Below are 60,948 nucleotides of genomic sequence, written 5' to 3'. Positions count from 1 at the left end.
TACTATTTAAGTGACTAGTTACAATACATTCAGTATTTTTTAGCTTTTACTTCCGTAAGGTCCTCAGTCAGCACGAAGCTGTAGGTTTATTATTATTGGTTCTCTATCCTGCAGCTGTGCAGGCCATGATGTTAAACAGGAGATGATCTGTCTTTCTCTCTTATTTAAAAACTGTGTGTGCAGTTGACTTATCACTAAACTGTCGCTGTGAAATGACCATGTTATCATTGCGTTGATAGTCAAAACGCACACATGCTTGCATGTGGAAAATGTTGTGCATTGTCTTCAGCACATTGTCCTCCTTACAACTTATCCCCCTCCCCAACCCATCCGTGCGCTCATTTCCCGGATTTTTGTCAAACGGTTTAAAGATTTGGCCTTTCCTATCTTGCTAAACAAATTTGAGGTTGTTGCAAAATCATCAATGAGTGGGCTTTGTCACTTCCCAGCAGAATAGTTTTTTCAGGAAGCTCAGTGGCCCTGGGCAAAGTGCAAAGTCCACGCCCCTGCTCCACCAGTATCCACTGCTCTTTATGCTCATGATAATATTTCTGCAGCATTATCACCACCTCAGAAGGGACTTTAAAGCAGCTGGAGAAAGAGACAAGTTATTTATTTCTTATCTGTTTGTCTTCTGGTCTGTGTATTTGAAGGTAACAGTAACTTTCGCTTTATATTCATAGTGTTCAAATGCATTTTCTATATTAGCTCTTTAGACGTTTTAAGTTATTAACTTGTGTTATTTATTCATGATTTTTTTGGCATTGCAAAAGAACGCAGTATCTGTTGCTGGTGTCTCAGGTGTTGCTTTTCTGCTATGTGGCATTCATGGTACAAAGTGTAACCATTCAGTTATTATGATAATGAATCGTTCAGTCACAAATGCAAAAGAATAACTTGTTCTAGCCTCTTAATTGTGATGCATTGCTGTTATTATTTAGTCATACATGATAGGTCAGACAGAAAAAACAGCATCAAACTGGTATGGACAGTTGTAATAGGCCTTTTTTTTTACTATTTTCTGACATTCTATATGCAAAACAAGTAATCATGGTAATAATGAATAGGTAAATCAATTGGAGCTTAACAGTAATGTTTGCCATATTAAACTGGAAAGCATACAGCAACACATTGACCCTAAAGTTAATACATTTTTTAAAAACTGGAACCAGACAGTGATCTGTTGGTGATCGTACTCGTGTGCAAACAGAGATCTGTTTCAGAGATGGTAGCGAAGCAAATTAGGTTTAAGATTGGAATCAAGCCACTCTCAAACTCTATGAAAGAAAATCATTTTGTTCTGTTACTGCAGTAAAATTTGTATTCTTTTACGTCACATTTTCATTACTAAGTTGACATGTAACTGCGTAGTATCTCAATTGCTCTAAATATAAGGGAGCTGAAAATGAATGCTGTATTTTTAGTTATGGAAACCAAAATTGCCTGCATTTTTAAAACTAACTATTGTATTAAAAGGGATGATAGATGGCAATGAGGGAAACTGGCTAACTGATATTTTTGGGTTATAAGGCAGGACATTAATTTACTTATAATTATTATTTTTAATTATCAAAAAAAAATTGCATTTTCTCTCGAAATGGAAATTGAGATTTTTGAAAAAAATGTTTTTGTTTGTTTATTTTTTAACAACTTCACTTCTTTCCAGATGTGTATTTGCTACATCACTGTCAATCATTATGGGACAGAGCATTTTCATTGTATTGTAATTGGATATTTGTTTTCTGTGGCCACAGTGTGTTGTTTGTCGTTTTTGTCTATGTTGGAAAATGCAATAAAATTTTTTTTTTTTTTTTTTAAAGAAAAAAAAAAAGTTAGTTTTGAGCTGAATTGTTTGAAGCAATTGTACAAAAACATAAATTTTCATGCTCTGGTTTCAATCATGTAGTTATCTTTGATATGATGTCTGAATTGCTCAGTGATGCTGCAGTAGATAATTGCCTCCATGACAGTATTTTCTCTCATTTCTGGTTGATACAGGAGTTTGGACCATTAGGACCAGAGCATGTTGGTGACGGTGCTCCTGCTTCTGGTCGCTCTGAGTGTCCAGGGAGGAAATGGCGAGGAGAGCCAAGAGTCTCAGAAACCGGGCCATGTCTCGGTGGTGATAGTGGGAGGAACAGGTGACCTGGCTAAGAAGTACCTGTGGCAGGGCTTCTTTCAGCTGTACGTCAACCAGGTCAGCAGTGGAAACACCTTCTCCTTCTACGGCGGCGGGCTGTCGCCTGTCGACACGGCCAAGCCGATCTTCTTTGAGATCCTGAAGGCGGTTTCCTGCTCGAAGGACGTGTCAGAGGAGCGCTGTGCCGTGCTGAAGGACCAGTTCCTACGGCTCTCACAGTATCTGCAGCTGAAGGACCAAGAAGACTACCAGAACCTGGCCAAGCTCATCAAGGAAGAGCTCCAACAAGAGGGAATAACAGAGGCAGGCCGGCTCTTCTACCTCTCAGTACCTGCATTTGCATATGCAGATATTGCTGAAAAGATAAATAATAGCTGCAGGCCGACCAGCGAGGCGTGGCTGAGGGTGGTGCTGGAGAAACCTTTCGGCCATGATTACAGGAGTGCTCAGGTCTGTTTTTATGTGTTTTTATATTATGCATTTGAGCAGCTTTGATACTGTGATTGTGTGTGTTTTTTGTGCTGCTTACTAGAACTTTCTGCAGGATTACTACAGTATCTATTTAACCCTTTGATGCACAACATATTGACTAGGCCTGGGACGATAACAAATTTTGCTGGACGATATATTGTCCCACAAATTATTGCCGATAAACGATATTATTGTCAACATGATAATATATCATAATAATGCACACCCTTTCAAATACAATACACTTTTATTTCTCAGTGTTTTCTACCATTGTAATTGTAATTTTAAGAACGTTTAAATATCCTAAATAAATAAAACAAACTTTTTTTTTTTTTTTTTTTTTTAAAGGGCAGCATTTATTTTGCGATGTAGCAAACTCCACTTTCTGTGAGCGCACAGCGTTTATATTTACTTTGTCGACCAGTGTTGACTGTCGGGACGAAGGCTCTGCATCTCCAGGTGCAGTTTTTTTCCCCAGCTGGGAAAACTGGGTCGGGTGGTTCTGCTTTAGATGGGCATGCAAGTTTGTTGTGGTGGCTTTTTTTGTTGCCACCACTTTTGAACAAATTCGGCATACAGGCTCGTCCGTGTGTTGATGGGCTCACCTTTTTCATTCGGTTTGAAACCGACATATTCCCACACCGGGGCTGTGGCATTTGGCTTTGCAATCATCTTTTTTCCTGGCGTTGCTCCGCACGAGGCTCACCTGCTGCACTCTGTGTGTAGCCAATGCTAGCGGCCCAGCCTTCCCCACAGAGACAAAGAGACTGGATGACTGACAGGAGGGCTCACTCCGCTCATTCTGCTATGGAACAAAAGCGATCCAGCACAGAGTGAACCCTCTGGTCATCCAGCCTGCTTGGAGGCAACAGACGAGGAAAACAAACACGCATGCGCATGGCGATATATCGAGGCCGGCAAAATTATTGAGTTCATTTAATTTATTGTGCGATTAATTGATTTATTGATTATCGGCCCAGGCCTAATATTGACCCCCTTCTAATACACAACATGGGTCAAAAATGACCCGCATTCATTCCCCATGTTATTTAATGCTGCTGTGTGTTTCTGTGCTCTATCTTTTGATATCAACTTATTTTATGATTGAATATTCCAAGTATTCTTTAAATATCTTGTTTTTTATAACAACAGATCATTATTTTCATTTTGCCTCTTATACTTTATGAAGAAAAAACGTTTTTGTATTATTACATAGCTAACTACTTGGCTAAGTAGCTTGCTAAGCTAACTACTTAGCTTAGCAAGAAACTTAGCCAAAAAGTTAGCTAATGAATTAGCTTAGCAAGCTACTTAGCTAAATACTTAGCCAAGAAGTTAGCTTAGCAAGCTACATAGCTAAATACTTTGCCAAGAAGTTAGCTTAGCAAGCTACTTAGCTAAATACTTAGCCAAGAAGTTAGCTAAGTATTTAGCTTAGCAAGCTACTTAGCTAAAAAATGGATATGGGTCATTTTTGACCCATGTTGTGCATTAAAAGAGTAGTGACACAAAAGGGGATTTTGTTAAAAATAATAATAAAGGAAAACATAAAATTAGGATGTATGATGATCAAAACAAACTGAGGAAAACCTGGAATACTGAATGATGAAAATAATTTATTGCAAAGATATAGAACATAAAAACTCTGTCGGGTCACTTTAGACCCATGTTGTGCATCAAAGGGTTAAGCATCTGATCTATCTTATCCATCTACTCTATCTAGGTGCTTGCATCTGAGCTCGGAAACTCCCTGAAGGATGAAGAAATGTACAGAATCGACCATTACTTGGGGAAGCAGGTGAGAAAAGTCTACACATTCTATGTCTGTGACCCTGTAATGGAGACGTGTGATTTAACGGTTTAATGTTTTTCTGCTTTTGTGAAAAGGTCGTTGCAAACATACTTCCATTTAGGACACAGAACAAGAAGTTTCTGGATCCCATTTGGAACAAGCACCACATCGAGAGAGTGGAGATCGTACTGAAAGAGACTCTGGATGTAAAAGGTGATTGAAAATTGTGTAAATGTTGCACTTAAAGTATAAACGGTAACATTTCTGTGTTAATATGTCTAAAACAACCATACCTAGGTTGTTTTGTTGGGTTGCCTATTATCCCAAATATTCCCAACCATGCTAAAAGTTTTTATCCAGGTTAAAGCAACATTATCACAGTTTACAACTACATATTTGAACCTGATGAGGGGTTTTAGTCATCAGACGTCTGGATCTTAATTTATCAGAGAGACAAGTCGGAGAAATACTGATCTTTAATCCTTTACCAGGTGAAGAACTGTATTTGGTAACTTCAGCGGATATCCAAAATAAAAAATAAAAATATTTCAAGAAAAAAGTTGCAAATTTACTAGACTAAAGTGGCAAATCTACAAGAAAAAAGTCACAGATTTAAGAGAAAAAGAGTGCAAAAAAAAGCTTTTTTCTCGCAGATTCTGCACATTTTTTTGTAGTAGATTTGACACTTTGATCTTGTAAACTTTTTTCTCAAAATATTACCCCCCTCCCCAGGGTTTTTTTTACACATTCTGGCAGTATGCATTCTCATCCAATATTCTCTAGGGTTGAAATTTGGAATTTGCAAGTATTTCAATGAGTGTCCTATTAAGGGTTAAAGTGAAACTATTGGGTGTTCTTTAACAGTTTTAATCACATTTTCCCTTTTGTTTTGGAGATAAGGACACCACTGAAGATTATTCTGCCCCCTGGCAGCAAAAAATTACATATTGCACATTTAAGTCTTTTTAGAAAGGAAAACAATTGCACAAATTCCTAAAGATAAAGTAATGTGTTTGTGTGTTTGCTGTTTTCTCCTCAAAGGTCGTATTGCCTTCTATGACCAGTACGGGGTGATCAGAGATGTGATCCAGAACCACCTGACGGAGATCATGACCCTGTTGACCTCCAAGCTCCCCATGAACCTGAGCAGCACGGAGGAAGTCCTCCGGAACAAACTGGACATCTTCAGCTCCCTGCTGCCTGTAGGGAGGAACCAGGCCGTGACGGGCCAGTACCAGGAGTACAAAGCAGCCGTCCAGCAGGAGCTGAATAAGACCAAAGACCACATCAGCCTCACGCCAACATTTGCAGGTGACAGATTTTCTTTTTCTTTATTATGGCCCCGTTTACACAAGGACGCTTTCGGGTAAAAATGACAAAATATTTTATCGGAAGTGCCTTTCGTTTAGAGCAGGGGTGTCAAACTCAAATACACAATGGGCCAAAATTTAAAACTTGAATAAAATCGCGGGCCAACATTGAACAAATAAACCTTTTAATATATACCAAACATGTTTTGCTTTAACATTAAATATGGAACCAGCAACGCTTATAAACATACAATATATAACTAAATAGTGCAGACATGCAAAATCAAATTTCAAATAAAAAACACATCAATGTCATTAATTTATTAAATAAAAATTCAATAAAAATCGTATGTCTCTTTTGATATTTGCATCCTTCTGATTTAAATATCAAAATAAAGTTTTTCAACAGGTTAATACATTTAAAAATAAAATAAGAATAATAAATCTAGTATTAGCGGTAAATGCGCCGTATAATACCGGCGGGTCAGCTTTTATAGTACAATAATTATATAATAATTTGATATTGGCTCGCCAAATAAGATTACACTGCGGGCCAAATTTGGCCCGTAGGCCAGAGTTTGACACCCCTGGTTTAGACGGTGACGGCGTTTTTGGGGCTTAAAGAGGCAAAAATCTGAAACCACGCTCCAGAGTGGAAAAGTTAAATCCTCTCCTCCATAGCGTGTCGTCTACACTGACAAGACACAAAACTCTGATCTGATCTGCTCACGTTCTCCTGAAAACGCTCGTCTAAACGCGGAATAAAAAGTGAAGACGCAACGCCACTTTTGCGTCTTCTGTTGAGACCGTCCTCATGTAAACGTAGCCTATGATTGTATATATTCCTCACTGTTGTAAACTTGCTCTACAACAAATCTAGCTGTGCTAATGATCCTCTCTGTGTCTTTCAGCTGTGTTGGCCTACGTGGATGAGGCCCGGTATGAAGGTGTGCCCATTCTTTTGATCTCAGGGAAGATGTTGGATGAACGGGTGGGATACGCACGCATTCTGTTCAAGAACGACATATTTTGTGTTCAAAACCACAACAGCGTTCACTGCAAGCCCAAACAGATAGTTTTCCACTTTGGGCATGGCAGCCTTAAATATCCAGCAATTCTTGTCAGTAAGAATTTATTCAAGCCCGTTTTAATGGACAGTGAGTGGAAAGAAGTGACTGAGCATACAGACGTCAATGTTCTAGGTTTACCTATTTCAGACTATTATGTCCAAACTCCATTAGAGCAGAAGGAAGCATACTCAGAACTTATTTCTCACATTTTTGCTGGACGTAAGAATAGTTTCATTAATACTGAGAACCTGCTGGCGTCCTGGGGCTTATGGACGCCGCTGCTCAGCAGCCTAGCGCTGACTTTCCCCCGCATCTACCCCGGGGGGGCCGAGAACGGAGACCTGCTGGACGTCCGCGTGAAAGGGAAAGAAATCAGCTTCAACAACGAAGTGGTGATAATCGGCTCTGACCAGGCGGGCGGCGCCTCGGCGAAGGGTTTCCAAGTGATGCAAGGCAAATTCCGCAGTGCTGAGATGGTGTCGGCGTGGTCGGAGGAGCTGGTGGACCGGCTGGCTGCAGATATTCAGGCAGCAGCGGAGGCAGCGGTGCGTGAGGGAGGCGTTTTCCACCTGGCGCTCTCTGGTGGGGCCACTCCACTCGCTCTGTTCCACCGGCTGGCCCTGCACCACTTCTCCTTCCCCTGGACGGACACCCACGTCTGGATGGTGGACGAGCGCTGCGTGCCGCTGACCGAAAGCGAGTCCAACTTCCGCAACCTGCACGACAACCTGCTGCAGCACGTGAGGATCCCCTATTACAACATCCACCCCATGCCGGTGCAGCTCAACCAGCGTCTGTGTGTGGAGGAGGACGGAGGAGCACTGCTGTACGAGAAGGAGGTGGCTAAGCTGGTGAACGGCTCCAGCTTTCACTTTGTGCTGCTGGGAGTGGGCTATGACAGCCACACGGCCTCTCTGTTCCCTGGGAGTAAGGTGGAGGAGTTCGGAGAGCGTCTGGTGGTGCTCACCGAGAGCCCCGCCAAGCCGCACCAACGCATGAGCCTCACCTTCAGCGCCATCAACCAGGCTCGCACAGTCGCTCTGTTAGTGATGGGCAAAGGCAAACATGAGCTGGTCACCCAGCTGAGCCGAGCAAAGGACAATCAGGACAAATATCCTGTCACTGGGGTGAAGCCTAAAGACGGCAGGCTTGTCTGGTATATTGACTATGATGCACTTTTAGGATAGGAATTACATTCCAAACTTTCAGTTGGAAAACTATTTTTGTAGCTGCTTTAACCCTTTATCAGGCAAAGAACTATATTTGGTAACTTCAGGTTATATTTTGAGAAAAAAGTTGCAGATTTACGAGGAAAAAAGTGGGAAAAAAATAACTTTTTTCTCCCAGATTCAACACTTTAACCCTTAATTGTGCACTCATTGAAATACTTGCAAATTCCAAATTTACATATTACATACTGGCAAAATGTGTAAAAAAAACATACGAAAATAATATTTTCAGAAAAAAGTTTACGAGATTAAAGTGGCAAATCTACAAGAAAAAAAGTCACAGATTTAAGAGATTTAAAGTGGTGAATCTGCGCAAAAAAAGTTGCAGATTTACGAGAAAAAAGTGGAAAAAAAGCAACTTTTTTCTCCCAGATTCACCACTTTAACCCTTAATAGGACACTCCAAATTTCAACCCTAGAGAATATTGGAGGATATTACATACTGCCAGAATGTGTAAAAAAAACATACGAAAATAATATTTTGAGAAAAAAGTTGACGAGATTAAAGTGGAAAATCTATGAGAAAAAAGTTGCTTTTTAGTTTCTAGTAAATTTGCAATTTTTTCTCAAAATATTACCTGAAGTTACCAAATATAGTTCTTTGCCTGATAAAGGGTTAATTGGACATCTTGTTGGTGGAAAAAATGTATAAGCCAACACATTTGCTGCAGGTGTTTTTTTTCTCTATTTAGTTTTTGACTGCAGATAGAACCTGCTCAGTATCAGCTGGACTCTCAGCTCATCACCTCAGTACATCATACTGAGGTTTGCAGTATCCAGATACTCTCCACAACTTTTACAAAAGGAAAACCGAAACCGGGCGAGCAAAGTTGAGTAGAGCCATGTTTTCATTTTTTCAGTTTGCTAATGAAAAATTCCATGCACTTAACATTACTGCTTGTTTTTTTTATTGATCGAAGGTGTCTGGCAGGAATGTTGAGTTTCTAATTTGTAGTTAACCCTTAATAGGACACTCATTGAAATACTTACAGAAAAACATTCTGTAGAAAAACATACAGAAATAATATTTTGAGAAAAATGTCTACGAGATTAAAGTGGCAAATCTACGAGAAAAAAAGTGGTGAATCTGGGAGAAAAAAGTAGCTTTTTTCCCACTTTTTTCTTGTAAATCTGCAACTTTTTTCACACAGATTTGCCACTTTAAATCTCTTAAATCTGTGACTTTTTTTCTCAAAATATGAATCTAGTAAATTTGCAACTATTTTCTCGAAATATTACCTGAAGGTACCAGATATAGTTCTTGCCTGATAAAGGATTAATGGGTTGAAAACAACTATTATGGTTCTTTTTTTATTGGAAGTTCAAACTTCATTCAAATCTTTTTCTGTGTGTGTGTGTGTGTGAACTCCATATGTAGCCTTTTTTATAGTTTCTCTAAGCCTAATAATGTGAGATGAGTGAAAATCTTGAAAAATATATGAAGGATATGCAGTTTACAAATTACAGGTGATCTAATACTATATGCATATCTGATATTGTAAACATCTGCTGCCGAAATCCAATTCCAACAAACAAAGATGTATTTACTTATAATCAGAGTGTTTATATGATCTCTCAGGTGATTTTTTTGAATATGCAGAAAGGCAAAGTATAACTGTCTTTGCTACCTTAAATCTACATTTTATTGATTGTGTTTTCTGCTTTGAGTAGCTTGAAACTGGCTTAAAATTTCATAAGTGAGTTAAAAAAAAAGACATATCAGTGGAAACCGCTTAAAGTGATCCTGGTTACAGTAATCCACTGCTTTTATGGTTTTATAAGATTGGTAATGAATAATTCCTCTGCAATCAATCTTTAAATAATTTGCTCCTAGGTTATCGAGTCTGCTTACAGAGTTCATTTTGTGTCTTTTCATGCAAGTAAATATACGAAAGAAAATATTAGAACTATGCTTATTCTATTTTCTTTGTCTTTTTTCAATACCCTGATTACCACATGCTTCCTACTGCAGTAAGCTTTATATTCAGTAGGTCTACTGTACTGTATTACAGTGTGTTTGAAATCCACACAGTCCAGTAATTTAATCTGAAAAACCTTTGAAAAATCTGTCATCATTTAATAAATGTACAATGCCAATTAAGAGATTTAAAGTAGCAAATCTGCGTGGAAAAAAGTCACAGATTTATGAGAAAGAAGTGGGGGAAAAAGCAACTTTTCTCGCAGATTCACCACTTTAAATCTCTCAAATCTGCAACTTTTTTTCTTGTAGATTTGCCACTTTAATCTAGTAAATTTGCAACTTTTTTTTAGATGCTAATCTGCATGTGTAATAAAGAAAAAGAGGAAAGTAAAGCGCAATAATAATCTGTTTATAATAGTTTATCACTTTGACCCGAACAGACGTGATCACTAAGAGGTTTCCACTGTCATCAAAATACAAACTTTTGTTAATAAAATGTTTGAGGTGACTCAAAATATTTAGTGCTTTAATAATTAAAAAACAAACACATTCACATTCCAGCTAACTTCAAAAACTGTGATCTTAAGGTGTTTTTGTACATCAAACAAGAGCAGCTTTACCTGGAACAATAGGTTGATTTTATACCTTTTCTAAAGTGCTGCTGAGTTTTAGCAGTCACTTTGTCACATTGTGCCTCTGTTTGATCCTCCATCCCATCATACAAACATGTCTGTGAAGAAGTCATTGAAATAAGACTGAATAAAGTGTTTGTTGGCTTAAGTTGCTTCAGCTGCAGAATATTTTTCCATGCACTGCAAGGTGAGCATGCACTGGCCCAACACTGCCACCGTGTGAAAGGAAAGAATTTGTTCTCCATTACTAAACTTTTCCACTTGTTTTAGAGCAGCGGTCCCCAAACTTTTTTCGGTGGGGGCCACATCAGCTTTTCTTCCTGTGATGGGGTCCGGGGTCAGTCTATAACAGGAAATGATATGGGCCAAAGTGACCACCAGTGTTATTGTGTAAATATAACGATCATTTGTTGGCCTTGGCACCACCTGTTGGTTTGCAGAAAAGTAATAAAAAGTATTCACACGTTTATTTGAAGTACCACAGATATTCCTTTTATTTTGTAGAAAATTACAAAATTACATAAACACAAGCTGATGCCAGTTAACAATGATTTTGTTACAGGTACAGGTGAAAATAGATTCTGCATTCAGAATCTATTTTCCGTTTCCACATTTTGTTGACCGACTCTCTTCCGTTAGCTTGCCTTGCCCGCCAAAACTAAATAAAAATACTAAATAATTCACAACTAAGGTCAGTTTTAATTAGAGCGCCTACCTTAATCAGTACATGTGGATATTTTATAAATAAATATATAATAAATGCAATTAAAAAAAACAGGTCATGTTTACAGGGATTGTTTGGGATAGTTAAGTGGGCCACTCCAATTGATTTGGCGGGCCATAGTTTGGGGACCCCTGTTTTAGAGTTTGCCCTTATAAGTGCAAAAGTTACTAAGTGAAATATGAAACATTTTCTTTCAATTCTCCTACAACATGTTTAATGTAGCTTTACTTTTCCAATGAGATAAATATAATGTTCAGTACTGTATACAGATATATCTATTTGTATAATTAAACAGAATCTACTGTGGAAAATACTGATTAGCCTCCAATGACTGACTGATTGTGGAACAAATGTCAAAGAAATAAAAAAAGCAGAACAATCAAGACAAACACCTGCTTTGTGATGTTTTTTTCTCTGAAGTGAGCGATAAAACGTGAGCTGGATTAAGTCCCTTTCCCATGGTTTAAAGTTACCGGCGGCTGCTGGCATGAAAACCACATGAAATGTTAATATGTGGAGGATCAGATGTCGACGTGGACAGCTGGAAGCTTCACCGCTTCACCGCTCATTGTTTCTGCTCGCCTCCGCCACAAACTTCCTATTAGTCAGCCAGAGTCCTCCTCTCACCATGAAGAACACTAAAACAGACACAAGCAGGTGTTACTCCTTTGAACTGAAAATCCACTTTATAAATGGTATAATTTAATTTAAAAAAAATACTTCACCTGTACTGAAAATAGAAGCAACAGTGAGAATAAGGGACATGTAGTACAGCTCAGTGGTGGTTTTGGCCTGTGAATCAAGGTTATTATGGTTAATGAAATAACAAAAACTAAAATTGAAAACACATTTTCATTAACTGAAATAAAAATAAAAACGAGAGTTTTTAAAAAAAAAAACTATAACTAACTGAAACTGTATTTTGTGGTTACAAAACTAACTTTTTTTATTTATTTAATTTTTTTATTGAAGTATTTATTTAATTTTTAATTTTTCAACATTTAATACAGACACTTACAATCAACCGAGACAGACACCAAAAACAGACAGGAAGAAAAATAAATAAATAAAATAAAATAAAATAAAATGAAATAAAATAAAATAAAATAAAATGAAATGAAATGAAATGAAATGAAATGAAATGAAATGAAATGAAATGAAATGAAATGAAATAAAATAAAATAAATAAATTAAATAAAATTTAAAAAAATTAAAAACCAGGCAGTCAACCCAAAACGAGGACAACAACATATGGTTGCAAAACTAACTGAAACTAACTAAAATTATTGTGAAAATGTCCTTCGTTTTCGTCTTTGTCAACTTTTTTCATAAGTAAACCTTTTTGGTTGATATGAAATCTATTTCATCTATCTGGTTTTATGACTTAATAAACTTATTGGGGCTGAGATGGATCAGACAAAGGAAATAAAGGAAACATTTATTGTGACCTTATTGAATCTGGACCCAACAAATACCCCATTACAAAACAACTAAAACTCATAAAAACGAATTAAAAAAATTCTCAAATTTACAAAAAAAAAGTGACGAATTTTACCGAAAAAGTGTCAAATTTAATGAAAAAAAAGTGACAAATTTAAAGAGAAAATTTGTCAAATTTACAAGAAAAAGTGACAAATTTACAATAAAAAATTGACAAAAAGGCAACATTTATTGTGACCTTATGTGACCTGGCACCCCCATTACAAAACAACTAAAACTAATACTATAACTAAACTAAAACTAAGCATTTTCCAAAAAATAAAACTAATCAAAACTAGTAAACTCACTCCAAAAACGAATTAAAACGAACTGAATTTGAAAACAAAAATTGACAACAAAATTAAAACTAAAACTAATGAAAAATCAAAAACTATTATAACCTAGCTGTGAATAGATCGGACTGTGAATCATTTTCATGCTGCAGTTTCTCTCTGAATCAAAAGAGAACACTTTGTCTTTTCTTACACATGCTGCAGCAGACAGAGTCAGGATGACGGTGCACAATCCCTGAACGCATGTCAGCAGCCCGAACATGTGATAGGAAGCCCACAAGCTCTGAGGAACCGGGTCTATCAACGTGAATATCACTGAGAAACCTGTTGAAATTAGCTCAATATTAATGCTTTCTTGTTTGTATTGTGTATTATGTATGTGTTTTTGAAATGTGTGAGATGAGAAGGGTTTTACCTGAAGCTATGAAGGACGAGGCTATGGAGGCTGACAGGTTGTTTAGAAGAGGCTGCTTGCAGTATCTCCAGGATCTGGGCCTTTAACACGACAGTTAAAGACATTTTTGAGTTGCTGACTTTGTCTGCCTTCTCTCTGATATACTGAAATACTGTGGCCCGTTGCTTTTCGGCCAAAAATGCATTTACACACTCAATCGCAATGTGTCTTTCAAAGACTGTCCAAGCTCAAAAAATGACCCCGTAGGTTGTTTGTTCTGCAGCTTAAAACCACCCAGATTTTTTTTAGCAGCGCCCTGTTGAAGCTGTAGTTATTATGAAAGATGTCAGGGTGGAAGTGATGTTACGGAGGGTATAAGGTCCACTTAGATGGGCAGGTGTTGAATGGGTTTAGTGTTACCACATCAAGTCTCATCACGCTTCACATCACTGTCTCACTTCCGGTAGTTATGAAGAAGAAGAAGATTACTTTATTAATCCCACAATGGGGAAATTCAACCTCTGCATTTAACCCATCCTTTTTTTTTTTTGCACACAGTGAACACAAGCAGTGGGCAGCACCCAGGGAGCTGAGCAGGGGGGTTATGTGCCTTGCTCAAGGGCACTTAAGTCCTAGACCTGTCAGTACCGGGATTCGAACCAGCGACTCTCCCGTTATAAGCCTGATTCCTAACCTCTAGGCCACAGACTGCCCTAATGTCCATTTATTTTACTCCTTATACAATACTTTGCTGTATCTAAACATGTGCTTTTTCCCCTAAATTGAAGCAAAAGTTTTGTTAACTAAACCTGACCAAACAGACTGATTCACAACTTTAACACCATGTTTGAACCGTTTCATGAGGACCTCTAACACTCAGCAACTGTTGCTAAATCAGTCTAGAAGCTAAACAGGGGAAAGCTGTATTTATAATGTGTATAAAGATGTATTTTTTTAAATTCTGGTGTAGAATGTCCCTTAAAATAAAACCGAGACAATGATAAATTGGGCTCTCCCTCCTGTGCCAGTGACCCGTGAGCTACCTGGCTCACTGCCATCACCTGTGTCCTTGTTACCTTCCCAGGACGTAGAGCTGAGGCACCAGGACCACTGCTGCGAACACGCCATTCACTATTTGACTGCAAATGGAAAAAAAACATGAGCAGGTTAAAAAAAAGCTTTGCAATAAGAACACTTGTAGGCTATTTTTCTATCAGATCAAGACAGAAACTCACAATTTTATCCTCTGACTCCTTGGTATCCATCTGCTGCTGTGATACGCCATCAAGATGAACATGTAGAGGAACATGAAGATGAACATGTAGAGGAACATGAAGATGAACATGTAGAGGAACATGGATGCTCGTAACTCTACTCCTGCTTTCCTCGTCAGGCTGCTGCAGCTGAAGAACTGCCAGCAGCTCCACATGAGAGCAGGAGGAAGGCTTGAATTTCACGCTGCATGTGCACAAAGACCTCTGCTGCAGATAGTGTTTCCTGAAAGCCAGCATCTGCACATAATATAAGTTTAACCCTTTATCAGGCAAAGAACTATATTTGGTAACTTCAGGTAATATTTCGAGAAAAAAGTTGCAAATTTAGTAGATTAAAGCTGCAAATCTACAAGAAAAAAAGTTGCAGATTTAAGAGATTTAAAGTGGCAAATCTGCTTGAAAAAAGTTGCAGATTTATGAGAAAAAAGTGGGGAAAAAGCAACTTTTTTCTCCCAGATTCACCACTTTTTTTCTCGTAGATTTGCCACTTTAATCTCGTAAACTTTTTTCTCAAAATATTATTTTCGTATGTTTTTTTTAGACATTCTGGCTGTATGTAATATCCTCCAATATTCTCTAGGGTTGAAATTTTTAATTTGCAAGTATTTCAATGAGTGCCCTATTAAGGGTTAACTACAAATTAGAAACTGGCAAATCTACAAGAAAAAAAGTAGCAGATTTAAGAGATTTAAAGTGGCAAATTTGTGGAATTTCAATGAGTTCCATTTGCCACTTTAAATCTCTTAAATCTGTAACTTTTTTTCTTGTAGATTTGCCACTTTAATCTACTAAATTTGCAACTTTTTTCTCAAACTATTACCTGAAGTTACCAAATATAGTTCTTTGCCTGATAAAGGGTTAAAGGTTAGATTATGTTGTTCATTTTTTTAAGCTTACTTCTAAAGACCAAAATAGTGTTTACAGTCCCAAATTGTAAAAAAAAAAATTTGATTTAGACATATTTTATTATTATTATTATTATTGTTACTATTATTATTATTATTAGGAAGGAAGCCAGAATTTTTGGCTTTATGTGCCACTGAACAACTTTCATAGGAATGGACAGGGCCACGGCTCCAACGCTGTATCTTGTTCTCTTTATACATCCATGCATTATAGTAATTCAAGATTCTTTTTATTGTCATTTTATTGAGTTTTTTCATACACAAAATAAACAGAATGCAGTTTCTCCTCAGCTCCGATCAGTGCAGCATTAAAAGATACATATTTAAAATTGTCCCTGAGATGAAAAATAAAAACATACTGACACACGCTGACACAATAAATATATAATAATTAGCAGCATAAGAAAAGTCTATTTGTAACCATGTGAATTACAAAACATTAGTGTCCAGGGGTAAAGTGCTGTTTCCGGATGCCAAATACAGATATATTCAGACAGATAGAAAATGTATGTGTTTTGTTTTTTTTACATTAAAGCACCATGTTCTAGTACATGGGTCTCAAACTGGCGGCCCGCGGGCCAATTGTGGCCCTCGTGACGATATTTTGTGGCCCCCACCTTGATATGAAAGTTTAATGTGAGTTTTATATGAATGCCATTTACCGTGTTGTGTGTGGAAGGTCCCTTTAATTACTTTTTTTAAATTTTGGTAATTTTGTGTCTTTTAAAAATAATTTTGTGTCTTTTTTTAATAATTTTGGGTCTTTTTTGGTAATTCTGTGTAATTTTGTGTCTTTTTTTGTAATTTTGTGTCTTCTTAAAATAATTTTGTTTGGGTTTTTTAAAAATAATTTTGTGTCTTTTTTGGTAATTTTGTGTCTTTATTAAGTAATTTAGTTTTTTGCTGTCATTTTGTGTCTTTTTTTAGTAATTTTGTGTCTTTTTTTTGGTAATTTTGTGTCTTTATTAAGTAATTTCGTTTTTTTCTGTCATTTTGTGTCTTTTTTTTTGTAATTTTGTGTCTTTTTTTGGTCATTTTGATACTGCCTCCAGCGGCCCCCAGGTAATTTGAGTTTGAGACCCCTGTTCTAGTAGAAACCTAAAATAAAGGCAAGAACCTGAAAATGATCATAATATGTCACTCATCAGATTTAATAATTAGCCCTTAGCAGAGACTTATTTGTCTTAGCAGGAACACTATGTTTCCTCATATTATGTGCCAACAAGTAAACTTCCACCCCACTGCTCTTCCTTTGTGTGTCTCAGTAGCTGCAGCAAGAACCGTATCACCCCTGACCCACATCCACACACAATAACACGTCCCACCCATTAACCTTAACTCTATTTAATCATCATACTTGTGCTGTTGAGTCTTTCAAAGAGTCGAACAAACATCCAAAATGCCTGTTGACTACAGCGGGACGTGGGACATGATCAGCAGTGAGAATTTTGAGGGCTACATGATCGCTCTGGGTACGTTTTACCAGTTCTTTATACAGACATTTAAAGAATGTTTAACCCTTTATCAGGCAAAGAACTATATTTGGTAACTTCAGGTAATATTTCGAGAAAAAAGTTGCAAATTTACTAGATTAAAGTGGCAAATCTACAAGAAAAAAAGTTGCAGATTTAAGAGATTTAAAGTGGCAAATCTGTGCGAAAAAGTCGCAGATTTATGAGAAAAAAGTGGGAAAAAGCAACTTTTTTCTCCCAGATTCACCACTTTAACCCTTAATAGGACACTCATTGAAATACTTGCAAATTCCAAATTTCAACCCTAGAGAATATTGGAGGATATTACATTAAAAAAAAACATACGAAAGTAATATTTTGAGAATAAAGTTTACGAGATTAAAGTGGCAAATCTACGAGAAAAAAATGTGCAGATTTATGAGATTTAAAGTGGTGATTCTGGGAGAAAAAAGTTGCTTTTCCCCACTTTTTTCTCGTAAATCTGCGACTTTTTTCGTGCAGATTTGCCACTTTAAATCTCTTAAATCTGCGACTTTTTTTCTTGTAGATTTGCCACTTTAATCTAGTAAATTTGCAACTTTTTTCTTGAAATATTGCCTGAAGTTACCAAATATAGTTATTTGCCTGATAAAGAGTTAATTATGACATGCTGGGAACTTGTGCTTAGTTGACTTGAGGAGTTTATATCTTGGGAATGTAGAACCGTTCTCAAAAACACTTATTTTATGTCAAATCATGATGGACAGGTTACATGGTGAAGTTTACATGAATGTGTTTTCATTTTCTCTCTTTTTGTCACGCAGGCATCGACTTTGCAACACGCAAGATCGCCTCCCTGCTGAAGCCTCAGAAAGTGATTAAGCAAGACGGAGACTGTTTCATAATCCAAACATTCAGTACCTTCAGAAACTACGAGATTTCATTTAAAATTGGAGAAGAGGCAGAAGAAGTGACTAAAGGACTGGACAACAGGACATGCCAGGTATAAACCTTCAGGATTAGACAATAAAAGAAAGCAAATGAATGTTTTCTGTGGCTGAACTATCATCACACACTATATTTATATATATATATATATATATATATATATATAGTTACTATATAGTTATAGTTATATATAGTTAATCTGTGTGAGATTTTCTTAATTTCTTTATTAATCTATTTATTTTACTACTAATTGTATTAGACGTCAATCAGTGTTACAATACTGAGGCAATGCTGCTTGTGTCAGTACAATTTTCATTATTGGTAATCACTTTATAGTCTAGACGGATTTCTGAAAAAAGGCCTTCTATAAGAAGTGAGGAGCATTTATGGGTACAAGTTGGGAACTGGTCTACTTTACTTATTTCAAGGGTACTGAGTCCAAAAAAAATGGTTCCCAAGCGAAATTTTGAGTTTTTGACCTTCTCATTTGTGTATCAATATATATATAAAACAAAATATCAACTGGAAAATTTAAAAGTGATATTGATTGAATATTTATGTCGGCCTTAAAAAATGACACAAATAATGCTTAATTTCACCTTAAAAGTTGGTAAAAAACTTGGGGGAAATGGTCCAACGACTGAGCAAAATGGGCAATTTGTCCGCCATTTTGATATGCAAATGAGAGTCAAAAACTCAAAATTTTGCTTAGGAACCATTTCTTTTGGATTCAGCACCCTTGAAATAAGTAAAGTAGGCCAGTTCCTGACTTATACCCATAAATGCTCCTATGAATAAATATAGGTGAACTTTTTTTATGATAGCATGTGGGAGAGCTGTGCATATGTTTATGTTATGTGCATACACACATGTACAATATGCCTTCTGCATGTATATCTATTTGCCATCAAAGTGACTTACAGTGTGTTTTGTCTTGATCTGTTATATTATTCTTACAACTTCCTTACACATAAAAGCCTAGTGTTTTGTTTTATTACTTTTTGTCACTGCCATGTTGCTGTTTGTAGTTTGTCTACATTTATTCAGTTTTAATAATAATGAAGAAGTGATCACAGTGTGTTGTTTACTGTGCTTGTGTTTCATTGTTGTTCTGTCAGACTGTGGTGAACTGGGAAGGTGATAAGCTGGTGTGTGTTCAGAGGGGAAAGAAGAAGAACCGGACGTGGACTCACTGGATTGAGGGAGACCAGCTTCATCTGGTACGTAGTTTTTACTCTAGTGGCTCATTACAGTCCAACACTTTGTAAAATTCAGAAGCATAGTATTATACTACTAATATCAATGGTATATATATATATATAAGAGTATATCAATAAATCAAGCAGACTTTATTTGTATAGCACCTTTCATACAAGAGAGATGCAACACAAAGTGCTTTACATAAAAAAGGAGAAAGTAGTAATAATAAAAATAACAAAACATAGAAACAAGCAATCACCCTCTGCCCATCCCCAACCCTCCATCCCACCCATCCTATTAAAAACAAAGCACAAACTGAGGAAGTGCCTCTCAACATGGAGCAGTAAGGAAACACTGGAGGCAGGTATAGTATCATGTAAGTTCATACATAATTTATTAGACAAAAAAATAATGTTGCTCCCTCTTTAAATTGATACAATTCATTCATTCATGTGCTCACTTTTAGGATTGTTGCTAATGGACGTCATGTTTTCTCCCTCCTCAGGAAATTACTTGCGAGGATCAAGTCTGCAAGCAAATCTTCAAGAGGACCCTTTAAAACCTCTTCAGACCACTTCAGAGAACTTTAATTACAGTGTAGACCTTCTTCCAGGAAATAAACTAGCATAAAGACACACAATGTAGCTTTTATAGTCAATAAAGAGCATGTACTTTGAGTGTAATATGTGTGTGAGTGAATGTTTAAAGCCTGCAGTACCTCCTCCCGACCACACGGCGGCGCTCCACATTAACGGCTGCACTAAACTCAGCGGTTGTTGGTTTGCTGGTGAATTTATGCCGCGAGTTTTTGTTTATTTCAGCTAACAAGAAAACTTGAAACATGAGTTAAGGTTTTGTTTTGTTCCGTCTGTTCATTTTGTGAGGAGTTTCTCCGCTTTGTACCGTAACTGGAGCCGCTCCGGAGTGGAAAATGTCCGTTGATAAAGAGGAGACGCAGCAGGTAGGACCGTTATTATTTTAACGTCTGTGTGGACGTTAGCTTCAACATGCTACATGTCCGTTTGCTAGCATACAGCAGCAGACCGGTCAAATAAAAAGGTTAATATTGATTAATTGATTTGACTTTCAGAGGTTAAAGGCAGCAGTCCATTACACCGTCAGTCTCATGTGTCAGAAGATGGTGGAGGACCACCGGAGACCGTTCAGCCGACACGTCATAGCGGCTATAACCGAGACAGCGTTCACACAGTGTGGTGGGTGTTCATAAACAGACCATAGACTGTATAAATAATGACGTAGTCACCGTGACGTCACCCATAGGGAAACAGACACAGAAAATATTAGACTCAAAGTCACTCTGTTGTTCAGTGTACAGCTTCAATTTATCAGTTACATGTCGTCACCCTGTTAAAATAATAGCCTAACTCGTTTTTTCAAGTTTTGCAGGAAACACAAAAATCTTCACCCAAAGTGTAACATATGACATTTATTGATCATTTCACTCAAAAAGGATGTAACAAAGGATGGCTATTGACATAGTAATAACCAGAGGTGGAATAAGTATTCAGATCTCTTACTTAAGTCAAAGTACTAATACCACACTGTGAAATTACTCCACTGCAAGTAAAAGTCCTGCATTCAAAACTTACTGAAGTAAAAGTACAAAAGTATCAGCATCAAAATGTACTTAAAGTATCAAAAGTAAAAGTACTCGATATGCAGCACGCCCCCACTCATTGTAATGTATTATCTAATATATTATTAGATTATTTGTATTGATGCATTTATGCAAGTAGTGCTTTAATTTTTTTATTTAATTGGGCTGATTTTAACCACTTAATATACTGTTGTGAGGTTTAACTTGAAAAAAATGTCTCATGACTTTACATTTTTTAAAGTTTTTATGTTAAATTTCGACCTGAAAAGTAACTAAAGCTGTCAGCTAAATGTAGTGGAGTAAAAAGTACAATATTTGCCTAAAAATGTAGTGGAGTAGAAGTATAAAGTCACATAAAATAGAAATACTCAAGTAATGTAAAAGTACCTCAAAATTGCACATAAGTACAGTACTTGAGTAAATGTACTTAGTTACTTTCCACCACTGGTGTCAACAGCGTGTTCAGTGTTCATAAACAGACACAGAAAATATTAGACTCACAGTCACTCTGTTGTTCAGTGGACAGCTTCAATTTATCAGTTACAAATCGTCATCCTGTTAAAATAATCGCCTTTACTATTTAAACCTCAAACTGGTGAGACAAAATCTTATTTTTTCCCGAATTAGCAGACACCCTTTTCGATGCCTGTCATATGTAATTATAAACAAGCTAACGTAACAATTTCAGGTTTTTCATAGCAGCTAGCAAGAACCATGGCTAGTTTGTTTGGTTTAGTGAGCTATTATTGTTATGGGCTAACGTTAATTGTGGGTACATTTAATGACCTTTTCGATAACGTCACCCTGTTAAAATAATCGCCTACGTAATTTTTTCAAGTTTTGCAGGAAACACAAAAATCTTCACCAAAAGTGTAACATATGACATTTATTGATCATTTCACTCAAAAAGGATGTAACAAAGGATGGCTATTAGCATAGTAATAACACTGTGTGTAAATGATGTAACTTAAGAGAAATAAATGACTTAGGCAATTTTTTGAACATGCCTTTGTGACTTAAGCAAGATATGGTAACACTTTATTTTGAAGGTGTCTACATAAGAGTCACACAAGCCTGTCATAAACATGACATGACAAGTATCATGAGCATTAATGTTACTTCAAAGTGTCATTAATGTTCATGAAACATCCCATGTCATGTTTATGACACGCTCATGTCACTCTTATGTAGACACCTTCAAAATAAAGTGTTACCATATCTTGTCTAAGTCACAAAGGCATGTTCAAAAAATTGCCTAAGTCCCATTTTATTTTGACTTAGGCATATTAAATCCCCTTAAGTCACACACTTGACATAGGCCATTATCTTAAAGGGGTAAAATCACATGATCTGATCAACTGAGGATGGAGGCGATTTTACCATAGGTGGCAATGAGGAGATGATTTAGGGGGAAAAAACCAATTAGGCGATTATTTTAACAGTGTGACGATATTGGTGTTTGGCTGGATATTTTTTTTTATTTGCAATTTGTTCAGCAAAACAAACTTGTTTTAGTGCTATCTATCCATGTATCTATGTATCACCCTATAATGTAATACCTCCCTGATAATGTAATACAATTTCCACTGGACTCGATTGAAAATGTAATAAATCACAATAATAACTTCAACAATAATGTAATAAAATATCCTGACTGATAGAATAGAGCAGCACTGGTGACCCAGGTAACTATTCCCTAAATGTACCTCTTCACAGGTTTCCAACAAATACTACCTCATGAAAAAAAAACACAAAACAACTTCCTGAAAATGTAAAAATTCCCAATAATGTAATTAGGTATTAATTTATCGATAAACATGTTATTACAATATCAGTCAGGGTATTTCTTTTTAATAATTGTTTAAGTTATCACATTATTGGGTTTATTACATTTTCGATGGAGTCATGTGCAAATTTTATTACATTTTCAGCCGTTTTTTACATTATCAGGAAATTATTACATTATATGGTGCTACAAGCCACAATGATTTAAAAATATATATATGTGTGTAACCAATAACAAAAGGTTATTTACTAATCATTGTAAAGCATATTAGTAGTAAGCAGCATGTATACAGCCTAGCAGTAGAATCAACCAGTTACTTGAATCTGAGTTACCAAAATAATGGTTAAATGTACATTTTGTGTACGCATCACTTTAATATTACAGCTGGCAAAGGTGTTGCTGATTTCAACTGATTACAGTAATCTATAAACCACATAATTTATTAGTCGGTTGTATTTAAAAAAATAAAAATAAATAAATAAATCTCTCTGACATGTAGTTAGAGTACAACTGTGATTCCAAAAAAGTTGGCATGCTGTTTAAAACATAAATAAAAACAAAATGAATTAAAGTGAGAGTGTATATTCACCGAAACAAAAGTTAATCAGTTTGAACATAAATATATTGTCTTTTACAGTTTTCAAGTGACAATATACCACGAAGAATTAGCTAATTATTACATTCTGTTTAATGTTTGTCCAATGTCCCAACTTTTTTTTTAGACTTAGCCTTGTAGCATGAAATAGTAGTACAAGTACCTCAAAGCTGTATGGAGCAGAAGGGTTCAGGAGGTTAAATCATTTTTTAATTCATGTTTTTAAAAACCCTCACCCACTTCTCCACCAGCATGCAGTTCAGTACAGCTTTTAAATCTCACATCCAAAAAGCCCTGAAACAACCAGTCACTTCTACCAAAACTTTAACACATTTTATTCACTTAAAAGAATACTCCGGGTATATTCGTGCTGTGTGTCTTTAAGATGGCGAACATTAAATCAACACATTCCTGGTTTGCATCGTTCTCAACTCCTGCTATCTGTCTCGTAAAGCAAAAGAAGCCCCCACAAATAAGAAGCACCATAGTCAATGAGAATGACTTTAAAATACTAACAGAGTTTAGTATGCTGCATGAATTAATCAGAAATCCTGTAGTATGCTTCAGTGTTTTTCTGGGGTTTTTGCAGAGTAATTCCAAGATGCACAAAATACATTTGGATACATTTCAGCAATGTGGTACAAACTGTGTATACACCATATCCACATGTATGGGATTCCTGCTGCTGTAATGTATACAGCAGTGCTTCATAACCCTGTCTGCTGCATTTACCATCAACTTAACTTTTTATGTCACGTTAAAACAAAACAATCCTTGCCTTCTCCATTCCTGTAAATCTTCTGCAGATATGCTCAGGCATTGAGCGTTCATTACACTGTGATTACGTTTAACCCTTTATCAGGCAAAGAACTATATTTGGTAACTTCAGGTAATATTTCGAGAAAAAAGTTGCAAATTTACTAGATTAAAGTGGCAAATCTACAAGAAAAAAAGTTGCCGTGTTAAGAGATTTAAAGTGGTGAATCTGTGTGAAAAAAAGTTGCAGATTTATGAGAAAAAAGTGGGAGAAAAGCAACTTTTTCTCCCAGATTCACCACTTTAACCCTTAATAGGACACTCATTGAAATACTTGCAAATTCCAAATTTCAACCCTAGAGAATATTAGAGGATATTACATACAGCCAGAATGTGAAAAAAAAAAACAAACATACGAAAATAATATTGAGAAAAAAGTTTACGAGATTAAAGTGGCAAATCTACGAGAAAAAAATGCGCAGATTTATGACATTTAAAGTGGTGAATCTGGGAGAAAAAGGTTGCTTTTTACACGTAAATTTGCTACTTTTTTCACGCAGATTTGCCACTTTAAATCTCTTAAATCTGCGACTTTTTTTCTTGTAGATTTGCTACTTAAATCTAGTAAATTTGCAACTTTTTTCTTGAAATATTACCTGAAGTTACCAAATAAAGTTCTTTGCCTGATAAAGGGTTAACAGACTCCTCCCCGTCTCCTTTGGTCAGCCACCTCTGTGTGTCTGGCTGAGTCAGTGTTTATGGACTTCATGGTGTTTATTAGTTCCCAAGATTGACTTTTTATATATACGGTATATAATATGTAAAACTCAACTGGATACGTCTTTAGCTACAATAGGTTGTGCAGCAAAATGTGATGTCTACTTAAATTTTGTTATTTTTTGTTTAAAAAAAATGGAATGTAAAACATGTGCAAACAAAGATTTAAAAACAACTAAACACATGTGTAACTAACCCTAAAAAACTTTAATATTCTGACTCGAGTATGTAAATAGAGGTGGACAACATATCACTAACAATGTTCAATATAATGCTGTTTCATAACTGCAACAGATTCTCAACATCTCACTTTTCCCCAGATATATTTGCTAAAGATCTGGAGGCCTTTGCAAGGTGATTATCCTTATTTTTGTTTCCTTTTATATATTTTATAAAATACCCGGTTAGGTTTTCTGTTATCTTTTTCACATGATTTACAATCCCTGCTTTGATTTCAGGCATGCTAAAAGAAGCACAGTGTCTCCAGATGATGTAAAGCTTCTAGCCCGTCGCAGTACTGCACTGGTGAGTTATTTGAGTTATACACAAGTCATGTATTGTTGTGTGTAGTAACATATGAGCCACTAAGTTTAAACCAAACACATGTAATTATACCAGCAAACATAGGGCATTCAAAACATTTAATCCTAATAAAAAATGTACTATATTGGAATTATGTAGGGGTATATATTCTACAGCAGACAGCAAACTTAATGTTTAATTTGCCTTTATTTATTTCAGTCCATCTACATACAAAATAAAAGTGAAGAACTGAACCAGGAGCAGAGGGATTTGAAAAAGAAGAATACTGGGAAGAGGAAGAGCAGAGACACGGAGGAGGACAGCAGAGAATAAGGAAAGGACACAGGCAGGCCTGCAGCGTCTCAGATAAACATGAAGGCTGACTAATACATGACAATAGGTTAAATGTCATTAAAGGTGCCATCGTCTTTTATGGGACGTAAAAGATTCCTACATTTGATATATTCCATTACATTGATAAGAAATAACTTCTGAGTGTTGTATGTCCTGGGACCTGCTGATGTAATGTCAAGTTATGGTGCATTTGGCACTGGTTTGACATTCAATATGAAACAATATAAACTGATTTGAAGCAGGTTTTTTCTGTCGTTGACATTTACTTCAACACATATATAGCCGTTTCTCCAAACTTTAAAATATTTCTCACTTGGAGAAACCTCAAATACACTTAAGACTGTCAGGAAAACTATCCTTAACATACACTCACATGTCCACTTTATTTTGGTACACCAGTATAATCCAATGCAAACCAGTACACTTGCCATTAAGTCTTTTTTTATGTAATTTTGTTACTTTTATGAACTGATTTCCATAGTTATTGGTAATGAAGTCCTGGTTTACAGACTATTCAGAGGTGTTTGTAATATTGTGCCCTTCTCATGGATGTAAATGGGGAGGATAAAGTTTTTAAATTATGTCCAGTAAATCAACTGTGTGACAAAGAATTACTGCAAATGCAACTGCAAATAAAGTTTAGAGAATTTTTGTAAACCCACCACAATCAGAGATTGGTTCACTTTTGATTAACCTGGGTGATTGAGGATGAAACCAGATTGTAGATTCAAATTCCTAACCTTAAAAACAAGTGTTGATTTTTAATGATTTACAATAGATTGTACAGGTGTCCCTAATATAGTGATCACTAAGCATAGAAAGCCATCTAAAAATCACCAATTTCAATGCTAAGCAACATGCCATTAGTCGTCTTCTAACTTAAGCCAAATCAAGGACAGAAAATACAGTTTGGAGAGGGGAAGCCATATTGCTGAGCTCATCTATTCAAGGATAAAATGAAGACAATAGCCACCACCTCCCTCCTACCTTAAAAGTAGCTGTGGAAAATCAAAAAGGGATAATTCAACTCTGACAAGCAGTTAAAAGCAGCAAAAAGACAGGTACTACCCCATGTCATGTCTGAGAAGGCCACACACACTGAAAGTGTTGGAACTTCCGTCTTCGTCCTTCAGAACAGACTTCAGTCAGGGTTCAAACGGAGACCTCGACCAGCGGAGCCCAAGGTCCCTAGATATGTGAATCGAATTAGACGTTTTTTTATTTGACAAACTGACCCAAGTAAATATCAACTAAGCATCTATTCAAATGAACTTTATTAGAGAACTCCCTTCATTTGACATGTTTTTTCAACACCTCACAAACAACACAAGAGCTACTGGGAACCATTGGACACACCACTCCACGTTCTCACACTAGCACTCAGCGTCCCCCAGAGTCTTCAGCAGGTGTCATCCACATCAAGTACACACTTACAGATCAGTTCAATAACATGAAAGCACACACCATACAGCATTCAAATCAGATAATATAAGCAATACAAATATTCATCACAACATTCCACTACATTTGATATTTCTGCACTTGATCGACATACTTAAGAGTAAGGAAAAACTTGCAAAAGATTAAAAAAAAAAAAAAAAAAAAATCTTGAAGTACTACTTAAAGAATGTCCATGTTAGGGGGAGGCGCTCGTAGCATCTGCAGCTTCCACTCACACATTCAAAAAGCAGTCAAATTGGGCTCTTTCACTGCACAACCAGTCCGTTTCACGCGTCTCTCCGTTCGCTCACTCATCGCTTCACTCTTCGCCACAAGCCATCCTCAATCGCACTCATCAGTTCTTAAAATGTCAGTTGCGCAGTTCTTTCCATTTTAAAAGTGGATAAAAGTGAAAACACCCACCGTCTCTTAGAACATGCGGAGTGAAGCCGTTCTTTGATGGCATAGCATTTACAGGTGGGAAGAGGGAGAATGATACCGATATCACCCCAAGAATGCTGCCAAAGAGGAGCTTCCTCACAGGAAAATGGAAGAGAGATGAACTGCAGAAGAGATTTCAATGAAGGCTTTTCCACAGAACTTGACTGCAAATAAAGTTGCACTTAAAACATTTAGGTTTCAACCAGATTCTTCCCAATGCAAGATTGCCTTTTAGGTCGATGACAGAGCCGGATAATGGTGAACCACAAACATTCATGCATTTTCAAAATGGTTATATCACATTTCACAATACATGCATTAGAGAATCCAGTTGAAATGGATACAAACAAATGAGACATCAAAATAGCACTTTAGTCAGACATCCTGGTAAACAATTCACTTCAACACTTCCTAAATTAAATCTTTAGCATTTTTTCCAAATGTACAAAACATCTTCCACAAAAGTGTTAAGTTTTCAGATACGCATCAACACCAGAAATAAATTTTGAAAAGACTCATCTTTGTCACAATACTTACCATACAAACATTTAACTTACATACCCCACCCAGATGACTTTGACTCCATACTGGACCCAAACCCTGAGCTAAACCCACTACCACTGGTTGTAGAGTTTGACCCCGTTCCCCAGCCGAGACTGGCCGAGCTGGTGCCGTAGTTGCTGTTTCCTGTACTGAAAGACTGACTCTGGTCCCTACTGGAGCTGGTTCCACTGGAGGTGCTGCCTGAGGTGGAGGTCTGCTGCTGGCTAGCCAGCATCCCCATCATCCCCCAACTACTCTGCAGAGCAGCCTGAGCAGCAGCCATCATGGCAGGGTTCAGACTGAAGGAACCAAAATTAGCCAGACTACTGTTGGTGCTGCTCCCTAACCCACTACGGCTGCTACCAAATGCTTGAGCGCCAAAACCATTCCCAAACCGCGCCGTGCGATCAAACTGCCTATTGCCGTGTTTGGGCTCAGCATTTGAGATGTGAACACTGACGCCTTTGATTATTAGGTCCTCTCCACAGAGAGACTGGGCAACCTGGGGAGGAGAGAGACACGGATCAGGTCATCTGGGCGCTGGTACCATGGCAACAGGACGTACTTTCTACACCACATGGGTCAAACTGATCCAGGAAAGGGCCTAGTGGGTGCAAGTTTTCATTCCAACCAAGCAGGAGACACATGACTCCACCCATCTAATCACCTGGGCTGTCTTCACTCGTTTGATTTGTCTGGATGAACAAAAACCTGCAGCCACTTGGCCCTTTCCTGGATCAGTTTGACACATGTGGTCTAAAGCACATGTGTCAAACTGATCCAGGAAAAGGCCAAGTGGCTGCAGGTTTTTGTTCCAACGTAGCAAGAGCACACCTGATACGACAAATCAAACGAGTGAAGACAGCCCAGGTGATTAGATGGGTGGAGTCATGTGTGCTCCTGCTTGGTTGGAATGAAAACTTGCAGCCACTAGGCCCTTTCCTGGATCAGTTTGACACCCCTGCTCTACACAGTTAACAGCATACCTGATCATCTGCAAATGTGACGAAGGCAAAAGCACGGAATGGCTTGGGGATGAAGACGTCTGTGACTTCTCCGTACTGCATAAAGAACTGCCGGAGGTCGTCAGTGGTCATGTCTTCTGTGCAACGGCCTACAAACACTTTTCTGCTCCTCAGAGGCTCATCCGGGCCCTGCTACGAACAAAGGTGAAGACAATTAACACTACGGGTTGTAGAATATTAACACGTTGGATATATATTCACATAATGTGCAGGTATATGCATGGACATTACCAGATTCACCTTCGAGTTAGGGAGCTTGCAGTCACACCATCTTCCGTCAATCATATGGCGCTGGGAGATCACCTTCTCTTGAGCTTCATACTCTGTGAACCTCACAAAGCCGAATCCTTTAGAGTTTCCTGTCTTGGCATCTCGTTTTACCTGAGAAAGAACAAACATCAAGCAATGAGGCTCAATCGTCACAATATACAACCGAAAGCAACCCGTGTTCCATTACTGCTGTACCTGAACCATGATGACTTCTCCAAATGTGCTAAAGTAGTCTTTCAGATCCTGTTCAGTTGTCTTCCAAGGAAGACCCAGAACGATGAGATCTGATGTCTTCATATCTCCTCTTTTCATCTTTACTGCAGAGGAGGCATCAATTTCCTCCATTTTCCTTTTGTTGTCTGAAACATGATCAGTGCAGAGTCTTTCAGATCCTTCAAAAAGAAGGACTTCAATCAGTTAGTAGCACATGGGTGGAGATTTGCATGTACAAGTTTGATTTCATTGATTATGCAGTTGTAAGGACCTACAGTTGCACATTGTTTATTACGTACACCAATCATATAATACAACACCTGTCCAATAAACCCTACATCTAAAGTATTTTCTTTTTAATGTTTTAAGTTTTGATTCAACATTAGGACCATTTTATATATGTAGTTTCAAGCAAACATCTAACATCGACTTGTAAAATTTTAACATCAATGTATAGATATGCACCACTTCATACTTACATAACAGGTGAATTTCATAAGTGTTATCTAACAAGTGTCTATTTTGCTGCCATTACAGTCTTATTCTGCTATAAAGTTTTTTGGGAGGATGATTTTACTATTTTTTAAAAAGCATTTAATCTAACTCATTTCAATATAATACTGCTTTTGATTACATTTGACCCAAAGTGAGAGAAGTCTCAGGAAATTACACTGTCCTGATAAATTGTATGAAATTATGCTGAGGTGTTTGAAACTTTTTTGACCAACATGTTCATATATGTGACAGTAATAAACATATCACACATGTAACAGTATAGCTCAATGCAACTAAACAATTACCGGCCTCCAGAATTCCTGGAAAATCCACCTTAAATGGACATCTCAGTTTTAATACAACATGTAACATCTACATCAATGCTCCCTCACTCCCTAAAAACATCAGACTTCCTCTCTCACCAGGTCAAGACATCCCTTAACCCATTGACGCCTGAAACGCCTGTAAAACCTCTGGGCGATTTTAAAATAACCCCTAAAACCTGGAGTTTTTCTGGAAATTCAACAGAAGTGTCAACGCTTCTACTAAATAATAGATTTTTCAGCCTCTGTAGCAGATAGAAATTAAATTCAAAAAGTATTTGAGAGCTTATACAAATACTACAAAACGGCGTATCCGCTTTCCAGGCTTCAATGGGTTAAAGCTGCCTACTACCACTAACAAACTGTTCTCCTCATCCTCCTCTTTTCGTAGATTAATTAATTTATTGTTTTTCTATGTTTTTTTTGCTTTTATTCGTTGTAAAGTCACTGACCATACAAGTCCAATGCATTATTATTAAGAATATAGTTTGACAACATCTACCTAACTAAAGTGTCGTCTTTACACACAATTAAACAACGCTGATATTGATTTACTAATTTTTGCGAATTATTTCGTGTCTCAAAGTCACTTTTGTGGGCGTGCACCAACTACAGGTCACGTCATTGTCATCTATTTTCAGTGTGCTGAAGCTGCATCATGAATTATAAATACAGTGGTACACCTGTTAGGCTAAAGTCTTATGTAACGACAAATGGCTGCAAAGTGTTTAATATCTACCTTTTGGATAGTTCACCACATAAACGACGTTCCCCCATCCGTTTTCTGGCGCGTGGAGGACCCCCTCCACCAGCCGCACGCCCCGCATACACTGGGACACGGGGCTCCTGAAGCGCAGGCCACACGCCCCTGGGAACTGAGCCGCCACGGTGGAAAGCAGAACCGTGCCGTCGTCCTCGGACGGGATCTCCATGGGCTCCTCGTTTTCCTCCTCCGCCACTCGAATGTACACTTCCGCCATTTTTTTTTTCTCCTCCAGAAAGAAAACTTCTAGCTAGAATCAAAACAATGCTAGCGTTAGCAGTTAGCTCGCTAGTTGCTAACCTTAGCCGATGTTGCTAACAAGACTGAATGAGTCAGGCTAATTGGTCAGTTTAATGTCAGGAAAACACATCTCAATTTAAAATACTGCAACAAAAAAAACGTTAGGGTTTACATTTAAGTTATTTTATAAATAATATCACGCAAAGATTGCGCTAAGGAGCTAGTAACGGCCTTACTGTTCCTTTGTTCGTTTGGGATCTGTGACGTCACCACTGGACGACGGCCGTTCAACTGCGCCGCGTAATGAAAACTGCGCACGGTCCCACGCTAACGGCTCCGGCTGAAACGATCTCCTCAAAACAGCTTCGGCAGGCTCATGAAGTTACCCAACTAATCGTCCGTCTCGCCTCCAACGCACAGAAAGAAAAACAGCAGGGTTTTCTTTTTTTTATTTCCACGAGGAGAAACATAAAACCACCATGCAACGAGCACGGCCAACCAAAATGGCTTTATCTGAGCGAAAGAGGAACTACGTCATTACTTTGGACGGGTTCATTCCGTGGGGGTAAATATATCAAGAGTGTGTAATTATAATAAGTAGTTACTTAATCATTATCCGGTATACAGTTGTAAAAAATAACATTACGTGTGCAGTATATTGTTATAACTGTATTAAATGTAATTCAACTGAATTAATTGTAATGTTGATCATCAATTTCACATTGTCCCCCCCCCCGTAAGGGAGGCCAGGGTTAGTACATCCGGTGCTTACAGAAGCAGCTTCCGTTGGTTGGTTGTTATGTTGGTTGGCAGAGAAGGGAAGATGGCGGTTGCTATGACAGCACAGACTTTTAAATACATTTCTACCAAATTAAGCCTTCATTCCACATTAACGCGACACGTGTCAGTCAAAAATGGCTATCAGAGGGATTTACCTGCAAATTATAACGTTGTCGTTTCTGTTATGTCAGCTTATTTTCATCACTGATGACCGCTGAATCATGTTGTGTTCAGGTGCACATAATGTAAACATTGAGCTGCTGAAACAGCGCCGTGGATTTAGTGTGATCTGGAATGATTTATATCGAGCGGAGACTGGCATTTAGATCATTAAAAAAATATACAATTAATTGCAAGTCTTTGATAAGTACTAGCCATTAATAAATACGTTTATACTTGTCTCAGTGCCATCCCAAAAGATAAGCTTGTTTTTACACAGAAAGTGAAAATACTGTAACCATCATAACAGACAATAGTTAATATGAAGTAGTCAATCAACGAGAATGAGTTTAGATTTAGACCATAACATCTATGCAATCTAAAAAGGCATTATTTTACATTGCTAAATTGTCTTAACACAAGACACCTGTTTGTAAAAGTATATGGTAGTAAAAATATGTAAATAAGAGCTGTAAGGTAGAGTTAAAGAGAAACAAAGCAAACTTTATGTATATTAGTATTTCATGGAATTAAAAACTAAGGAAGCCAACCAACAGGTCTCTAAAATAAAAACACCTAAATAAGCTCTAATCAACTACTTTTAATTCAGTCTTATGTTGCCCTATCTGAATAATACAAGCTCTCTCTGCCATTTATTTCTGGTCAGACAGCAGATAAATGTTAAATATGAATGACTTATCCAATATTCATATATGTATGCAATTAACATCCCATGCAGCTTTTAGATTCAACTCAACAAAAAGAGATCTCAAACAGCTTTTTATTACATTTTTCAATCAATAACAGTACAATTTAGTACAGTATCTATCTTGCATCCAGCTCACCGTGTAACACCAACAGACTGAAATGAAATACAAAAAGTGAAAAGGTACATAAGGGTGCAGAGCTCTATAATATTAATGGAAAGAGAAAAGGGAATCCATCTCAGTTGAATTGCATTTTCACTTGTGGCCACACACGAATACATCACATTTATTGTACATCATCGCAGAAAAAAAGAAAAGTGAAAATATGTCACAACTTTAACAAAAGTGCTTCTGTATACAGTGAAATGTTGTCATTCAGATGCTCTGATTTTCAATTTAAGACCAAGAAAAAAAAATGTACAAAAGTTTTTAGTATGGACAGTATGTGAGGACGTTTTTGTTCCATTGAGTGTGAAGATTTGAAGGAGAGAAAAAGGACTTGTCAAGGATAGAATTCTCACAATGATTGTTATAATTATTACAAAAATTGGCATCAATAGAACTGGTAAGCATAATTTACACTAAGTATGCAGTCAATATTAAGTCTTTCTCCATTCTTGCTCACTCTGGTGCATAGCGTTACCAGTATTAGTACATGATGTATGCAGAATTTGAGCCAAAAAAAATTGGCTGCTATTAAGTTCAATCAATAGGTTACTCTCCTTTTCAGAAACAAAAAAAAAAAAATCTAGGATTTTGCACCATTGAAAGCAAGTCTACAGCATGCACATCTAAATTAACTAATGGCAGACAAAATTAAATGTCTTAACTTAAAACATCAGACCATTATTTTCAGACATTGATTTGTACATTTCATTCACAGAGTTGCAACTGCAGTCCCAAGCAAAGGAAGTGTCTATTTAGTCAGGTGAGGTGTTTTACTCAAAGTGGATACTAAACACAATCCCCCATCCATATAATAAAATCCAGCCATGCCCCATTTATCTCAGCACCTACCCTGCTACCCCACCCCTTCCCACCCAAAGTCAAAGGCATGTACAAGAATTAAGGGGGTTAACTGGATAAGTTACTCGTAATAACTCCTTTTGTACTGGAATGAGCATTCATAACTTATAGCATGTGCTTGGTTAGTTAACATAGTAATTAGTTGAGAGGCAAAGCTTCTTCATGTGCAAAAGGCTGTGATGAAACAAAAACAGCTAGTATATAAATACATCATGGACATTTTGAAAGCTGCTCGTGTAATATGATCCAAGCTTTTACTTGCATTAACTTGCTGCATGTTTTTCTCTCTTCTGTCTTATATGATTTAACTGGATTAGAAAGACAAGCTGTAATTCAAAACATATCTAAAACCACTAAAGAAATATGACAAAAAGAAAAAGCCATCGAGAATAACAAACCATCGGAATAGAATTCTTTAAAAAAAAAAAAAAAGAAAAAGAAAAAAAAAAGTTAAATAATTTGTACAATTACACTCCAACATTTGCTTTCAAGACGCACACATTTGCATGGGATGATAGTGTTGTTTTCTCTTTCAAGGTAACATAAAATGGTCCAAGAAGGAATGCACAAGTTTCTGATTTGATACCACAGGAGATCCTTTCTTAACTAGGTGATAAACAATTGTGCTCTTCTTTGTGTAGGAAAGGCATTGGGTTCCCTTCGTTTTTGTGGTGTCCAAGTCAGTTTAAACAGTGTTGAAGAAGATGCTGTGAACATTCTGAAGTTGTAATGGTCTTCCAGTCAACTTTGGAGTTAAAAGAACATCTGGGAAACAAAGACAAATTAAATTTAGAATTGGACTTATCTGCTTTGATGAGCCAATTTACCCTTATGCTATTTTAAGATCTAAGCTGGAAGAAAAAGCTCCTGAATAACAGAGTGACACAAGAATGTATGTTTAACCAGCTGCAGATGAAGCTTTTTGCCTTTTGGGGTGTTTCTCAATGACATCAATGTTTTTCTAAAAAATTTATTTTTGGTGTAATGAAAAATGTAAAACATGAAAGACATATTCAGACATTGAGGGCCCTATTTAAACAATCTGTGCAACATGGTGCAAGTGTATTCAGGGCGTGTCAAATTTCTTCTTTTTATATTTATATTTTTATAGACTTAAATGTTGCACTTACTGGAGAGCACTTTGAATTTCGTTGTACATGTGACAATGACAAATAAAGACCTATTCTATTCTATTCTAAAAATCCATTTTTTGCTAGTAAAACAGCAAAAAGTAAAAGCAAAGTAAGGCACAAGAGCCATCATGTGTTTGATGTGTTCTGGGTGATTTTATTCCCTTTAAAAGCCTGGTGGTGCCTGCAACTTGGGTTTGTTTCTCCATAGAACATGTCTTACATGAGAAGACATTGAGCTTTAAAAAAAATGCTGGTGCAGCAGCAGCAGTTGTCCTGGTGTTTATCTAGAGTTTGCGGAAAAGGCAAGAATGTTTTGTAGGCCATGTCAAAAGAGAATGCCGTGGTCAAGTCAAGCTAACAGCTATCTCAAATATGCAGCCCAGCAAAAGACTAAAGAAGAGTAGGTATTTAACTGAACCAACAGTGCTCTTAAACCTGCAAGGGGACAAAAGTAGCGTGCATATTAGCATCCACAAGCCGAGCTAAAGATAAGGCTTCAACAAACATACAACTACAGAACTTTACTAGGAATAGAATAGCATTATATAGAAATATAAGACAACTTAAATAATGAATAATAGTTAAATAAAAAAGAAACCTTCAGGCTTTAATTCCAGATCTTCAGAAAACTGTCCCAGGATCCCGTTGCAACTGCCATGCCATCATCAGTAACTCCCAGGCAGCTAACGCGGTTGTCATGTCCAGCCAACACACCTAGACGAGCACAATTGTAATTAAGTCCACAAGACTAAAAATAGGACAGCAAACAAGGTATTTTTATCACTTTATTTAATCATTGACCCGAGAGCATATTTTTGTAACATCATGTTAGAAAACAGGGCTGCTGTTTGAGGTTGGGTCTAGCTACTTACCAGCACGGTCAGCTTTTAGTGTGTCCCACACGTTACAGTTGAAGTCATCATATCCGGCCAGAAGGAGACGGCCACTCTTTGAGAATGCAACAGAGGTGATGCCACATATGATATTATCATGAGAGTAGATCATTAATTCCTGATCAGCACGCAGATCAAACAGCCTGCAGGTGGCGTCATCGGAGCCCGTGGCGAAGGCGTTGCCATTAGGGAAGAACTACAAACCACAGGAGAGAAATCATTAATGCACAATCCCACAATTGCATAATACATTAAATAACTATTTCTTTGATGAACTTACACAGATGGCATTGATGTCAGACTCGTGGCCAGTAAATGTCTGTCTGCACATGCCCTCTCTAACGTCCCAGAGTTTAGCAGAGGCATCGCAAGCACCAGAGACAAATAACCGCGAGTCAGGGGCCAGAGACAGGCTCATCACGTCGCCTGTGTGTCCAGCAAATGTGGTTGTCTGCTGGCCAGTCTCAATGTCCCAAAGTGCACTAGAAAATAAGATGCAAGATTGAAGATACACAAATTTTTTGCACAAATATGCTGACTTGACAACATTGTAGAGCAACTCAATGTGGGCAATCCTTCTGCTTACCAAGTGGTATCTCCAGAGCTTGTAACAATCTGGTTGTCATCAAGAAAGCGACAACAGGACAGGTATCCTGATATAAAAAAAGAATCAACAGAGGAGTTAGTAATATGCAATTTTATACGAGTTAAAACTAGCAGTAGAAATAGATCGTAGTAGATAATCTACCTGTATGTCCTGCGAGCTCACGGCTCACGCGTACATTCCCCTCGCGTGTTTTCAGGTTGTAAATGGAGCAGATGTTGTCTAAGCCACCACAGGCCACATAATTTCCTGAAGGTGCATACGCGCAAGTCATGACCCAGGAAGATCGAAGTGGGATGGCATGAACCTGCAACAAAAAGTGACACAAAAAAGTCAGTTTTACACAAGTCAGTACTTTTACACCAGCTAGTTTTACTTAATTTAAAAAAGTCGTTTTCATATTTTTAAAGAGCAACTTTTTTTTTTTTTTTTAAATGTCACAAATGATAATTAAAGATGGCTTTTAACACCCTACTTAGCACTGTGGAAATACCAGGATGTTATTATAATCTGGTTATGTATAATATCTATTACCAGCAGTGGTGGAAAGTAACTAAGTACTTTTACTCAAGTACTGTACTTAAGTACAATTTTGAGGTACTTGTACTTTACTTGAGTATTTCCACTTTATGTCACTTTATACTTCTACTTCACTACATTTTGAGGCAAATATTGTACTTTTTACTCCACTACATTTAGCTGACAGCTTTAGTTACTTCACAGGTTGAGCTTTAACATAAAAAAACACTAAATTTAGGTGATTAGACAATTTTTAAAATAAACCTTATAACAGAATATTAAGTAGTCAATATGAGACCTACCTTGAGAAAATTAAAATGCTGTATACATAAATGCATCATTAATAATAATCTAATATAATATTTGGAATATATAAAATAATCTGAGCGGCTCCATTCTGCATAACGAGTACTTTTACTTTGATACTTTAAGTACATTTTGATGCTGATACTTTTGTACTTTCACTTAAGTACATTTTGAATGCAGGACTTTTACTTGTAGTGGAGTCATTTCACAGTGTGGTATTAGTACTTTTACTTAAGTAAGAGATCTGAATACTTTTTCCACCTCTGATTACCAGTGGGTACTAGTCTGATACATACATTTCAAGGACTGACTAATTCTCAGGCTAGACTTGTTATTTTGATCGACTGCTCCTGTGCAGTCAGCCCAAAATCAGAGTAAACATCCAGGCCAGGTCACCAAGTCAGACAAACACCCACGGCTCGAGTAACAAGAGCGAGTGGAACGAGTACAGAAAGCACCATTTATGCATTAAACAGCATCCTGTATAATCCTGGCCATATTAATTTCCATTTTGATGGAAACATGATAGTACATATCAATCAATATGCTGCTACTTAATGGCACTCACAGACAGCATAATGTCACAGCTTAAATGTACAAAGGCTGTAACTAGCAGCGTTCTATCTGTGAGGCCCTCTATGCATTAAGGTATCTCATATACAATTGTGACCTCAATCTGGATGACAATCTTCTCAGAGATACATTGGAAGGATGACCCTTTAATCTTTTAATTCCCGCTTGGATTTATTGCTCGGCGCTCAATGTCAATGTTTTTTCAGTGTCACAACAAAAGCTTCTTCAATACGATATAATTTAACAGCATATTTTAAGTCTTCAGTCTGTGGTAGAGAGGACCAAACAGCCTATTAGGTACACAAACTGCGCAACACTTCCTCCCATCCCACTAACTGCACACCAGACACACCAGCCCCAAGGCAAAGGCCACAAATGCCTCTCTCTCAGCTGATCTGCAACCCTTTTGAATTTATTCCAAATGAATGCAGCATAGGCAGAGTTAGTTTTCCTTCTTCTGTTTGTAGTAGAACATTATGAGCTCCCCCAAAATCAGTGCATGCTGCAGAATATAGTGACAAAGATACAGACATTCATCCAAAGCACCAGCAACCAGCCCATATCATTCATCTGCATCTGGTTTTCCTTTAAGTGCCTCAAGTTTTAAGAACGTAGCAGCTGGTACTATATTTGCATGTAGATTTCAACAATGGCCAGGCTTCAGCTGAGTCTATGCTTCTGTTATTACTCTGCTTTGCATTTAAATGACACAGAATGTATGGATTAATTAATACCTGTCGAAAAAAACAAAACATGACTTGCCTTATTTGTGGTATAGCTGTCCCAAATAATGAGTTTGCCATCTTGAGAGGCGCTGACCAGGAGCCTATAAAAATGAGAACAGTAATATTAACAATAACACAACAACAGTCAGTCATCACACAAAATCTATTTTTACCCTGAATCATAAGCCAAAAACTGAGGAAAAGAGACTGCGGGAAAAAGATGTCTGCCACACTGCTGAGAAACATAATGTCATAGTTCGGTATTAACTGCATCAGTGTGAAAACAGTTACAGGGAGGCATTGTTTAAAGGAAGCAGGAACAGAACCCAACACCACAAACAAAATCTCCTTTTACGCCACAAACTAGAAATTCTGGTCGTTACTTTACCTGGAATCTGTTCCCCAATGCATGGCATAGATTTTAGCCAAATGACCCCGCAGCGTTCGTCTTGTACGCATCTGGATTCGACCAACGGGGTCAATATTAGCTGTGATCTGCAAGACATTAAGTACTTTGGTTAATTTCTGACCAAAATACTTTTCCAACCAAGAATAGGATAATAAGGCTAAATGTTACCTGTGATAGTGTGGCATCTGCGCATGCTTTCCTGGCATCCTGAGAAGAAGAAAAAGTCAAATCTTGAGTGCAGGCTTTCTCACATCTTTCTCTGTTGTACAGGCTTAACTCCTATGCTATGGCATATTTTAAAAAAGTGTTTTTTTACTCACTCTGATCTGATTTTTGAGCTGCTCTGCCTCTTGGCGTAACTGGTCCAGTTCACTCATTTTATTCTTCTTTTTCAATTACCTTACTCCTGCTACCGGGGCACTTGTTGATCTGAAAAAGAAGAAAGACGTGCAAATTAATCTTGCATGAATCTTCGCCCTGTTAAATTCAAGGTCATATTTTCAACTGCAAAATAAGTGGGCCTGACCAAACCGAATCTCTAAAAAGCAAAAGGTAATGGTTGACGAGAATTTCCCAGCAGCTCATGTCACTTTCAGCGACTTTCAATCAACTAAATGGTTTTCCTGCAGTAACGTACAGGTAGCGGTTCAACCTTTCTTTCAATGTCGATAACATAATCCTGACACACAATTTAGATTGCCAGACAAATCCTGTTAAGACGTGACTTTCCAATGATCCGAAAAGCAGTCATTATCCTGTTGACCTCAATCCTTGGGGTACTCAGAATTTTAACCAAGTGATCAATAAGCCACTTATAATAATACAGAGCCTCTAGGAGCCCTTAAAGTTCATCTAATAAAATAAATGATAAAGGCCTGCGTCATGATACAAATACAATAATGGTATCTTGAACAACATCAAGTCTTGCATATCAAGGCAAAGTAATCCATTATTTCAAGTAATTTCATGACAATAATTTGATGGAAGCCAGACAGATGATAGTAAATCCCTCGGCCATCATGATCTATTGCATACAAGACACACACTTTATTTACATAGACTGTGATACCAGAATAAAAACTCATCCAGTATTCTAATTTTAGTGACATTACAGATGGGCATTTTATGTCTGTCAATTTCTGCAGCATAGTGTGACACATATGGCGATCCATCTGTTTGATGACACATGCACCGTCCACGTCTACTTCTTTAAAGCAATAAAAAGCACAGATTCTTCAAGGGAAGCACAATGCAACAACATGACTGCAAGAAGTTGTGAATGGCTTACTGAATATTCACCATCTTATTTTGTTTAAGGTCAATAGTTGAATTATTACTTTGTGAAATTGTCAGTTTGTCTACCAGCTCCAGATGTCCTGGAAAATTGATAACTTTGTACTCAAGGAAGAAAAAAAACAACTAATTATACTCTTAATGTTCATTTTTATTATAGGTTGATGTGTAAAACTGTACAGACTGTTTTTGGTTCTAGATCAGACAATGTAATTTATGATTACACCAAGAAAACTTGCTAACATACAATATTTTAGTATGCACATGCAATTTTGACCAAATTCATCATCAAGTACAATTTTCTACAGTTTAAGTAAGACTGATAAGTTTAAGGTTGTTTTTTTGTTTTTTTTAATTAAACATTTGCACAGTGCTGGCACAGAAAAGTAATTGAATGCAGAGTAGCACAGCTGTAATAATGTTAATGTTTTAGCTCTGCTATGGTCAATACTACTGAATATATAATAACTGGAGATTGTATTGTTTTAAACATGTGGTATTGGAAAAAGTATCAAAATATCAATAATCGACAAAGTTAGTTTAAAAAAATGGAAATTTTTGACATGACACTGGGAGATAACAGCGTAGAAACCACATTCATGGCGACTCATTATTTGTAAAACCTACAGTCTGTTCCAGCTGTCTTCTATATGACATATTATTGCCCCCTTGTATCTAGAAAAACAAACAATATAACAGATGTTTGCATGACGCGTGTAGCAGCTCAACGTGAATATTAAAAAAAGGTATTTAGCACACCTAATAAACTGACTAAACTAAAAAAAAGTAATTTAGACCTATTGCGGACTACAAACAGCAATGCACCATTCAGTTGGACTTCCCTCCCTAGTTAGCTTACCTGCTGTATTTCTGTCAGTAGCCTGTCACTGGAGGTGTTGGGACAAGACTGGAACTCTTCTCTACCTGTCTGTTATCCTGTAGGGCCACTGATTGGTTGACCTTTTTAACACAGGTTATCCTCTTACGTTAATTATTCTATAAATACGCGCCATGGAATGTAATTATTACGCAGTATCATTGAATCACAGCAGAAAGCCAGTCTCACCTTGAATATTGATATTTAAAAACATCATAAACCTTTCCTATTAATATTTTCCCCCTGTAAAAAGCATTCTAGTTGAATCAGTTTAACCGGTTTTAATTTTTAAATAACCAAGTTTACCCATGCCTACAAAAGGTTTATGTTAAATATCTTGTGCTTTCTGTCTCTAGAGTAAAATAGAAGTATGTATGTAGTAACAAAGGTTTCTGTCACTAAAAATTGGTGAAGTCCTTGGATAGTTGCTGATTAACTTTAAGTGATATATTAATTTCACAATTTGTTTTCAATCAAATAACTGCAAAATGCAATTAGTTTTCAGTCTCGACTGTTAACACCATAAAATGGCTAATGTAAATCCTAAAGTGGGATAACTTGAAGTGACCTCTGTGGATGCTATGCTTACAGTTAAGGAGTTCCTCTCCCTCCTCACTTCTCCTTTCCAAGCGCCTGATCAGGGTCAGCTGACTGCATGATAAACAATGAGCAGTGGCAAACAGCCTGGAGTTGTAGCTCACTAGCTGTTCTCAGGTCCCTTAAGGGCAGTCTGTGCCTGCTACTTTCAAGAAGGGTGTCTCCTTCATTTCCAATTAAAATGTATTTAAAATGTGTCTCTCTGCAGGAGTTTATATCTGCTCTCAAAAGACAGGTTATCTGTCTTGTTAAAGGATGATAATGCAATGTTTCACAGGTCTAAAGCTGGATCATAGAAAAAGCCATAACCAGCAATATCACTGAGCAACTACATAATCCTAAAAGCTAAAATCCTCCGTCAATGAGTCTCTAATCCTATCCATGTCCACTAACATAAACAGCTGGCGGAGCCAGACCGGGCATTAGAAATATGTTTTCCCAATCATAAAAGGATGAGTTTAATCTTAATTCTTTACACACAACATGCTTATAGAAAGTGCCTGGATTTTAACACGTCCAGTGAAATTTATAAACCTAATACTGTCCCTCTCTTACAGCTGTCCAGCTACTGTACAATAACTACCAATGTTGCTTTAATAAACTAGGGTGAATTTCAAGAACACCAGGTACATATTAAATTACTTTGTAGACTAAATCAACAACTGGCACACTTAAAGGTAATGAAAAGATAATGTATTGAACTACTACATGGCAAATAGATATAAGATATTTGAGCAATATAATTAACAAAGCTAACATGCATATTTTCTCAATTAAGTCTGTGCACATGTTTACCAAACACTGAATGTGGTGTACTGATAGATGACTTCGTCACTGTGTGCAGTACTGTGATTTGCCTACAACAGTAGACTAGTTTGCATTGTATTTGAATGGCTGCAGGATAGCTGTTTGAGTCGGTTTGTTACTCTAATAGGTTAGGAGAGCTGGGCTACTGAGGTTATACACATATTTCAGGAGAAAATCAGTTGCAATTCAGCACCATAATGTGGCAAAATACTGAGGATTAGTCTGTTAGTGTCTGACTACGTCTAATCGAATTTCTACATTTACTGAATGCTGCACAGTGTAATGATAATATGACTTGCACTGATGGAAATCTGAGAAGATGCAGCTAAACGCCATCTTGCAGACTGCTGTCCGCTACTAGCTTGCTAGCAGGCTTGACAGTGTAGGCCTGCAGGCAGGGCAGAGCTAGTGCTGGCAAAGCAATGCACTGTCACTTTATTTGTAGCAATTTCGCTTATGATTTAACGATTTCCGGTACACAAGCAAAGTCGATATAACGTAAGCTGGGTTTCATGACAGACAAATCTAATAGATCGCAGCATCTAATGCAAAAAAACCCGTAACCACAGCCACTCAGGGGGAGACTCAGCTGCTCTTCCGCAATTACATGGAGTGCTATGTAGTTAGCTTTTAAGCCAACGTAGTGGGCAAACCTAGAAACTCGGTGGTTGCTTGGCCTCCAGAAATCCACTTACTTACATACTGACAATCTCGTTAAAGCCGACAGTGCACAGTTGATTTGATTAGTATATTTATGTGGTTCTCTAATCCTAAAGTGGAGCTGAGCTTGTGAAAACTGCAAGGTCGGGCGGCGATGGCCTGTTTGACTCCAGTAAGCAACAAATGCAATAACAGATGCGGGTGATTTTTCATAAAGTAGATGACCATTTATCACCCATGGCTGCACTAACTACTCATCAACTACCTGGTGATGAATAACTAACGCTACTAACCCAAGTTAAAGGCGTTGCACCGGGGCGGCCGTGTCGTTGCAGGAAGGCAGCAACTTATTACTTCGGCTTGTAAAAAAAAAAAAAAAAAAGAAAAAAAGAAAAAGAAAAAATGGGTGTTAACGCCACTACAATAACTCATAAATACAATAACTCATGTTACTAACACGCAGCTGATGTACTTATAATGTGCCATTTCCACGTTATTACTGATGCTGGCTGCTCTGCTGTTGCCAATAACCAATATTTGTTGTTAATTTGTTTACGGGACGTTTATTGTTGCAGCCCAACCCAGTCAGTGTGTCATCATCAGCTCACAGCAACATCTTTAAATCTAACATTTAGAGTACAAAGCAGCCCACTACCAGCTACAAACCTTCAGATAGTGAAGGAGATGAGATTACCACTCCAGCTGTCTCCAATCCCTTTAGACCACCAGCTGCCCACTACTTTAACTACTGTATTTTAGGCCAAGAAGCTCCTCCGCAGGGCCATCAGACACCAAGCCTCCCTGGCCAACACCAACCAGGAGCTCCCTCTCCTTAACACTAACTGTAGTTAATATAACATGGTGGATTAGATGCATAATGCAGTTATGTCCAAGTTAAATTTGTAGCAATATGTTAATCCACCGCAAATACTAACCCACCGCTGCAGACCCTCTTGTAGCAGATCCACTCATGAGAATAAATAGCCAACTTACCGTCAGCTAGCTAAGCGGCTAGGCAGCTAGCTACCGCTCCCCCACCCCCGGACACTCCAATTCCGCCACAATTCACCAGCTAACGGCGTTATTAGCTTGTTACTGTGACATATCAGGTAGCAGTAAGATTGGCGCTTGATTGCATTGCACCTTACCTGGTTCAATTTGTTTTTGCGTTTTGGCATTGACTGGAAAGCAGGACCTCCGATCCACGCATCAACGGGCACCGCAGCGCTAGCTCACTAACTAGCTAGCTAGCTAACCAGCTAGCGGTAGTTAGCTTTCCGAGGAGCAGCAGGCTAGGCAGCTAGCGGAGAGGGGAGGAGGGGGGGTCACACCCACTAGGCTTCAGCTGATAGATGCTGTCCAGGCAGACAAAAGGGCTAATCTTTAAAGTCACTATAGCTCATTTAACCAGACAGCCTAGTGTCTCTGCTCTGCCAGTCTCAACATGTGCCCTTCCCCTAGGAAGACTCTCGTCCGGCCATCGAACGACGAGATGGGCGCGGTAACCCTGCAGTCAGCGCTGGGAAACCCCACGCTGCAGCAGCGGCGGGCACAGAGCCTTTCCATTGGTGTGTTCCAGTGGTGGAAGAAGTATTCACATCTCTTACTTAAGTAAAAGTACTAATACCCAGTGGTGGAAGAAGTATTCAGATCCCTTACTTAAGTAAAAGTACTAATACCCAGTGGTGGAAGAAGTATTCAGATCTCTTACTTAAGTAAAAGTACTAATACCCAGTGGTGGAAGAAGTATTCAGATCTCTTACTTAAGTAAAAGTACTAATACCCAGTGGTGGAAGAAGTATTCAGATCTCTTACTTAAGTAAAAGTACTAATACCCAGTGGTGGAAGAAGTATTCAGATCTCTTACTTAAGTAAAAGTACTAATACCCAGTGGTGGGAGAAGTATTCAGATCTCTTACTTAAGTAAAAGTACTAATACCCAGTGGTGGAAGAAGTATTCAGATCTCTTACTTAAGTAAAAGTACTAATACCCAGTGGTGGAAGAAGTATTCAGATCTCTTACTTAAGTAAAAGTACTAATACCCAGTGGTGGAAGAAGTATTCAGATCTCTTACTTAAGTAAAATCACTAATACCCAGTGGTGGAAGAAGTATTCAGATCTCTTACTTAAGTAAAAGTACTAATACCCAGTGGTGGAAGAAGTATTCAGATCTCTTACTTAAGTAAAATCACTAATACCCAGTGGTGGAAGAAGTATTCAGATCTCTTACTTAAGTAAAAGTACTAATACCCAGTGGTGGAAGAAGTATTCAGATCTCTTACTTAAGTAAAAGTACTAATACCCAGTGGTGGAAGAAGTATTCAGATCTCTTACTTAAGTAAAAGTACTAATACCCAGTGGTGGAAGAAGTATTCAGATCTCTTACTTAAGTAAAATCACTAATACCCAGTGGTGGAAGAAGTATTCAGATCTCTTACTTAAGTAAAAGTACTAATACCCAGTGGTGGAAGAAGTATTCAGATCTCTTACTTAAGTAAAAGTACTAATACCCAGTGGTGGAAGAAGTATTCAGATCTCTTACTTAAGTAAAAGTACTAATACCCAGTGGTGGGAGAAGTATTCAGATCTCTTACTTAAGTAAAAGTACTAATACCCAGTGGTGGAAGAAGTATTCAGATCTCTTACTTCAGTAAAAGTACTAATACCCAGTGGTGGGAGAAGTATTCAGATCTCTTACTTCAGTAAAAGTACTAATACCCAGTGGTGGGAGAAGTATTCAGATCTCTTACTTCAGTAAAAGTACTAATACCCAGTGGTGGAAGAAGTATTCAGATCTCTTACTTAAGTAAAAGTACTAATACCCAGTGGTGGAAGAAGTATTCAGATCTCTTACTTAAGTAAAAGTACTAATACCCAGTGGTGGAAGAAGTATTCAGATCTCTTACTTAAGTAAAAGTACTAATACCCAGTGGTGGAAGAAGTATTCAGATCTCTTACTTAAGTAAAAGTACTAATACCCAGTGGTGGAAGAAGTATTCAGATCTCTTACTTAAGTAAAAGTACTAATACCCAGTGGTGGGAGAAGTATTCAGATCTCTTACTTAAGTAAAAGTACTAATACCCAGTGGTGGAAGAAGTATTCAGATCTCTTACTTAAGTAAAAGTACTAATACCCAGTGGTGGAAGAAGTATTCAGATCTCTTACTTAAGTAAAAGTACTAATACCCAGTGGTGGGAGAAGTATTCACATCTCTTACTTAAGTAAAAGTACTAATACCCAGTGGTGGGAGAAGTATTCACATCTCTTACTTAAGTAAAAGTACTAATACCCAGTGGTGGGAGAAGTATTCAGATCTCTTACTTAAGTAAAAGTACTAATACCCAGTGGTGGAAGAAGTATTCAGATCTCTTACTTAAGTAAAAGTACTAATACCCAGTGGTGGGAGAAGTATTCACATCTCTTACTTAAGTAAAAGTACTAATACCCAGTGGTGGGAGAAGTATTCAGATCTCTTACTTAAGTAAAAGTACTAATACCCAGTGGTGGGAGAAGTATTCAGATCTCTTACTTAAGTAAAAGTACTAATACCCAGTGGTGGAAGAAGTATTCAGATCTCTTACTTAAGTAAAAGTACTAATACCCAGTGGTGGGAGAAGTATTCAGATCTCTTACTTAAGTAAAAGTACTAATACCCAGTGGTGGAAGAAGTATTCAGATCTCTTACTTAAGTAAAAGTACTAATACCCAGTGGTGGAAGAAGTATTCAGATCTCTTACTTAAGTAAAAGTACTAATACCCAGTGGTGGGAGAAGTATTCAGATCTCTTACTTAAGTAAAAGTACTAATACCCAGTGGTGGAAGAAGTATTCAGATCTCTTACTTAAGTAAAAGTACTAATACCCAGTGGTGGAAGAAGTATTCAGATCTCTTACTTAAGTAAAAGTACTAATACCCAGTGGTGGGAGAAGTATTCACATCTCTTACTTAAGTAAAAGTACTAATACCCAGTGGTGGGAGAAGTATTCACATCTCTTACTTAAGTAAAAGTACTAATACCCAGTGGTGGGAGAAGTATTCAGATCTCTTACTTAAGTAAAAGTACTAATACCCAGTGGTGGAAGAAGTATTCAGATCTCTTACTTAAGTAAAAGTACTAATACCCAGTGGTGGAAGAAGTATTCAGATCTCTTACTTAAGTAAAAGTACTAATACCCAGTGGTGGAAGAAGTATTCAGATCTCTTACTTAAGTAAAAGTACTAATACCCAGTGGTGGAAGAAGTATTCAGATCTCTTACTTAAGTAAAAGTACTAATACCCAGTGGTGGAAGAAGTATTCAGATCTCTTACTTCAGTAAAAGTACTAATACCCAGTGGTGGAAGAAGTATTCAGATCTCTTACTTAAGTAAAAGTACTAATACCCAGTGGTGGAAGAAGTATTCAGATCTCTTACTTAAGTAAAAGTACTAATACCCAGTGGTGGAAGAAGTATTCAGATCTCTTACTTAAGTAAAAGTACTAATACCCAGTGGTGGAAGAAGTATTCAGATCTCTTACTTAAGTAAAAGTACTAATACCCAGTGGTGGAAGAAGTATTCAGATCTCTTACTTAAGTAAAAGTACTAATACCCAGTGGTGGAAGAAGTATTCAGATCTCTTACTTAAGTAAAAGTACTAATACCCAGTGGTGGAAGAAGTATTCAGATCTCTTACTTAAGTAAAAGTACTAATACCCAGTGGTGGGAGAAGTATTCACATCTCTTACTTAAGTAAAAGTACTAATACCCAGTGGTGGGAGAAGTATTCAGATCTCTTACTTAAGTAAAAGTACTAATACCCAGTGGTGGGAGAAGTATTCAGATCTCTTACTTAAGTAAAAGTACTAATACCCAGTGGTGGAAGAAGTATTCAGTTATCTTACTTAAGTAAAAGTACTAATACCCAGTGGTGGGAGAAGTATTCAGATCTCTTACTTAAGTAAAAGTACTAATACCCAGTGGTGGAAGAAGTATTCAGTTATCTTACTTAAGTAAAAGTACTAATACCCAGTGGTGGGAGAAGTATTCAGATCCTTTACTTAAGTAAAAGTACTAATACCCAGTGGTGGGAGAAGTATTCAGATCTCTTACTTAAGTAAAAGTACTAATACCCAGTGGTGGAAGAAGTATTCAGATCTCTTACTTAAGTAAAAGTACTAATACCACACTGTAAAATTACTCCACTACAAGTAAAAGTCCTGCATTCAAAACTTACTGAAGTAAAAGAACAAAAGTATCAGCAACAAAATGTCCTTAAAGTATCAAAAGTAAAAGTAATTGTTATGCAGAATGGACCCACTCAGCTCGTTATATACATTTCAAATATATTATTGAATTATTTGTAATGATGCATTTTTGTGAACAACATTTTACTGTTCCAGATAGGGTTCATTTAACTACTTCATATGCTTTTAGGTGGTTTAATTAATAAAAATGCATAATCATTTTGTATTGATCACATTTTTCATCTTAAATCTCAACCTGAAAAGTAACTAAAGCTGTCAGCTAAATGTAGTGGAGTAAAAAGTACAATATTTGCCTAAAAATGTAGTGGAGTAGAAGTAAAAAGTTACATAAAATGGAAATACTCAAGTAAAGCACAAGTACCTTAAAAATGTACTTAAGTACAGTACTTGAGTAAATGTACTTAGTTACATTCCACCACTGGCGTTTTCACTTACAGCTGGAGATTATCAATCACTTTAAACAATGTCTCCTCATTTGGGTTTTATGTGTATTTCATTAGGATGAAAGCCCCAAAAGAACACGGTGTTCATTTGTTTTTTCTCGAGCCAAGTGAAAGGCTGAGTCAGTGAAGTCAGTCGGTCGGGCCCCAACTTGGCTCCTGAAGTAGGAAGTGGTAGCCTATTAATGATTTCAGCAGGGCTTTCTTTAGCTGGCTAATAATAGCAGTGTCAACATGGTAATCTGGCCATAATTAGGAAATATGTCATGTGTTCTCATGTTAATGTGTACAGCGAGGATTTACTATGTTTCCCAGGTACAGATAGATCCAGAAAACAAAAAGAGATGCCAGAGATGTGGACAAACATGGTGAATATAAACCTGCAATGACAGTAAATCCCACTCTATGCAGAGTTTAAACGTATGTAGAATAGGTAGTTGGGTTATTAGACATACACTACTGGTCAAAAGTTTTAGAACACACCAACTTTTCCAGAATTTAATTGAAAATGATGCAGTTTAATGTCTCAGTGTACTCTGAAATTAATGCACATTTGCGACATTTAAAATTCTTTATTGAGCATGATAGTGTTTTGAAAGTAAAAAAAAAAGATTCAAAATCACATTGTATGTTGGACTAAAGGACTAAAAAAAGACACAAAATGACCAAAATAAGACACTAAATGACAAAAAAGACACCTAAAGACACAAAATGACTAAAAAAAGACACAAAATGACAAAAAAAGACACAAAAAGACACAAAATGACTTACAAAGACATGAAAAGAATTCAAAAATGGACAAAACAGCCCAAGACTCCATAGAGTTAAGTTGTTAACCCATTTCTTGTTCCCTGAAAAAAAGCCTACTTGTATAATTCTGAAATGTACATTATTTTCCAGTTTTTGTTAACCTTACCTTTTTTTATTTACCTCTGGCAGTTCACCACTTACCTTTGTACCCTTTCAAGCTGTTCATTTGACTTGAACTGCTTGAATTTCAATAAAAAACTGGAAAAATTGGGGTGTTCTAAAACTTTTGACACATAGCTAGTATACATGTGACAGCACTTGAATTTCAACTTTATAAGCTATATAGTGTATGTGGTGTAAGTCATATCTTTTCAAAGCGAATAATGTTATTTTGGTTACATTGTGTCAGAAACCCGTGATCCAACACCATAGCAGTGGTGGTGTATTTGACAGTGTTATAAGATACTTTTTTAATATATTTTCATAGACTTTTAAATGCCTTGAATGTATTCTGATCTTTACCTTGAGGTGAGAATGGAAGTAGAAGTTTTATCTGTTCAAAGTTCACTGTGTGTAAGGGTTTACAATGTTTCAATAGATAGATCTAGAATACAAAAAATAAACATTTTAGTACCTATTTGACTAGCAATTGGTCCTTTCTTGGTGAAATTCTAGGAAACTGTCACAGTTTAAAAAAGTTTTTCCCTGAAATATCACAAAATGATTATAAAGTATTCGTGTTGGGGAGTAGTGATCTAATTAACCCAGTAGTAGTACATTTTACAGCAGCTTTCTCACTTTATATTTGTATCGTGATTCATGTAGTAGGCTTCTTCTTTTTGGCATGTTTGTGGAGTTGAAGGGAAAGTTCAACCACTCTCTTACCTGTACTTTATGTCTACCTTCTCTCAAATATAATGGAACTACATGGCACTCAGATTGTGGTTCTCAAAGTGCCCAAAATACATTTGAAAACCCAATAACAATGTTTGTTGCTAGAAATCATGACCCGTTTACTCAAGATAACCTCACTTGTAATGAGCAATTTCATGCAGTCCTATCTATATCCTTTTTTTTAATCTTTTTTTTTTAATAGCAGTGCCATCTGCTAATTGAGTTACCTTTTCTGCTGGCAGGTTGCATTTTTGCATTACATTTTGTTATAATATCATACGACATGTAGCCCACATTGTCAATTTCATCACTTTCTTTTGCAAAGTAATTTGAATGACTTTTATTTTTTAAAGTTTAGTTTACCAGATACCAGTTTTACCTGCTTTGCTTTAGTTCAACTTCCTCCAGTGTCATTTCAAAGTAGCTTCAACACTGTAAAGTGTAACACAATAACTTTAGTTTGTTACTAGTTTGCAGTAGACAGACAGTTGGAAGTCATTTAAGTTGTAATTTGTTGTCACAGCTGTAACAAAACCTCAAACAAATATTAGTTAGTTAAACTTAATCTGCGCTGGAAGTCTCATTGAGATCCAGTTTTTCATTGATTACCCTGTTGACGATCATCTAATATGAATGTAAATCCCAATACCTTGATATCAGTTTTCATTTTGGTTTACTAAGCACTGTATAGATAGATAGATAGATAGATAGATAGATAGATAGATAGATAGATAGATAGATAGATAGACAGATAGCTAGATAGATAGATAGATAGATAGATAGATAGATAGATAGATAGATAGATAGATAGATAGATAGATAGATAGAGAGATAGAGAGATAGATAACTTTATTCATCCCCGAAGGGAAATTCGGTTGTCACAGCAGTCCGGTATTCAAGTACAAGAAAATACAATAGAATAAAATACTGAGGTAGCATAAATAAAAACAACAATAGAAAAAAAACACAGAATAGAACAAGGACACTTAAGAAGTTAAAAAAGAACATCAGTTGGTAGGATGGTTGGCAGATGATGGTAATAATTAAACTGGTGATATGATGGCAACAATGCTCTAGTGACTAGACGGTATATTTTAATAATAATAGTACAGTATATAATATATATAATATAATACGTAATAGTAGATAACAAAATATAAATAAAGTAATAATAATAATAATAAATAAATAAATAAATAAATAAGGCCGGTATAATAATAATAGTAGTATATTACAGTATATAGTAATAATAGTAATGGCAGCAACAGTATATATAATAATAATAACAGTAATAATATTAATAGCATAGCAAAGTGTTGTGCGTAGATTTAGTGCACAGATTTAGTGCATCTCAGTAATAATCAAATAAGTATCATACTGTAAGCTGCAGTATGATACAGTGCTTATGATATCCAGAGCCCTTCCCCTTGACTAACAAATGGGAAATTCTTAATGTTCCCATTGCAATGTTGGAAATAACTTCTAGTAGTTAAGTGCCTCCTTATTTGGTCGTCTGCTTTCATGAGAGTCACTGGAGGCTGCACCAACACCTGCTAATGGCTAACAGCATGCTAATTGCTCTTCCCCTAAGTGGACCATGACGTTGAGGTCAGAAAATGGATTAGATTCTACATTTTGTTATGTTGTCTGTCTCTTGTTCTGTCATGGTTACTTTGAGAACGGCACCATATTTTAAGAAATATTCAGCTTTATCAAAGCAGTTATCTTCTAATATTTAATAACAGTATAACTAGTATGCCTTTTAACACTTGTTAGCTATGATAAGTTACCAAATATTCCTCATGGGTGATTATTAAGTCCAACCTTTAAATGCCATAAAAGGCCATGAAGCATGCTAAACTCTAGGGGGAAAGCATTAGAAGTGGAGTAATGAAAAGTCCAAGACCTCCTCTCATTCTACAGTACGAGTTGTCACAGGACTTTTGGACGTTTGGACTACCAGGAAAAATGGTGAGAACCTTATAACAAAGCAACTAACTTTATTTAGTTTTATTACTTTATTTTTTACAGTTTATTTTTAAATGTATACATTGCAATTATCCTGTCTATTTACAACAATTTTTGATTCCATATTCCTCAACATATCAATTACGACACTCATCTCAGTACTTCTTTTTCATTCCTACAGTGAATAAAACAATTGGTAAAAAAGCATTTATGTATAATAAGTAATAATAATAATAATCTTCCTTTAAACATACGATCATTGACGTCTTTTCATAGTTTTAAATATGCCCTGTCTTCTTATTTTGAGTTAAACTGCACATGTTTCAGATAATATTATGTCATATTTATTTATTTATTTAAAAAAAAAATGCAATTTCAATTTACAATAATATTATGTTACTTCTTTCAGTTTTACTAAGCTAATGTTATGGCCAACTTGTGGCCATTGAGAGGTTGTGATTATTCTTGTGTTCATTCTTGTGTTCATTTTTTGTTTGTTATGTTTGTGTTGATGCCTGTTGTCTTTGTTGTTGTATATCTGTAAATTGTTGAGTGTTTTGTTTTGTAATGTACTTTAGGACCCCCTCGAAAATGAGAGGATTCTGATTTTATTTTTTATTCAACTATAATAATCAGAAGATTTTGCTGCAACTTCTTTATTTTCCTCCAGGTCACCAAGTTGACTCAAGAGCAGATCACAGAGTACAGAGGAGTGTTCGAGATGTTCGATGAAGAAGGAAATGGAGACGTGAAGACTCAGGAGCTGGAGAGGCTGATGAGTTTAATGGGGATCAATCCTACAAAGAGGGAGCTCGGCCAGATGGCCAAAGACGTGGACAAAGATGGTGAATATGAACTGGCAATGACCGTAAATCCCACAATATGGAAATGTATTATTCTCTAAAATAGATTGAACTTCCTTGACCTTTATAGGCCACTAAGTTTAAAGGTATAGAGATTAGGTAGTTAACCCTTTATCAGGCGAAGAACTATATTTGGTAGTTAGAGTCAGGTAATATTTCGAGAAAAAAGTTGCAAATTTACTAGATTAAAATGTCAAATCTACAAGAAAAAAAGTAGCAGATTTATGAGATTTAAAGTGGTGAATCTGCGAGAAAAAAGTGGGAAAAAACAACTTTTTTCTCCCAGATTCACCACTTTAAATCTCATAAATCTGCTACTTTTTTCTTGTAGATTTGCCACTTTAATCTCATAAACTTTTTTCTCAAAATATTATTTTCGTATGTTTTATTCTCTAGGGTTGAAATTTGGAATTTGCAAGTATTTCAATGAGTGTCCTATTAAGGGTTAAAGTGGTGAATCTGGGAGAAAAAAGTTGCTTTTTCCCCCACTTTTTTCTCGTAAATCTGCGACTTTTTCCGCACAGATTTGCCACTTTAAATCTCTTAAATCTGCAACTTTTTTTCTTGTAGATTTGCCACTTTAATTTTGTAAATTTGCAACTTTTTTCTCGAAATATTACCTGAAGTTACCAAATATAGTTCTTTGCCCGATAAAGGGTTAATACACATACCGGTTTCAGCACTTCAATTTCCACTTTATTAGCTATATGTGGAATTAAATATTCCACATATACCTAAGTACAACATACTTTTCAAAGCAAATACTGTTATTTTGGTTACATTGTGTCAGAAAGCTGCTGATCCAATTCTACTTTTGAGCCCATAGTGGTGGTGGTGTATTTAACAGTGTTATAAGGTAAAATGTGTTTTTTTCCCCCATACACTTTAAATGCCTTCAAGCAATGCCTAGCATATATTCTGAGCTTTACCTTAAGTAGAGAATGGAAGTATCTGTTTTAATCTGTTTAAAACAGAACTAACTAAGTAATTAAAATGTAAAATTAAGCTCTGTAATGAAAGCCTGCACCATTAACATTGACTAAAGTCTGCCAATAATGTGTAGGAAAGTAGAATAAATGTATGTTTGGCCCTTCTTCTAATAGGGTTAAAATAAATTAATTTGAAGACATATTTGGAATTACTCTTTGCATTGGATTGAATCTGGATTTTAACTGCAAATCTAGATAGATTTAAAGATAAAACAAACCCCTGAAACTTTTTAAGGGAGTAGCATTTTCCAAAATGCATTATTATAAAACAACATTATCTAATACTGCAGCATTCTGTTTCTACTGCAGCTCACCACATTCACCACTAGGTGTCAGTGTTTCACTGTGTGTCGTTTGTGTATAATGGGCTTTAAAAAGACTTAGTGTGGTTGCACACACACACACACACACACACACACACACACACACACACACACGCGCGCACACACACACACACACATTCTTGTTCTTCTACATTTGTGAGGGCCGGCATCGGAATAGTGAATTCCCTTGCAAGGTTATAATAGTTTTGTATTTTTATTATTTATTTATTTACTATTATTTTTATTATTTGTTTTACTTATTTTATTATTTATTTATTTTATTATTTATAATAATAATTATTTATTTATATATTTTTATTTTTCATTAATTTTAGTTTTAATTTTGTTGTGAATTTTTGTTTTCAAATTAATTTAGTTTTAATGAGTTTTTAGAGTGACTTTGCTAGTTTTAGTTTAGTATTTATTTTTTTGAAATGCTTCAGTTTTAGTGTTAGTTGTAGTTTTTTGTAATGGGGTATTTGTTGGGTGGGAGATTAAAAGAGGTCACAGTAAATTTTGCCTTTATTTCCTTTGCCTTATCCATCTTTATTATCTATGAAAAAAGTTGACGAAAACAAAGGACATTTTCACTATAAATTTAGTTAGTTTTAGTCATTTTTGTAACGTCACAATACAGTTTCAGTTAATTACCTTTTTTTTTTTTAAAAGTCTCATTTTTATTTCAGGTAACGAAAATGTTTTTTCATGTTTTCGTTAACTATAACAACCCCTTACCCTAACCCTAACATGAACCTAACTTTAACCTTTAACCCTTAAAACAAAGTCTGAAATCTCAAAAAAGCCTTTAAAGAAGTGAGGACCGGCCAAATGTCCTCACTTTGCAAAAATCCTCACTCTGTTGGTTAAAAACGTGTTCTGGTCCTCACTATGTAGGAAGTACAAGAACACACACACACACACACACACACACACACACACACACACACACACACATACACACACACACACACACACACACACACGTACACACACACACACCTGAAGATATGATCAGAACTGATTGGAGTTGAAACTAACATCCTGCAGGACTTTTCGTGAAAGATTTCTTTAATTAAGATGTTATTGATGTCTGTTCTTTTCCAATTAAAATCTACTCTATACTTTGCAGCCTTATCCAAACATTTAGTTCCCTTATAATAACAAAAAGTTTATTTCCATCGCTGGGAAATTTAATCACACCAAAGCCACTAAAGAACAAAAATCCAATCCAGCAAAGCACTAAAATATTGCACTATGATTTTCTACTAATTTATGGAAGACATCTTTCGAGTTGACTTTTTCTGATATAGGTATTGCGGGGTTTTTTTTTTCTTTTCAAATTCAGTTAAATATTGTAATTTCCCTTCCTGTGTCCTATTTTGCCTTTTCTCATAATGTCTATCTGCTCTGTCTAATATCTAAATATAAAGCTGTCATTTTTATTAATTGTACTTGCACTTGTATGTCAAAGATGATTCATTTCTAGCAGTAAAACATATCTATTTTCTTTTCTTTTTTTAAATCCCAGACTTATACACATTAATGTCTTCATCCAAATACAATAAACCAGCTCAAATGTGTTAGTTCTTATAAAACTGTGAGAAAATAAAAGATGTTTTTAATGCTAATATATCACTAAACAGTTTCGCTTCTAAAAACACCTTGCTTTTTTAATGACAGTTATTTTTTGATTTTTCCATTTTGATCAGTGTTATTTTTTTCAGAGATACAGTATGTTTTTTTCTTTCATTGCATATAAAATCACATGATCCCTGTTTTCCCTTTTTTGTGCAGTATGCATGTATTTACACTACTGGTCAAAAGTTTTAGAACACACCAACTTGATGGTGAAAATGAAAATGATGCAGTTTAATGTCTCAGTGTACTCTGAAATTAATGCACATTTGCAACTTTTAAAATTCTTTATTGAGCATGATAGTGTTTTGAAAGTAAAAAAAAGATTTAAAATCACATTTTATGTTGGACTAAAGGACTTAAAAAAGACACAAAATGACCAAAAAAAGACACAAAATGACAAAAAAGAAAACCAAAAGACACAAAATGACTAAAAAAAGACACAAAACGACCAAAAAAACGACACAAAATGACTTACAAAGACATGAAAATAATTAAAAAATGGACAAAATAGCCCAAGACTCCATAGAGTTAAGTTGTTAACCCATTTCTTGTTCCCTGAAAAAGGCCTACTTGTATAATTCTGAAATGTACATTATTTTCCAGTTTTGGTTAAGCTTACCTTTTTTTATTTACCTCTGGCAGTTCACCACTTACCTTTGTACCCTTTCAAGCTGTTCATTTGACTTGAACTGCTTGAATTTCAATAAAAAACTGGAAAATTGGGGTGTTCTAAAACCTTTGACCGGTAGTGTATGTCTGCACATTTATGTCTCATATATCTTTTTCAGTTACTTCACACAGATAATGAGGTTTTGTTGAAACTCTCCAGGTCGAGGGATATTTAACTGTGACAGCTTCCTGGCTCTGATGGCTCTGTACCTCGAAAGAACCAAGAACCAGGATGCAGAACTCAGAGCTGCTTTTAAAGTATTTGACAAAGACGGCAAAGGATACATTGACTGGAACACACTCAAGTAAGAATAATATAAGGGATAGAAACTTTATTAACCCATAATTAGAGCTATTTAGAAAAAAATCGAACAAATGATCTAATAATAATCTGTGGTTGCTCGGTGCTAATATTATTTTGTAATTTCATTGTTTCCTTCTTGCTCAATATTAATTTCCAGATACGTACTGATGAATGCAGGCGAACCCCTTAATGAGATCGAGGCAGAGCAGATGATGAAGGAGGCAGATAAAGACGGAGATGGAACCATTAATTACGAAGGTTTGAATGTATATTTTAATTAAAGGCCATAACCATTATAAAAACAACAACTTCTATTTAGTTGGACATCCAAATTTAATGTTAAAGGGATGATAGTTCTCACATTTTAAAATCTGTCAGATTCAGTTATAATTATTAAGGTAAAAAAATGTATATTATTATTATTATTATTATTATCATTTATATTCAACAAGAAAAATCCATGATTATCATTTTTAATGTTTGTACGTGTATGTTAATTTAAATTTAATGACCATATTAAAATAACCAAATTTACAGGCGAATTTACACAGTTTTTGCTAATGTTTCAGATTTACTCCAGAATTCTTTAACTACTGTTGTGTATTACTAAAATATATTATTCAGAAAATGTACAAATACACAAATACAATCAATCAATTGAAATCAATGGTAATGATACTTACTGGTGATTTGAACTTCCAGAATTTGTGGCCATGATGACCGGAGACTCGTTCAAAATGAGCTGAAGATCTGCTGGATATTCTGCAGCTCCTGTCAACATTTGTTAACAGTTATAAAACAAGTCAAATATATATATATATATATATACAGTTGAAACCAGAAGTTTACATACACTATATAAAAAGACACATATGCTTTTTTTTCTCACTGTCTGACATGAAATCAGAGAATCACTTTTCCTGTTTTAGGTCCGTTAGGACAACCTGGTCTCACAGAAATCCGTGAAATAGCCACGGATTTCGCTTAACTCAAAATCTGTGGAATAGCCACGGAATCACTCAAATTTCCGTGAAACTGACACGGATTTCGCTACAATGTAAGTTAAAGACAGTCATATCCCGTGGCTATTCCATGGATATTTGTTCCTATTGGTTTGTTCCAAGTCACGTGACTTTCAAGGTCCCAGCGGGCAGAACAAAAAACATGGCGGACAGTTCTCTCATTTTTTGTGAAAAAAATCAATATTTTGACTTAGTTTCTGCATAAAAATGGATTTTGATCACATTTCTAGCCAGAAATATATGTTTTATTTTCTAAATATTCACTCAGTGAATGTACATAATCACTTTGTATGTTGGAATAGCCACGGGATATGACTGGCATTAACTTGCATTGTAGCGAAATCCGTGTCAGTTTCACGGAAATTTGAGTGATTCCGTGGCTATTCCACGGATTTTGAGTTAAGCGAAATCTGTCGCTATTTCACGGATTTCTCTGAGACCATGTTGGTTAGGATTACCAAAATTATTTCTATTTGCTAAATGCCAGAATAATGAGAGAAGGATTTTTTTTAGACAATTTTTTATGACTTTCTTCAAAGTCAGAAGTTTACATACACTAACATTATTATGCCTTGAAACAATTTGGGAAAGCCGAGATGATGATGTCATGTCTTTGGAAGCTTCTGATTGGTTTATTGACAACATTAGAGTTAATTAGAGACACACCTGTGGATGTATTTTAAGGCACACCTGAAACACACTGCTTCTTTGTGTAACATCATGCACTGTAAAAAATAATCTATTTAATTTACGGTAAAATACCGGCAGCTCCGGTTGCCAGAACTTCACCATAATAAATACAGTGAGTGGGTTTTCTGATGTAAAATTTAAATGTAAATATCAGCAAAAACTATTATTGTTAGGGTAATTGTGTCATTCATAAACACATCATGGTATTTCTCTATTAACTTTACATGAAAATGTTATATTTTAACAGCAAAACGGTGTTTCTTCCAGTTTATGACAGAAAAAAGGAAAAAGTTTGGTGCTATTCTTTGATTAATAGTAATTAAAAGTGTCTAATGCGGTGATATACAATTTTTCATTTTACACCCCATTTCTGATGTATTTGACAGTGTTTTACTGTTATTTCTACAAACATTTTTACAGTGTGGGAAAGTCAAAAGAAATCAACCAAGATATCAGGATTTCATGTCAGACAGTGAGAAAAAAAGCATATGTGTCTTTTTATATACTGTATGTAAACTTCTGGTTTCAACTGTATATATATATATATTTTTGTTGTTGTTGTTTTTGTTTGTTTTTTGTAGTTATACAAATAGAATTGCTGGGAATCACATAAACTGGTGACTTGTGAATAACTCTACAAATCCTTCACTTTAAAATAAAAAAAATTCTCTGAGGGTGATTTGTTTTGTTGCAGACTGATCCTTTTTCTTTTTTCCCCTTTATTTCTAGCAAATATTTAAAAAATCAAATATAAAAAGCATGTCTTCACACGATACAGGGATGAAAACAGGTGTGTGAAATGACAGTAGGTGGTTATTGTTGACATTTTATTTTTTAAATGTATTACTATTTTTTCTTTTTTGTGTGTTATTGTTGTTTGTTTGTTCATTGTTGTCTCATTATGACTACATGGGTGTATGTGTACTTATGTGTTTGTAAGTTAATAAGTTATGTGTGTTAATAAGGGTAATAATGAGTTTATAAACTACATTATTATGTGTTATACATACATACACTACTGGTCAAAAGTTTTGGAACACACCAACTTTTCCAGAATTTAATTGAAAATTTTGCAGTTTAATGTCTCAGTGTACTCTGAAATGAATGCACATTTGCAACATTTAAAATTCTTTATTGAGCATGATAGTGTTTTGAAAATAAAAAAAAGATTCAAAATCACATTTTATGTTGAACTGAAGGACAAAAAAAAAAAAAAAGACACAAAATGACTAAAAAAAGACACAAAAGACACAAAATGACTAAAAAAAAGACACAAAAAGACTTACAAAGTCATGAAAAGAATTCAAAAATGGACAAAATAGCCCAAGACTCCATAGAGTTAAGTTGTTAACCCATTTCTTGTTCCCTGAAAAAGGCCTACTTGTATAATTCTGAAATGTACATTATTTTCCAGTTTTGGTTAAGCTTACCTTTTTTTATTTACCTCTGGCAGTTCACCACTTACCTTTGGACCCTTTCAAGCTGTTCATTTGACTTGAACTGCTTGAATTTCAATAAAAAACTGGAAAAATTGGCAATTGGCATTACCAAAATTATTTCTATTTGCTAAATTCCAGAATAATGAGAGAAGGATTTTTTTAGACAATTTTTTATGACTTTCTTCAAAGTCAGAAGTTTACATACACTAACATTATTATACCTTGAAACAATTTGGGAAAGCCCAGACGAT

The 60,948-nt window shown here is 36.3% G+C and overlaps 7 protein-coding genes across 11 annotated transcripts; 4 read left to right on the top strand and 3 right to left on the bottom strand.

Moving 5' to 3' along the window:
* The first annotated feature begins 495 nt into the window (after positions 1–495).
* Positions 496–8,394, top strand: h6pd (hexose-6-phosphate dehydrogenase (glucose 1-dehydrogenase)). Its single transcript, XM_059328734.1, has 6 exons — positions 496–653; positions 1,999–2,590; positions 4,335–4,409; positions 4,499–4,616; positions 5,445–5,714; positions 6,625–8,394. The coding sequence occupies exons 2-6, from the start codon at positions 2,024–2,026 to the stop codon at positions 7,968–7,970; spliced, it is 2,376 nt and encodes a 791-aa protein (XP_059184717.1). The 5' UTR covers positions 496–653; positions 1,999–2,023; the 3' UTR covers positions 7,971–8,394.
* A 3,167-nt stretch (positions 8,395–11,561) lies between these two features.
* On the bottom strand, positions 11,562–14,884 carry LOC131968130 (uncharacterized). The gene is made up of 5 exons (XM_059328873.1): positions 14,691–14,884; positions 14,532–14,594; positions 13,477–13,556; positions 13,255–13,385; positions 11,562–12,081 (listed from the first exon to the last, which is right to left on the bottom strand). The coding sequence occupies exons 1-5, from the start codon at positions 14,882–14,884 to the stop codon at positions 11,992–11,994; spliced, it is 558 nt and encodes a 185-aa protein (XP_059184856.1). The 3' UTR covers positions 11,562–11,991.
* Positions 14,885–16,701: 1,817 nt separating this feature from the next.
* rbp7b (retinol binding protein 7b, cellular) lies at positions 16,702–19,846 on the top strand. The gene is made up of 4 exons (XM_059328814.1): positions 16,702–17,106; positions 17,910–18,088; positions 19,152–19,253; positions 19,739–19,846. Exons 1-4 carry the CDS (start codon positions 17,034–17,036, stop codon positions 19,790–19,792), a joined length of 408 nt encoding a protein of 135 aa, XP_059184797.1. The 5' UTR covers positions 16,702–17,033; the 3' UTR covers positions 19,793–19,846.
* A 179-nt stretch (positions 19,847–20,025) lies between these two features.
* Positions 20,026–26,292, top strand: cenps (centromere protein S). The gene is made up of 5 exons (XM_059328815.1): positions 20,026–20,194; positions 20,324–20,447; positions 25,086–25,119; positions 25,224–25,290; positions 25,507–26,292. Exons 1-5 carry the CDS (start codon positions 20,165–20,167, stop codon positions 25,618–25,620), a joined length of 369 nt encoding a protein of 122 aa, XP_059184798.1. The 5' UTR covers positions 20,026–20,164; the 3' UTR covers positions 25,621–26,292.
* Positions 26,293–26,898: 606 nt separating this feature from the next.
* On the bottom strand, positions 26,899–31,921 carry tardbpb (TAR DNA binding protein b). Of its 5 annotated transcripts, none has more exons than XM_059328791.1 (6): positions 31,631–31,921; positions 31,131–31,404; positions 29,556–29,767; positions 29,322–29,471; positions 29,052–29,222; positions 26,899–28,567 (listed from the first exon to the last, which is right to left on the bottom strand). In XM_059328791.1, the coding sequence occupies exons 2-6, from the start codon at positions 31,369–31,371 to the stop codon at positions 28,076–28,078; spliced, it is 1,266 nt and encodes a 421-aa protein (XP_059184774.1). In that variant the 5' UTR covers positions 31,372–31,404; positions 31,631–31,921; the 3' UTR covers positions 26,899–28,075. The 5 variants fall into 5 exon arrangements, with proteins under 5 accessions (XP_059184774.1, XP_059184775.1, XP_059184776.1 ...); XM_059328792.1 differs by having other exon boundaries at positions 27,746–28,567; positions 29,052–29,219; XM_059328793.1 differs by having other exon boundaries at positions 27,746–28,567; positions 29,331–29,471; positions 31,631–31,920.
* Positions 31,922–33,096: 1,175 nt separating this feature from the next.
* Positions 33,097–44,955, bottom strand: gnb1b (guanine nucleotide binding protein (G protein), beta polypeptide 1b). Its single transcript, XM_059328801.1, has 11 exons — positions 44,611–44,955; positions 39,549–39,657; positions 39,397–39,435; positions 39,208–39,314; positions 38,857–38,920; positions 36,841–37,003; positions 36,679–36,745; positions 36,373–36,574; positions 36,072–36,288; positions 35,798–35,913; positions 33,097–34,831 (listed from the first exon to the last, which is right to left on the bottom strand). The coding sequence occupies exons 2-10, from the start codon at positions 39,603–39,605 to the stop codon at positions 35,807–35,809; spliced, it is 1,023 nt and encodes a 340-aa protein (XP_059184784.1). The 5' UTR covers positions 39,606–39,657; positions 44,611–44,955; the 3' UTR covers positions 33,097–34,831; positions 35,798–35,806.
* On the top strand, positions 44,847–58,352 carry LOC131968071 (calglandulin-like). The gene is made up of 5 exons (XM_059328810.1): positions 44,847–45,011; positions 53,431–53,605; positions 57,403–57,547; positions 57,704–57,804; positions 58,249–58,352. The coding sequence occupies exons 1-5, from the start codon at positions 44,907–44,909 to the stop codon at positions 58,290–58,292; spliced, it is 570 nt and encodes a 189-aa protein (XP_059184793.1). The 5' UTR covers positions 44,847–44,906; the 3' UTR covers positions 58,293–58,352.
* Positions 58,353–60,948: the final 2,596 nt, after the last annotated feature.

Source organism: Centropristis striata, chromosome 3 (assembly GCF_030273125.1).
Source record: "Centropristis striata isolate RG_2023a ecotype Rhode Island chromosome 3, C.striata_1.0, whole genome shotgun sequence".
Classification (NCBI taxonomy): Eukaryota; Metazoa; Chordata; class Actinopteri; order Perciformes; family Serranidae; genus Centropristis; species Centropristis striata.
The sequence above is the reverse complement of the archived record's forward strand: the minus strand, read 5'-3'. Positions and strand labels throughout refer to the sequence as shown.

Bases quoted from the DNA above. Each gene is read 5' to 3' on its own strand.
- h6pd (XM_059328734.1), top strand. From the start codon at position 2,024: ATGTTGGTGACGGTGCTCCTGCTTCTGGTCGCTCTGAGTGTCCAGGGA. The intron at 4,617-5,444 runs GTGATTGAAAAT...TTCTCCTCAAAG, and splicing joins AGAGACTCTGGATGTAAAAG to GTCGTATTGCCTTCTATGAC. The intron at 5,715-6,624 runs GTGACAGATTTT...TGTGTCTTTCAG, and splicing joins CCTCACGCCAACATTTGCAG to CTGTGTTGGCCTACGTGGAT.
- LOC131968130 (XM_059328873.1), bottom strand. From the start codon at position 14,884: ATGTGGAGCTGCTGGCAGTTCTTCAGCTGCAGCAGCCTGACGAGGAAA. The intron at 14,595-14,690 runs GTGAGTTTCTGT...TTCCATTTGCAG, and splicing joins AGGAGTCAGAGGATAAAATT to TCAAATAGTGAATGGCGTGT. The intron at 13,386-13,476 runs GTAAAACCCTTC...TAATTTCAACAG, and splicing joins CTCGTCCTTCATAGCTTCAG to GTTTCTCAGTGATATTCACG.
- rbp7b (XM_059328814.1), top strand. From the start codon at position 17,034: ATGCCTGTTGACTACAGCGGGACGTGGGACATGATCAGCAGTGAGAAT. The intron at 17,107-17,909 runs GTACGTTTTACC...TTTGTCACGCAG, and splicing joins GGGCTACATGATCGCTCTGG to GCATCGACTTTGCAACACGC. The intron at 18,089-19,151 runs GTATAAACCTTC...TTGTTCTGTCAG, and splicing joins TGGACAACAGGACATGCCAG to ACTGTGGTGAACTGGGAAGG.
- cenps (XM_059328815.1), top strand. From the start codon at position 20,165: ATGTCCGTTGATAAAGAGGAGACGCAGCAG. The intron at 20,448-25,085 runs GTGGGTGTTCAT...ACTTTTCCCCAG, and splicing joins GACAGCGTTCACACAGTGTG to ATATATTTGCTAAAGATCTG. The intron at 25,291-25,506 runs GTGAGTTATTTG...TATTTATTTCAG, and splicing joins CCCGTCGCAGTACTGCACTG to TCCATCTACATACAAAATAA.
- tardbpb (XM_059328791.1), bottom strand. From the start codon at position 31,371: ATGGCGGAAGTGTACATTCGAGTGGCGGAGGAGGAAAACGAGGAGCCC. The intron at 29,768-31,130 runs GTAGATATTAAA...AACTGATTGAAG, and splicing joins TGTGGTGAACTATCCAAAAG to TCCTTCTTTTTGAAGGATCT. The intron at 29,472-29,555 runs GTACAGCAGTAA...GTTCTTTCTCAG, and splicing joins GAGAAGTCATCATGGTTCAG to GTAAAACGAGATGCCAAGAC.
- gnb1b (XM_059328801.1), bottom strand. From the start codon at position 39,605: ATGAGTGAACTGGACCAGTTACGCCAAGAGGCAGAGCAGCTCAAAAAT. The intron at 39,436-39,548 runs GTGAGTAAAAAA...TCTTCTTCTCAG, and splicing joins AGCTCAAAAATCAGATCAGA to GATGCCAGGAAAGCATGCGC. The intron at 39,315-39,396 runs GTAACATTTAGC...AATGTCTTGCAG, and splicing joins CAGATGCCACACTATCACAG to ATCACAGCTAATATTGACCC.
- LOC131968071 (XM_059328810.1), top strand. From the start codon at position 44,907: ATGTGCCCTTCCCCTAGGAAGACTCTCGTCCGGCCATCGAACGACGAG. The intron at 53,606-57,402 runs GTGAATATGAAC...GAAACTCTCCAG, and splicing joins CAAAGACGTGGACAAAGATG to GTCGAGGGATATTTAACTGT. The intron at 57,805-58,248 runs GTTTGAATGTAT...TTGAACTTCCAG, and splicing joins TGGAACCATTAATTACGAAG to AATTTGTGGCCATGATGACC.